The sequence below is a fragment of the Lates calcarifer genome, linkage group LG11 (genome assembly GCF_001640805.2).
Source record: "Lates calcarifer isolate ASB-BC8 linkage group LG11, TLL_Latcal_v3, whole genome shotgun sequence".
Lineage (NCBI taxonomy): Eukaryota > Metazoa > Chordata > Actinopteri > Centropomidae > Lates > Lates calcarifer.
The window spans coordinates 7,743,568-7,815,656 of NC_066843.1; the positions used below are offsets into that span (position 1 = coordinate 7,743,568).

Sequence of the window (72,089 nt, forward strand, 5' to 3'; positions counted from 1 at the left end):
TGGTGTGTGTTTATGTGCGAGTGTGTATGTACACATAGGGGAAGGGCTGCTGTTCCAGTCTGCTGGCTGACAGACAGTCTCTTGGTTAATGAGCAGCTGTCGGCCATCACTATTCATGAGCCCTGTCACTCACCTTCTCTCTCAAAGCACCAGCACCTGAAACCCTGAAACCCCTAGTCTCTCATTAGTTCTGCAGCAGCGTAGGCGCACATATCAACACACAGTCTCTCTAACATAAGCATACATTCGTTCTACAACATGACTGTAATACTGGTACACGTGTGTAAAGATAAGAAAAGTGCACAGAGCATCAGTGGAGCCTGCACCTTCAATTGAATTCACATTGTAGCGTTGTGGTTTAAATAGAGTAGGTTCTGGTTTATTCAGGCAGCAAAGCAGTCAGTCACATCACTGTAGTTTTCATCTGATGCTGAAACAGGCACACATATGAGACTTGACTAGAAATGACTGTTTGATGTATCTTAGCAGAAAGGGTTGGGGAACCAGGGGTTTAACTAAAGACCTCTGTTTGTGCTGCACGGTATGTGGGACAGCCAAAGAAAATGAAACACCAGCACAAAGACTTACCTTAATGATAGTGGGCTGTATGTTAACACTGGCCTGCTTTTTCTGCCTTTCTACTTGTCTACTATAACCACAGAAAAACAGGCCAGGGCTTATCAGGAACAAAGACTGGCACTACTGTCTTGGTAGAATACACTATTTAAGAACCTGGGTTTTTATTTGAGATTCTGAATTTTAGAGCAGGCATTGGCAGATAGTTGCAACGTTCTTAAACTCAGTGCGTTCTGTTGATTGTGAAATTATCGTTCTAACAGGTACTGCTTGTGTCAAAAAAAAAGAAAAGAATATCATTCATTATGCAAGAGCAGTACTGATGATTATTAGTTATACAGCACTCCCAACTCTCTCTGATTACTTCTGAGCCAGGAAATTCAACCAAGTCAAAGCCAGCAGTACACTTTTGTGTCACAAACTGTGAGTGTGCACTGCATGTGTAAGTGTGAGACAGATAAAGGGAGGGCACGGGTCTTTTTAGCTGCAGCGTGTGATTGTGTACAGTATGGGAAAAAAAGAAGAAAACTAGGTTGAAAGAGTTTGCGAGAAAGACGGACGTAGAAAAACGAGCGACTGAGAGAATAATTCCCAATTGCAGATTCAGAATATTGCTTCATGTCTCAGGTTGGGTCTGAATTATTGAAGAGAAGCAGAGTCAAGCCCAATTGTACTCATTACTGTGAAACACATGAAAGCATAATTCAAATGTTACCAGTTGCACCGACAAGTAGAGAGAAAAGGATGCACTTTACCCCCTCAGCGAGTGTATTGATTGCTAGACCTGATCTGTTTTGCTGGTATAAGTACAGAGAGATTTCACAGCAGTGGCAATTATGTGTAAGTGTAGAAAAAAACAGTTGCTGGCTCTAAGCATTATTCAAGTTTCTGCACCCCCACACCTCAAACAAGCTATTTTGTCTATCTCTCTCTTTTCTCTAAATGAGGCTTTTGAGTACAAATTCTTTCCTGGTTTGTCACAGAGTGAGCTCAGCTTCCACTGCAGTTCACCTCTGCCTTGCAAGATTTATGAAAAGTGTCCAGGTGCCCATGAAATGCTGCCATGCCTGATTCTCTCTGATAGAATAACAAATGTGTCAGTGCTGCTACAGGAGCCGATACAGGACAGGGTGCATTGATCACTCAGAGAGAGCGAAAGAGGGAAAGGGAGAAGAAAGGGGTGGGAGAGTGAAGGAAAATGGGTGGAGGAGGTGAAGGAGTGAGAGGTGGAGGAGAGGGGTTGGGGTTGGGGGGGGGGGGGGGGGGGGGGGGGCTATTGGGGGGATTTCTTTACATTCAGGATGCAGACGAGAGCAGCCAGACTCATAGAGGTGAATGGAAACGATTAGTTTCCCTCGCTTTTCAGCTGAGGTCTGAGCCAGTGTACTCCCACAGCTGAATCACTCAGTCTCTGTCTCTCGCACGCTCTTTCCCTCGCTGCCTTGTCTGATTTATGGGAAAAAATCATCTCTATTGAGCGATGGGGTCATGCAGTTACCACTCTCTCGCACGCTCACTCCCTCACTTACTCTTGCTCACTAACAAATCAGAAACACACATAGATACTCACTTACACATGACACGTCGAAGTCGAACGCAGGTCTCCTGTGACTACTCCTCCTGTTTTCCTGATCAGGGCTAAGTTTGTTCATTAACACTGTCTGCCTTGGATTTATGAACAGCTGTGCATGTTTAAATTGGCCTGAGTGATTCATACAACACAGGCCTGTCTAGTGAAAAACCATCGCTCTCTTTCTCTCTCTTCCTGCCCTTTCATTTTCCTCATCATTCTATTGCTCACCACGTCCCTCCCCCACTCTGGTAAATAAGACACCACTGATTACTTTGGCTGTCTGTGGGGAGCTTGCAGACAACTCAGTCCTCCTTTTACTGAAGACTAAGTTAAGTGAGGATGGCATGGTAGTAGTGGTTATGGCCATAGATTCTGAGAGCTGCAGCAGACGGCAAATTAGGAGTAGGATGCATGTGTGTGTATGTGTGTTGGAGGCGGCGGGGGTGTTGTCAAGCTGTGTGTTTGAGTCTAGGCTCTCTGTCTGCTAGATAATCATCTGACACTCTCTCAGACACACAGGGCCTTAGGCTTCCAAACCATCATCAAGCTCTTTGTCCACTCACCCAGGGATTTCTATTGCCCTCACCTCGCCTTCAAGTCATTTTTTCAAACTGCTTTACTAATGTTAGCTTTGTCGATAAGCGCTTTTGATAGAAAAGGCATCTGCGGAAATGATTCCCTCCACCCCTCTTGAGATAAAGGAGCTGTGGATGGGACCTGGCAGGAAAGGCGCTTGCATGCACACTAATAAGAGCACCCCTGCTCAGCCACAAATGCTCATGATCTCACATACCCACACAAACATGAATACGGGGGCCTATGCTTCAAGGAGCACATTTGGCACAAGCTAGAGATGATCCAAGTTATTCCCCACCACTTGTACAGTACAAGATGCTAAACTGAGAGCAGCATGCACAACCCATGCACACATCAGTGGCGTGGAAAATAATTTCTGCAGTTATCTGCTGTGACACAACATCCGGATTTGGGTGGATGTGTTGAGACCAAGGGAATGTCCCTGCTCACCCGGAAATGTTGATATTCCCGCTGACTCTCTCTCATTAATCTGAACGTCTGTTTAATTTGTTCATTTCTCACTGTGAGTTTGTGACACGTTCAGCTTAGTTAGAATCAGTGTCACAGGAGAGGAGCTGAGGGCAGGGAAAACTAGACAGAGACAGTATAGGAGGGAGACTAGACAGTCCAACAAACAACAAAGAAAAATCTCTAACATTTACAACTCCAGAATAATGAGACAGAGATGTTAGAAGAGCCAGAGAGAGAGAGAGAGATAAGAGAGAAGAAAGATGGAATAAGAGAGACAATCTTGTTTCCAATATGCATCAGCTATGGATCTCACTGCCTCTGGGTTATATACTCCTGGGCCTCCAAGTAACTCATCAATTGTAAACTATAGACCCACAGCTCTGCTCAAATCCTTGATGGAATAGCAGTGAAAAGCAATGTAGAGCTGGCCAAAATGCTTAGCTCAAACACCTAACATTTTCAAATCTGTATAGCGAAGGTTACAAGATGATGGTAGATGCTCTGTATCTAACACAGATAATGTCCAGTGTGTGTCACCCTCTAAGATACAGCAAAAAAGATACTACAAAGATATTACAACAATCCTGTTCAGGTTGTATTAAAAGACAGACCACCTCAGGGGTTGTATCTTCAAGAGAGCATGCTCCCAATCAATACTTTGTTCTGATACAAATTTGACTTATTCAAGTTTCACTGGCATTAAATTTTATACAGATTTTTTTCATAAAATGAAATGAATTATCTTGTTTCATGGGTGCTAATGCAAATATTCTAGAAAATATCATTCATCCACACATTTCAGCATTATTATATGTATGCTGAATGTCTGTATTTGTAGCATTAAATACAAGTTTCCTCTTGTGGGAGGTGCAATTCTGTGGGATTTCCACAGACTTCACAGAGCTGAGCTCCAGGATCAGCTGGATGAAGAGCTCTTCTCATTGCTTTGCTCAAGCTGGTTTATCTCTGTGGAGTGGAGAGTGTGTAACAATGGTTTCCAAATGATTCTTGTGTTTGACAACTCAATTCTGAGGGTTTATTCTAGTATATTAGTCTAGCTTAAAGATGTTCAGTTCTCAGCAGGGATGATAGTTGCAGTTGCAGCACTACAGTGATGCTATCTGACTGAGGTTCAGCTCTCAGCAGAAGAAAAACAAAACTGAGGTAACACAATGTCACAGGAACGGTGGGCAGTAGAGGGTGGAATGTAAGCGAGGAAAAAGGGCACAGTACTGTGGAAATACCATATTGACAGTCACACTGCTCTTCTGCTTGATCATTATTCTGAGGTAGTGGCAACAGATGACCTTTCCTGGTCAAGAGCTTAGTGTGGTTAAAATTCAATTGAGTGGAAGAGAACAGAAAGGAGAAAAAAATAACATGGTAACCTTTATTCTGCCATTGATGCTAACCTTGAACAATGGGCCCCAAAGGGGATGAGTGCCTTGTACTTTAATGTGTGCAAGAGAATAGGCTTTAGAGAGTGTGTGTATGCCTTTGTATGTGTGAGAGTTGTGTATGCGCATGACCATAAAAAAAACAATCATTGCGTGTGTGTTTGTGGTGGCCACAAGAAATAAATAGGCAGACAGAGACACAGAGAGAAAGCCCATGAATAAGGGTATGATGAAATAGTGGTTAAAAATAGTCACTGGGACATTTGCTGTTTCTTTCTGTCTGTTTCACATATAAATATCAATCAGCACAATCACCAAACAGACCAAATCTCCCCAGCTGCTTCTTATCTTCATCCATTTCATTACTGACCTCTTCTCCTGTTCTCACCATCCATCCTTCCATCTTTTCCTTCCCTCTTGAGGACTGAAACAGGGCTAATTGAAACAAATGAACTGGGGAGCAAATCAGAGTTGATAACATCGACTTGTGTGGGGACGCTGATTGCAAGCTTGTCGAGTGAGTGTTGCAGAACCAGTTGGTAATAAAGAGTCTTGTTTGTCTATTAAACTCTGACTGGACGTAGCAGACGGCCACATGCCCTCATTGATATTGTTCTAACCCACCTGTATGGTCTGGAGAGGAAAAAGAAAACGGAAGGAAATTCTTTATTCTTTATTTGCACATCGATTTTTAACAAATACATTTGTTTTTCATTCAGGCAACAGGTTATTGCTCATAAAGTCCTCAGAATAACTGTACAGTATATAAAATTAGTACAACAAACACTATACACAGGAGGGGCAGTGCAGGATGGGACTGGAGGAGAGGAGTTAATTACTGGAATGTTCAAATGCTATGAAACAAATAGAACAGTGGGAGTGAATTGCAAAATTACACATGCTGGATACACAGTCTACTGTTTGAGTTGGAGGAGGCAAGCAGAGCATTAAGAAATTTCATTTGCTAGAGGGAAAATCAACCGTAAAATGGAATTCACATACATATGTCATTTCTGTAGTATTTCACCGCTCTATTTGGTCATTTGAAGACTCTATTTAAGCCAAAATACAGAGACAGACTGTAGTAACCATATCATGTAAAAACAAATCATGTGGGTGCTCCACAGACAGTGAATAATGGAATAGTGGTTGTGACACTGTAAATGCAACCATGGGATGTGAGGATAATTTCTGATTGATAACTCTACAATAAAAAACAATCTAAGAAGAAAATCTGCATCTGCAATCTAGATCGACTTCTCTAAATCTTACATAATGACAGTATTACTGTAACTAAACTCTTGATGTAATTTCTAGTTTTGTCTGTGTATGTAGATGCTAGATTTACTATTCAAAATCACTGTAAGAGCACAGTGTAAATCCGGTTTAAGAGTGGATTTTCCCTTTAAAGCAGTCAACCACATTGCCCTGAACTGTCCCTAACCTCCTTTCACTGGCCATGTGAAATTGGCACAATCAGCCAGAAGATGTGCAAAAAACACAGCAGACTGGTCTCCAGCTTCGGAGGGTGTTTTTTCATGCTACTGAAAGAGCAATAACCCCCTCTCCCCCTCTAGTCCTGTAATCCTGCCCACAGAGACACACAAACACAGTGACACAAAAAATAACAGAATCATCTTTAGCACCACTGAAGAGCAAATCATGTCAAGTGAAGAGCAACATATTCTGTTCAGTTTTCAACAAATGAACAAAACAGAGAAACAAAAACCTCTGAGCAGGGCAGAAAAGTGAAAACAGTTTAGGTCAGCAATTATAAAAATGCTTTCAAGAGATGCGTGAAATGTCTCTTGGTATAAAGGACTACAGTTAAGACTAGAGAACGTTTTAATCAGCATGCTCTCAGTTCTCGCCCTGAAATAAACCCCAACCAAGCTGCTGAGCAATGTCATAGCAAGTACACACCACAGTAGAAAGGATGTTAGTCTGACATATACAGTACTGCAGTATGTGGAAACATGGAGGGCTCAAAAAGCTTATTATCAAGCCCATGAAGGGAAGCAGTCCAATAAAGGAAACAACCTTATCCATTCAAGTAAGTGTTGGTTCAGTAACTAGCTACACCTATTGAATACTAATCAAGGTAATTCACTGAGCAAACTGCAGTTGAAGGGTAAAAAGGACAATTTATCATTCCTGCACACGGGAAATTAATTATGGTGCTTGTGTGGAATTAATATGCTAGGCTAGTTCACAACTGCTATGCAATTGTCATTATAGTGAAATCTGAGCATGCAAATGAGTATGATGACGTCTCTGATTTATTCAGTCTCAGTCTCTGTCAAACATTAGGTAGCAACTAGTTCATCCATGATCTGAGAAGTCCCACCTTAACTGACCCATACCACAGAATGACAGACTGTTCCTTTCCACGATCGGACAGATCCGTCTCATTTATAAGTGGTCATTTGTCAAGCGGTGCAGTCCTTGTAATTCTTGAGGATCAATTAGACCACACTCAAACAGTGAGCAAAAACAAAAAGAAAGACATTTAAAATTAAATATATCTAACTGGAATATTTCCCTTTGGTAAATGTGCTTTGTGCCCACAGTTGCATGTCCTCCTTTTCTTCTTATTGTTGTAAAGCCATAGAACCTATTTCATTGGCTGTTGAAGAGTCTTAAATAATGTACCACAAACCCACCACATACAGGAACATAATGTAATAAATATTGCTTGGGGCAGCGGTAAAAGTCCAGTTTCTTTCACTGAAAACTTGCTGTGCAGGTCTTTTTTTTGTTTGTTGCTGGCAAGATTTTAACCATTGAAGCAGACTCGTCCAACTTGGAAACCAAACTTCTGGTTGCTGTTGCCAAAGTCGGCTGGAGCCACATCTATAATAGGGAGCAGCTCTGCCGAGGGGGAGTCAATTTCTAGAACAGTCCTTTCCTGACCTTTGCGGAACTGAAAGAGAAAAAAAAAGCCAGCCATTAGAATTTGCTCAGCTTAATGCAGCTAACTAGCTCTCTCCACTCTGGCTTAAATCCCTATTCAAGTCAGTGATTTGATGACTACCCATAATAAAGTAGCAGCTGACAAGAACAATGCAATTGATAAACACATTAGTTTCATTAAGGCTAATTCCTACTTGTCCAGCTACTCCCTGTCCCTGGCATGTCCCAGCACTGACCTGGCATCCATCATGCACCACATTAATGAAGGGGCTTTTGGCTTGTGTCAGCTCTTCGTCATTGCTGCCTCTGAGGCGGAGGGCATGCTGGTAGGAGCGGGAGGTGCTGTCAAACCAGCCTGCCGAGTTCTGGCAGGTGTAGGTGAAGCTCTGCGTGGCCGTGGCACTCAGTAGTTTCAGGAAGGTCAGCTGAACTACATGCACAGGGTTCCCATCCCTGTCATTGTAGGAGAACTGGATGACACAAATACACAGACATTAGAGTGCTACACAGGTACACCTTTATTGCAGCAGTACCCTTAAACGACACAGGATCTCACTGAAAGAGAAAAAACACACAAAGGAAGGTTTTCTCTCAAAGAGATAGAGCCATATAAAAACATGTCTGAGCCTATAATCTGTATCGGAAACAAATGGGTTCAAATTTTATTTCCGCTGTAAGAATTACAGATCTCTGTTTATAAAGAATTTTTGCAAGGAACATTGAAATGGTTATAGCAACATCTCTTCAGAATCAGAACAGACAGAGAAAGTAAAGTAGAGAGTAAGGAAATTAAGGAAAGTAAAAAAAAAAAACTATTTCTGTGTGAGAAATTTGGTGAACTGCAGTTGTGCTGGCAGCTCTGTGATTATCAGTGAGCAAATATACAAATAAACACAAGTTCACATGCAGTCATGTGCACACAGGTGGATACACACACACATGCATGCCCATTTGTGTCAATCGTATGCATGAAATTCACCCTCAATTAGGATGAGTAATTTAGCTGAAAAAGACTTCTGCATTTGGAGCAACTGAAATTAAAAGTAGGAGGTGAGGTTTGATGATTGTTTTTTACCTGCTTGCCTTTCCTATATTGGCTGTACCAGCTTCCTGGCTTCTCTTTGTTCCATGCTGCTAATTTCACCTAAACACGTAGAGTGAGAGAGGGAGGGTGTTGAGTACAATTTTAGGCTCAAGGGATATAGCGAGTTATTTGTGCTCTGATGTAATATGACGAGGTCAGCTTTGTAAAGGCTGACAGCGAGACACTGGGGACTTACCATCTCAATCCTCTTGTCAGGGTAGAGACAGGTCTCTCCATCAGCTGTAAAGTTACAGTAGACCTTGATAGAGTCTCTGTGACAGCCCTGGTTAGGATCTATCCAGTAGTCTCCTACAAAGTGGACATAAAAGGACATCAATCAATCGAGCAGCAGTGGTTAGTATAACACATCTAGAATAACAAGATGATAACATACAGCTGGCAGAATGACAAACAGCATTTTGATAATTTGTATGCTAAACAATGTGTGCACATGTGACATGTGCAGTTTTTCCTTGACTAGTGTTTCTTGGATAAAACTGTTGAGGTGGTGAAGGATTGGTGGCATCAAGGCATCAAGCAGTGTCTTTGCTAACCGTCTTTGTAGTCAGGTTGAACCATCATGAGCTCCTTGCAGGTCCGGGCCGGGCTCTCAAAGGTTCCCAAGGGCCTCCTCATCAGCTCCACTTCGTTTTTCATGGAAGAGAGGGTAGCAAAGACTTCTTCCATTCCCTCAGCGTCCTCCAGAGGCTGATCTCCCTGGAGGAACTCCTCCATGTCCAGATCCACATCCTCTCTGGCTGAGGCTGCTCCTCCTGCCCGATCAGAGTGCCTCCGTCTCTTCCGCCTGCCTTCCCTGATAGGCAGCGGCTCAACCATTGTCGCAGGGGGTCCCTGGAGATAGCACAGAGAGGTGAGCAAGAGGTGAAAGGGAAACAAAGGGGATAAAGCTGGCACTGAGAAGGCCATGATGTAGATCACTGGACATACTCACCGGGGGTCCTGGGGGACCAGCATGGCCTGGATCTCCTCTGGGACCAACAATACCCTGGAGAATAGAGGAGGACAAAACTTTGTGTCAATCATGTCTCACCTGGAGCCCCTCTCACACCACTTGGCTAAACCCCGGCTTTATCCAGGAAGATATGGCTGCTGCTTTATAGGATTATCCAGTTGTGTGCATCAGCACTCTGTGGTCAAAGCCTTGGCTCTCAAGACACACTATAGTGGTTTTCATAACATCACACACACCAGAACCAAATCCTATTAAAAGGGCCCAATGGAAAAATCACACACAAGGCAAAAGTGGCTGTACAGTAGTCTTTTAGTACCAAAGACACGTGGTGAACACAGTAGAGCATTATGATTATGAAGCATGGTACATTTAAGCCAACAAATACACTTTTTCTCTCTTCCCCAGCATTTGCTCCCAGCAGCTGCTAAGCAAGCTGAAGCTTGAGTACAGGGCTGGTGATGTATAAATAAGACAGATTACAGGACTCACCGTGTCTCCCTTCGATCCTCTCTCGCCAGATGCACCCTAACAATGGAGGGGAGAGAAAAAGTAAGCAAACATAAACATAAACATTAACATAAACATAAAGTATAGAACTTGGAAAAGTGTGTAATTACTCAATTAACGTACTGCCAAACATTTCTAAGTGCTATACAAAGGCAACTGGACTTGCTTGAGGTACGTTTCACCTCTCCATCCAAAAGGCTTCCTCACTTCTAACTGACTTGTGATGATAAACTTTAATCACAAGAGGCATTTAACCTCCTGTGATTAAAGTTTGTCATAACCTACTTTTAAATATTAAGTGGCTAAACTGGATATTCTCAGTGCAACAAACTGTAAGCCTGCAACTACATTCAAAAATGATTTTAAGCAACAGGGCAATATTAATTTCCTTGACATTACTGTTGTAACTTCTGTGGCACTTACTGCAAGTCCAGGTGGTCCTGGGGGGCCAGTGGGACCAGGTGGACCGGCCACTCCCTAGATATAAGGACAATTATATCTTGTTATTAAACTGAATTTTTCCCTGTGCATATGTATCAGATGCATTATGGTGCTTCTATATGTACCCCATCTCCTTTAGACCCTGGTATGCCCTGGATTCCTGGCAGGCCTCTGTCTCCCTTCTCACCAGGTTCTCCTGGGGGGCCAATTAGACCGATCAACCCACCATGACCCTGCAGGCAGAGATATGATTCATTAGCATTGTTTCCCAGGGTGTAGACTGATATAGAGTGTTCTTGGTGTTAAAGCCTAAACGCTCACTTTGTCTCCCTTGCTTCCAGGGTCTCCTTTTAATCCTGGGAGTCCTGGTGGCCCCTGTTAAAAATGGCAGATGCATTAGTTGATCACATCAATGCTGTAGACTATGTATATAAAACATGGTTTGATTGTGCTGGCTTTGAATCCTGATTTATCATTTTTAATCTCCCCAAACCCCCATCTCATTTGATAGGCTCCATCATCAGGCAAATATAAGGATCTTACTATTGGTCCTGGTGGTCCAGTTTGTCCTGGTGGCCCATTTAAGCCTTGTTCACCCTGGGAAATAAACACAGGGATAAAGGATAACAGTATGTCAAAACATTCATTGAACATTGTGGTATATTCAATGGTGCTGATGTGAGGATGATGAAGAGATCTCTGCTGACACTGTCTTTCTTGTATATTGAAGTTTATTACTAAGAAGCTCAGCATCAAAACAAGCACTGCAGTAGCCTGTGAGAGGATCCGAGCCAATATGGATCTCTCTAACAGCTCTAAACATCAGTATATATGGGGCAGTTGTTTATGTGTTTTATAATTAAGCGAAACATCCTGACCTCATTCAATGACCTCTTATTCCAAGAAACAAAAGAAGAGGGAAGGAAAGCCCCTCTCCCTAACACTTACATACTTATGTTTATGGCCCTTAACTTAAACATGACAAATAGAAATCAAGCTTTGGACTTTCCCACAGGATAAAAACATATACGAACTTTCAGACACTACAACATAAACACAAAAAGGATGTCATTTTGTTAAAAATGGGATCAATGTGTACTAACCCCGGGACCTGGGATGCCTCGAAGCCCTTCTGGGCCAGACCTCCCTGGCTGTCCTTGGGGTCCCGCTGGGCCTGTCTTACCCACTGGACCTGTGGTTCCTATTGTCCCCTACAGAGCAACCAACAGGAAGGTATTATGTGCAAAATAGATTGGAAGGGTTTTGCTGAAAGGCAGTTACAGTATACGACCACTGAGTCTTCATCCTTACCTTGGCTCCCTTCATGCCTTGTTTCCCTTCTTTTCCTGCAGCGCCTATATGACCCTGAGGTAGAGAAAGAGAATGTTGCTAAGATGATGACAAAAGCACACAATAATATATGTGCATGCATGCAAACCTATACAATGCATTTAGCTCACCCTCCGTCCAGGAGGTCCTGGTGGACCTGGCTCTCCAGAGGCTCCTGGGGGTCCCTGCAGATAACATAAAAATAGTTTGAAGTTAAAAAAAAATACTGAGAAGGAAGCCCAGTCACAGTCATGAAGATTTAGAGTTTCACTATGTCAGAGGATAAAGACCAGCCAAGCATATAAGAAATATTACTGTTGTCATTATACAGTCAGTTAAAAAAAAAAAAAAAAAAAAAAACTGCTTACTGCTTTGCCAGCTTCTCCATTGTCCCCCTTAGGCCCTGGTCCACCATCTATTCCCTGAATTAAGAAATGGCATATAAAGGAAGTTAGCAAAATGTAAATTAATGATAGTCATTGATAAAATAATCATAGCAATAACACTCACATTGGCGCCAGGCTCTCCAGGGGGTCCTGAATCTCCTGGGAATCCAATAGGGCCCTATGGACAAAAACAGATGTTATGCGTGACATTAACAGACTGACTGCCCGACATTCAGAGCAGGGAAAAAGTCGCTGAACCAGAGAGACAGACTCACAAGGTTGCCTTTGGGTCCATCCTCGCCTGGTGTTCCTCTGGGTCCTGGAGGCCCAGCTGCACCAGGGAGGGCCAGAGTCACCCTTCTCCCCCACGTCGCCTTTACCACCCTAGGACACCAGCAAATGAGATGACAGTCATTGAAAGGGCACAGAGGGAATGCAAAGAAAGAGTGCTGTTGAGCAAGTCAGGGAGTAGGGATGGAGGTAGTATGACTCACAGCAAGACCAGGCTCCCCAACTGATCCAGGGTCTCCAGCCTCTCCGTCCTCACCCTGGTAAGGAGGGGACATTCAGTAAAATAGAAACACACCACACACACACTGATGCCCAAGCCCACACACACAAACCACAACCATTTCACTGTACGTGCACAGGCACATTGCAGTGTGGCTGCTGATGGGAATTGCTGACCTTCTCTCCAACAACTCCAGGCTGACCAACTCCACCAGGCATTCCAGGTGGTCCCTGTGGCAGAAAGAGAGAAAAGAGTTTGAGGCAAAATATTATAAAACAAGGCCAAGTTTGAAATATTTATTTGATTCTTGAAAATCGAGTTCTTGGTGCAGTATTTATTTATTTCTTGTATGTCTGTCAGCAGTTCTGATAACAGAAGGCTGAAACTAGAACAGAATCACAACACATGGAAAAATATCAAGTGTCAGGTTCGCTATGTGGATGGATCTGAGTCACACAGTCGAGTAGATGCTATTTCCCTCTCAATCAGTTTGTTTGTTTGCATGTTAGCGTGCATGCATGTGTGCCAGTGTGTTTGCGCTTTGTTGAGACGAAAGGAAAAAGCATGTCTTTGGTGGAGTGCACAAACATGAGAGCTGAGTACAGCCGTGCACTGAGCTCCTGCTGTCAGCTACTTTCCTCACATGCCATCCCACCCAATTTTCTCTCTTTCCCGCTATTCTTGTATCACTCCATTTATGGATCCAACCCTCTCTGCGCTGCTGTATTTCCATGCTTCCTGTGATGAAGCACTACTCGTGGCTCACGCAGCGTTCTGCAACTGACTGCTGAATAATTGACCGGTATGAGAGGCTGTAGAGAGGCGGCCATTACTAGAGGTAAATATAACTGCCTCTCAGGGATGATAGTCTAATACATCTTAATGATTCATAGAGCAGTAAATATAACTCTCTCACTGGGATTATACCCTAATACTGTTTAATAATTCAAGTTTCAAATGCAGTACAGGATCTGGAAGAACTCATATGAAGAGACAGTATATGTAGATATGAGGGGCTGGAAATTATAAGCATCTGTGGTGTGTGAGGATAAGCTGCTGTTCAGTTTGAACTTCAGATAATACTGTGGACCTGGATGGGGAGTGTTCTTGATTCCTAAGATGCTTCACCATCATGTTTTCTTGACTCACAAAACCATGAAGCTGCTATAAGGGTATGTGTAATTTCAAAAATACAATTATGAAGATAAATAAGATTAAGTATGTTTGAACATACCAAATTTATCGATGCATTTAGCCCTAACGATAGAGTCTCAAAAAGAACAAATCTAGAACGAAGTATTTTCAATCCTCAATGAAGTGTCTTAGTCATGCAAGGATATCAGGCTGAAATCTGATACACAGAAGCTATGAAAAATTATGCACATTTATTCATTATAAGGCAACCAATTATAATATTTGGTAATGCTGATTATCCTTATTAGCATTACAAAATGTAACAGACCATGCTGGTGCATTTATTGTTTCAACTAATTTGACACTGATTTTTGCAGTCTGTGTATATTTCATTGAAATGTTTTTGCTAGAAATAATGTTTCGAGAGAGACATAAAGGTATATTTACAGTTGTGTTATGAAGATGCATATGAACAGCCTCTAAGGGAAATCCTCCTTTTACTTACTCTAGAGTGCCTGTATGTGTATAGAGTCTTCTCCCTAAGTGAAACTGTCTCCATCATATACAGCTATTGTCGCATCTAAATCCAAATCTGTGATTAAAAAAGCAAAATGCATATGTACCTCTCCGCCAATGGGCCCCTGAGGGCCACGTGGGCCATGCTGTCCTGGAGGTCCCTGTTGAGAGAGAAATGAAATATGTTTATTAGGATCGCAGTGCAAGATATACTGCATCACTGCATATACTGCATAAAATACACAAAGAGATAACAAAGAGAAACTGAATGTGAACCAGGGGTTGGCTGATGCCTCCTACATTAAATGAGAGTTAGAAGTCAGCCCATGGTGGATTGCTTATGCAATGGCCCCAGTATCTATGATCATTATCATAGTGACATGATGAAGACGTCCAGACAGGTCATTACCCTCAATATGACACAGGCTCTGATTTTTTCTCATTTTTCCCACCTACCCCCCTCTCTCATATTCTCTCTTATTAATAAGAAACCTCTAGCCTGTGATGTGTAAGACCATATTCTCTCAACCACAGTGACTGCATGTGATTTGACTCCTCTGTGCAGCTGAAGAGAGCGCCAAGCAATTAATCCTAACTGTGCTCAGCTTCAGTTTCAGTTGAGTAGATGTTGAGCTGTGCTCTGAATCACTCTGAAGTCTTGGAGGGAGCCTTGTGTTGTAAAGACACTGAGACAGAAAGACAGACAATCTGCCCAGAGAAAGACTGTGTGGGACTAGAGGAAACACATATCCTTCTGGCGGAGAGATACTTGAGTATTAGAGGGGAGAATTTTGTGATCCACAACGCTCACACATGAATGAAACTTCCCCACTGAGTCCTCAGCATCTTTCCTCTTGCTTTCTCTCTCTCTCTCTCTGTCTCTCTCATTCCCTCTCTCTCTTTCCCTTTTGTTTTGGTTCCATTTTGATGCATTCCCTCCCTAATCTGGCTGTGGAGAAGAGGGGCTATAGAGAATCTTGTTGAGCGTGTGTTCATGGTTGACAGCGTTGTGAGATGACTGTCACAAAGGAGGATGCTCATTAGACAGCCAAGGCTGAGGCTAATCTGATTAGCAGCTGTCACACCGTCTTCCTGCTCACAATCAGCGCCCCGCCTCTTCCTTCCACTCCATTGCTCTACTGCCTCCTTTCTGTCACTCTCTCCCTCTCTCTTTTTTCTTATCTTTTTCCTCCTACAGAACCACCTCTTCATTCTCTGGCCTTGTCCCTCTTGCACATGAAGTCATTGTCTGTTTTGTCATTCACACTCAACCTTTACGAGCCATCACACATTGTAGAGATGAGTTGAGATTATTATAGGTTGAAAGATTTAACTCAACAAGGCTTTTTTTTCTTTTCACCATCATTATTGTGGATATCATTTTTTAAGATAACGGAAAGATATAACCAATGCCATCAGACAGAGGAACAGGAGAGTATGTCTTTTTTAAAACCTAAGGCTGTATTTTTCACAACAAGCATAGTACACAGTCCTTTTTATGCCATAGTAATATGGTTGATGAAAGACCGCTAATCAATGTCATGACTGTGGTATGAAATGTAACTGCGATAATTGCTGTATTCACTTTAGATGTGCTATTTCCAGGGCCTGTGCATGCTTACTCACTGGTATGGCTTATTAGGATACTTATCTGAGCAGAGCCATTATTGTCTGCTTTTTGAAACATGTCTATTCTTGGTAAAACCACAAAGTTTCCTCAGTTTCTCACTAGGTGAGACTGTCAGTGTTGTCAAGGCTATTACAATGGAAACATACAGCTCTTAGCTCGTGTAGCAAAACTGAAGCTCCACTCAAGACCACTATCTTGAGTTTGAGAGCGGTAAACGTTAATGGTTATCGGCAGAGGAAAAGGTTGTGTCATGAGTTTGACACACAGCGGCAGAATCAGCACAGCTGCTCCTAAAGTACTAAATAGGTGGCACTAATCAAAGTTTAATGAGCTGTGATGGGTTGGCTTCCTCATCTTAAGAAGTAATAATTAACCATGGAATTCCTCTGTTGCAGTATGTTTCAGTAGGAGATGTATTCTCTTATACAACTGGATTGCTAACTCTCTGCTTTTGGGCTACATTATCTATCCAGCAATGTAATTACATCTGTAGTAACATACTTGCTAATTCTTCCTCTCATGGGGGATCAACATTATATTGGTGTTGGGGCAATTTGATTTTTACAGTAACTTACCCTTTTGACTTCTATTGCATTATATTGTATCTCACCAACTTAGTCTGTACATCATCTCTGTTCTCCAAATCAAAGGTGATGGTATTTGTTTGCTGTTTGGTTCTAGCTGTCACATGCAGTTATGAATGAATAAAACCTGCACCTTGTATTAACACACTGATATCTTAAGACTGGCACTAACAAAAACATTTTAATACTACCAGTATACAATTTGTTATCTAGTTATCTTTGACAATTTAGTTTCTTTAAAAACAGTAGAATATAGACTCTAGGTTTTTCCTAGCCATATACATATATATGGTACATATATACTGTATGTTTACAGTATTTGCATCATATCCCAAATCTCAAAATAATAAATTTTGTGGAATAATTTATTATTTTGTGACTAATGAGTGCATACGTCTTTGATCAAGATCTATGAAACTCCTTCTGATACGGGGGAGAAATGAAGAAAAATGAATGAAGTGGAGAAACATATTCAAAGGTTTTTTTAAAGTCAAGTCAAGTCAATATCCAATATCAGACAAGACCAAGACAAGTCAAAGTCATGATAATCATGAAGCAAAGTGCAAGATGTCCAGAGAAGTGGTGTTGAGAACAGACTTGAGACTGACACTGGACTGCAGCCATGGATTCATGATGAGTGTTGTATGTGCTGAGATTGCTGAGCAGTACTCACCATTGAGCCAACATGCCCACTCTCTCCTTTCTCCCCTGGTGGTCCCGGCATTCCCTACAAATGCAGATTCTGTGAGCGAGCAGTGTCAGGCACGGCATGGAAACAGATAGAAACTAAAGAATAAATGTTAAATCAGAGATGACCCAAGGAGATTGTCAGTCTTGGAATTGATAGTCATTTTACCTGCAGTCCAGAAGGACCAGTTGCCCCCTTAAAGCCTCTATGTCCTTCATCTCCTTTCGCCCCATTCATGCCCTGCTGCCCACGAGGACCTGGCTCACCATCTGCGCCCTGACATATACACAGATAGGTCAGCACTATTAACACTGCACAAACCAACTTATCATATGCTGATATGTTTTCATATGATTCATTCTGTTTTGTCACAACATACAGGCAGTCCTGGCTGGCCCACAGGTCCTTGACTTCCAACAGGTCCTGGGGGTCCCTGGAAAATCAGAAGGACTGTTTAATACACATCCACTGCAGGAAAGAAATTATTAAAACAATCTGCTCATTTCACCAGAGAATGAACTGTCTAGACAAAATGATTACAATGACTTAGCCCAAACCAATTAAAAGCCAGTTTGTCCTCTACCTCCTGCAGATGCAAAGTAATGATGTGATGTTAGGACATAAAAATCATACTCACAGCTTCTCCTTTGTCTCCCTTACTGCCCTTCTGGCCTGGTCCTCCAGTCTCTCCCTATGGAGACACATTCACACATACGCAAAAAAATATGAGTCCAAAAAGCAAGCACTTTACAGTAGTGCTGCAGTCCATGCTAGTTCCCCATTGTAACTACCTTGTCTCCATCCTCTCCTGGAGGCCCGGAAGGTCCTGCAGGCCCTGGCAGCCCTACAGGTCCCAGTTCCCCATCATGCCCAGCTGGCCCCACAGGCCCCTTTTCTCCCTTGGGAACAGATGGAAAAACAGCACAGATCTAGCAAATGCTAAAATACTTATTATCCACATATAGCAGCATGACACATTGATAAATGTACCATACCAGGAGGGAAAGTCACACCCAAGAAAGCAGGCTTGATCACATTTATATTTTCTCCCTCTGTATAGCTCTCACTGTTTCTTTTACCTCTCTACTACTCTGTGTCTCATAATGACACATTCTGAAGTGAGAGCACATGTTGTTTATTACCCACTGGTGGGAGGTAATGGTACAGTATGCGTTAGTGGACACTGTTGCCTAAGAAATAAAATTAGCAATGTTCCAAGTCTTACTGGCTCGCCTTTCTCTCCCATTGGCCCAGCAAGACCCACACTGCCGGGCCGCCCTGGCTGCCCGATAGCGCCAGCTGGCCCAGCGGGGCCCCTCTCTCCAGTAGCACCCTGGAAATAAGAGGAGATAGAGAGGTTAGGTGAATCTGTCACATGATTCACTCACTGATTTAATGTGGTGGTCACGATCACTGATCACCATGGAAACAGCCTCCTGCTTCATATGTCCCAGCATTCTATATTGCCAGGAGACCAAGGGATGGGATGGGAAAGAACTTACAATTAGTCCTGCGACACCAGGTAGGCCCTCTCCTCCCTTCAGACCTGCAGGGCCCTGGATAGACACAGACATAAACAGCCTTCACAATCGAGTAACAACTGTAATGATTTACTAGATTTACATGAACTCTTATGTGATTTCAAGTAGGAGTTTGATCATTCTGCACATTTCAAGAGAATCTGACGTTGATGGTGGATGAAGATGAGAATATGAGATATATGTAATCTTGTGTTACCATTGCACCAGGGGTCCCTCTGCTCCCTCTGAAGCCTTGGAGCCCAGGAGGGCCACTTTTCCCCGAGGCTCCTGATGGACCTGGGTCTCCCTGGAACCCACACATACACGCACGTGTGATTAGAAATAAGGCAAGTAGCCAGCAGACAGCAGGTCCCTTATGCAGTCATAAATCACAGCAACCAGCAAGTCACAGCAAGACGGAACATTTATCTTTTATGAGCCATAATACACTCGACACCGCAAGGTTTCCTCTGTTATTTATTAGCAAATTAGAGGACAGGATGAGACCCAGGAGATAAGATATTCAGACAGTGCTGAGAGAGTCCTTGGGCTTTATCTAATATAATAGTAATAAGGTGGTGCTGGTAAGTGATCATGATTGTGACATTATGATGAAAACCACTCACCTTGGCACCCTCTTTTCCGGCAGTTCCCGGTAAACCTTGCTCACCCGGTGGTCCTGGTGAACCTGGATGGCCCCTGTCTCCAGTTGGCCCAGTCTCACCAGATTTGCCCTGAAGACAACAAAATTACACACATTACAGTTATCTATAAACATGCTATCTGAAAATAACTGTTTGCTTTACAATCAACTAGTATACCATGTGCTGATCCTCTTACCTGTGGTCCAACAACACCTGGGGGTCCAGGGGGCCCGTTTTTGCCTTGGAAGCCCTGAAATAAGACACATGAATCTGGTGACTCTCAAGCAAGAGTTGAAACAGGGGTAGGACTGCAGACAGGGCAATGTGTTTTACCAGATTTAGTATAGGCCTCTAAACTTGCACTCTGACTGGAACTTCAATAATTCAATGCTGAGGTCATAAGTTTTTAGTTGTTTGCTTTGTTAACACATGCACTCCATCATGTCGACTTTAAGTTAATGTTGGGCTGTGCACCTCATGGAGGAAGATGCTATACACTAAATATGTAGCTTTACTGAGAGTAGAGGTGACTCACTGGTTCCCCTCTCTGGCCTGGATGACCTGGTAGTCCATCTTTTCCAGGTGGACCCTGAAAAGGAGACATTTTCTTACATCACTGTAATAACGTGAACATGACCAAAGGTGAGCATAAAATGTGGAGTGAGGTAAAAATGAACATTAAATCACAGGGCAAACACTATACAGTACATGATAGCCCACTCACATTAGGCCCTCTAGGTCCTGGTTCGCCATGTCTTCCTTGTGGTCCTTGGGGACCCTAGAAAATAATAACACAGATTGTCAAAACTCTGACCCAAATCCCAGATCGTATTTTCTGGTGCTTGTCCTATACTGATTTATGAGACTGTATCTGTGATGCCATGGTTTTATGGTCTTATGAAAGCACTATATACACAGTATTATCTGAGAGTTGAAAGATTACCTGTTCTCCAGGGGATCCTGGAGGACCGTCTTGTCCAGCAGAACCCTAACAGCCAGGCAAAGCAGAAATCAAATAAAAACACAGTTACTGTACAAAAACATAAGCCACTCCACCATTTTTAGCTTTCTGCCCAACAACAAATCTTTAACTTTCCCAAGATGGTCTTTGAGGGTGAGAGTGTAAACTGAAGCATCTCCTGCCAGACAGAAGCTTCTCACTGCACCAGATGGCCTGTCATCTAGGAGTGAACAGCAACAGCCAGTTCCAACTCGGGCGACGCATTCATTAATACTTTATGAGAAAGCCAGGTGTATGTTTATGTATGCGTAATCGTATGTGCATATGTCATTGTTTACGTCAGGGTTTGTGTGTGTGTGTGTGTGTGTGTGTGTGTGTGTGTCAGCCTAAACTCACCTTTTCTCCGGGTTTTCCAGTAGGCCCCTCTGCTCCTCTCCCCCCTCTGGCTCCCTGTTGGAAAACAAACAACAGTCTGATTAGCACTTGCATAACTCATCTGTAGGGGAAAGATAAACGTCTGGTGATGTGAGAACACTGCAGTGATGTAACAGTCTGCCTCACTCCCACAAGTTGTGGTAAACTGATGGCATGTAATTAGAGCAAATACAGCTTCATGCACAGACAAATATGGTGTATAGGCATGAGCCCTATACTGCAGTCATACTCACATTAGGACCTCTTTGGCCCCCGGGCCCCGGCTGACCGGCTGGACCCTGCATTGTAGAGGTCAACAGTTATTTTTCTGTCATGTATTTTACAATAGCTCCTACATAGAAAAGTTTACACATTCTTAAAAAGTCAGAACATGGCGTGGATTAAAATGTCAGTACAGTCCTCACCCTTCGTCCTTTATCTCCTGAGACCCCTGCCAAACCAGGGAAGCCAAGTGATCCCTGGAGACACACGTAGAGGTTAATCAGCCTCAGCCTTCCATTCATCACACATCACCCCCAATGTCTCATTATCGTATAATTAACTACTGTATCAAATTAAAGCAAATCTAATCCATGAGCCCAACACAGCCTTAAATACACCATTCATCAACATGTAATGAATTGATGTCACTAATGAACTATTAATAAAATAGCCTTTTTTAATAAGCCATTTATCATCCTTTATTTTTAATCAGGCAGGAAACAGTCCAGTCAAAGACGCACATCTTGCTGGTTAAAGCTCTGATAAAGGAACCAGGGGACACATTAACTGATCATAATAGCTCATCAATGCTAAATCACCTTAGGACCTTGTCTTCCCGGGTATCCGGGCAATCCAGGCACACCAAGTTTACCCTGCAGAGAGAACAGGGGCAAATGAGAGGGGTGGAAGAAATAAACCGGAGACATATTAAAAAAGAAAAAGTGCATGAAAACCATTTAATTAAGATTTTTTCTGACATACTGCTGACTGTGCAGGTACCAATGCAGCAGGATATCTTAAAATTAATGCATATAGTGATGACAGAAAGATTAAATGCTTTAACATGCGCCGTGGTTCGTTGGCAATTTTGTTTTAGGAGTAGGGCTGTAACCAGATGTAATAAATGTGGTTGCATTAAAATCCATATGTTCAGTATTTCAGGGATTTTCAGACACTCATTTTATGAGACAGTATTGTCACAACCAAAAACCGAGCTTAAGAAATTTAACTGTACCCAACATTATAATGGATGTAGCAGGATAATGCAGGTTTAGATAAAAGTTTTCTTAATTTGCAGCCTGTTTGATCTCCCTATCCTCCCCTTTTGTCTCCTAAGCTTGTCCTGTAAATGTAAGTGTAATCTTTAAAAAAAAAAAAAAAAGGGTACCTTCTCGCCAGCTATCCCAGGAGCTCCTGCATCTCCCATGGGTCCTGCTTGGCCCTTTTGCCCCTCTGGTCCATCTTCTCCGTGAGGACCTGGAGCTCCATTATCACCCTAAAGTCCAGAATGAGGGAAGAAGGGAAGTGATTGTTTCCTCTCTAATGAAGAAAATAATACTGAGGTGATTTGAGGATGCACTCACCTTATCTCCCTTGATGCCCATGTCACCTTTGAACCCAGGGAAACCATCTTCTCCCTGTGAGGAGAGGTGATGTCTAATTAAAGTTCTTTAATCTTAAATGGCACTATTTATATTTGTGTCCTCACCTCTTGAGTGGCAATCCACAGTTTGACAAGCAGCATAACAAAGACCTACTTTTTTTTCACTCACCTTCTCTCCTTTGCTCCCCTTTAGACCCCTAAGTCCATCTGCTCCCTGTTAAAAAGTGGGAAAAAACTTTATTTAATGAGTTTTAGTGAGAATCCAGTGTCACTGACAAGGTTACTCACAAGAAAATACTCTGGATACGAAATACTGTAGAAAAGTCTCTGGTTTTCTCGGTTTTCAGAAATACCCCGTCTTAAAACACTGAAATGATTCATAAGTGTGTATTGATTTTCTCTTGACCTAACATTGCTCTGTTATTGAGCAGTTATTGACCTTACATTTATGTCATACTCATGATTGTAAACAAGGTCAGGCTTCCTCTAATGGATGTTGAGCCAAACTATGTGGTGAAAACAAACACTTAGCGAAATGCACTTTCACAACTTCACTTTTATTCCTTAATTTCAAAAGCACACTCAGCCAAAATGGACTGCTCCAGTCCTATACGCACGCAGCTCTGCTCTATCTGACTCTGACATTTCTCCTTTCTGTCAAATGTCCCTCACTCTGTTGTTAGCAGTCCCCTTGAGAGCCGTGGTGCTTTCCCTCCACCTGTCAGCTGTCAGTCATAGACTCAAACAGCTTGTCCATCACAGGTAGACATACACGCAGAATGAAAAGTGTGAGGGAATAAATATCTCAGTGGAAGTTACACCTGATGGTCATGATGAATTCATGTCTCACCTTGACTCCCCGGGTCCCTGGGTACCCGACGGGCCCCTGGGCGCCTGGTAAACCCTGTGTGAAAATAAAACGAACAGCAGCATTCTTTAGTTTTAGCAAAATGCATGCTTCTGTCCACATTTGAAATGCATTCAATCACCGTACCCTATCCTTTGTTGTCAGAAGAAAAAAAAAATTAAACAGAAAAAGCAGATGATGCTGATGAGTGCATGCTGCTGGCTTTAATGGGCTACTGCTCTTGTACAATAAAGATGATGACATCGTAGGAGCACAATGATTATAATGAGAGCGAGCCTTATTGTAACCTGATGTGAGTGAGTGCACAGTTACAATAGATTGCAAGAAAAAGCATGACACTGCATTTTAATATCTTGCTGTGGCAGTAGACAAGCCTCAGATATTCAGTTACCCACTTGAATTCCTTTCTCTCCCGTGGGGCCCTCTCTTCCTGGGTGACCCTACAGCAGGGAAACAGGAATCAAATTGACTTAGTACTGATGCAAATAAATCATTATTGTGTCATTCTTTGACTGAAAATTCTGAATGCATCCAACCAATGAACAAGAGAAAACCTCAGCGGCATTGAGAGTGAGGCACCATAAAAATATCATTGTGTATCACAAAGCTTTTCAGAACAACACAAGAAGCATTAAGTGAAACTCATTCAAATGTGTCTGACTGTAATCTAAAATTAATTGTTGGAGATGAGAAAAGCCTTGCTGTAAGAATATTTTTCTTTTTTTTTTTTTTCTAAATGTCATCCTGCTTTGGATCACTTCCAGAAATAACCCCTGTGCTCCCCTAGTGGCAGACAACAGGAAGTGTGAGCTGGCAACTTTTATTTAGATTAACTAGCTTCTGGATTGTGTATGTGTACACAATTTGTTGGTTGTATTTATTGTGTGTATAGCATTGTGTGATGTGCTTTTATTTTGACATTCTATACTGAAGGTACAGCATTGGGTAGTCATCTGGGTCTTGTCCTCTTTGGATAACTGGAGTTGTCATTTGTATTCAGTTGCACTCTCCATGTATATGTACATAGATGCTGGATGTGCAAAGGTTTGTTTTTGATACATGCATGTTTATATGTTTTTGTGCTTATGTATGAAGTTGTATTTGTGTGTCTGTGTGAACTTACAGGAGGACCATCAATGCCTGGTAGTCCCTGCATGCCTTGTTTCCCCTGGGGACCCTGTTCAGGACATAGAGAGGTAGGAATACTGTAGTAGTACTTCAGATATGATAGAACACCTCAACACATTTCCGACTTTTCCCACTCTTCTAACAAACAGATTGTATTTATGACTAGGTCCACTTTTATTCTTTTGATCAGTCTAGCCTCATGAAGTGCACCGGCCAAGGCCATCCATCCCCAGTGTCTGTTATGCCTGTGTGTGTTTCTTGTGTATCGATTTCCTGTCTGGCCTCGTCTTGTCTGAATGGGAGCCAGAAGTGGCTGGGTTGTACTGACCTTCTCAGCCAGCCTCCCCTGGGTATGCGATGACAGAGGTCACAAGGTCAGAGCTTTAATTCTGAAATTAAGTGAGAGACATGCTACCTACCTTTTCTCCTGGCAATCCAATGGGACCCTGAGGACCAGGCAAGCCCTAGACCAGAACAAAGCATCAATCAGGTTAAGTGTCACAAGGCTAGGAGAAGGCTGGGAGTTGAGGTTTTGCTAGAATCTTTAAATGTGTGCGTATGACTGTGTGTATATAAGGGTCATGAGCAGTGTGTGTGAATGTCCTTGTGTGATCTGGCAGTTCGGATTAAATAACTGTAAATATGATTATCTCTTGTTTATATGACTGTAATATCTCTGAAAATATTTTAAAATTACATCTTACAGGGAAACCTTGTATCTCCAAAACCATTATTTTCACAAACCAGTAAAACAGTAAAAACAGCCTTATATTTTGAATACTTTTTAAGCTATAGAAAAGTTTTCAATAATGAAAAACAGGAAGTTTTTACCCAGCAAATATTTTAAAAGAGACAAAAGTGTGTGAGAGAGTACATGTATTTATGGAACTGCATGCTTGCAAGTACTGCTGGAGTGTATATTTGAAGGATGAGTATAGTACATTTATAGGTTGTGTAATAAGCAGATTACTTCTCTCAGCGACAGTGTTTTTGTACAATACCTGTACTCCTGGATTTCCCTGTTGACCGGGGGGTCCTATCTCTCCAGATGGACCCTGAGAACAAGAAACACAGCAAGTTACACACTTCACATGATCTTTGTCATACGCTCATCATCATATGACCAGTTAACAGGTTCATTAGAGGGTCAGACTAAGCCACTCCAGCTGATGTTTCTGTGGCTGAGATCACTCAAACAACAGTTACCCACAGGAAAACTATCTCAACATATATTATAATCATCAGTCATATATAATGGCATTTATAGTGATGAGATAATGTGCTGATGAAAGTAGCAGGACTGACCTGATTGCCCTTTGAGCCCTGTGCTCCATCAGTTCCTTGAATACCCTGACAAAAGTGCACACAGTGTGTCAGAAAACACTGGATGTCAAAGTTTGATTGAAAAAAGAGACAGTTCAGAAGCTTTCTTGTTTATGTTCAGTGGCATATTGATGATTCCATGCACTAGAGAACCATTTATAGAGTTGAAGAGAGTGAATAGCTCTGATCTTGTAATCAAGGCAATGTTGACTTACCAGGTTGGCCAGGTGGGCCAGGTGGCCCCCTCGGCCCAACAAGACCCCGAGGACCCTGGAGACAAAACACAGCAAATAGTCAGCAGCTAACCTGCATTCATGATGAGATGGAGTGAGTGTGGAATACTAAACCCTAAATCAGAGCTAAAGAGACAGAGAGAGTGAAAAACAAGGGGAGACAGATAATATATTTTAGTGTGTGTGTATGTGTGTATGCGCGCGCATCTGGTTTTGTATGTGCTAGTCACAGAGACTGTGCTAGTCTGTGCTTGCGCAAGTGTGTTTGTGTGCTCTGTTTTTGTCAGCCTCCCTCTTTGTAGGCTGGCCAAGCCACCTGTTCCAAAGCCACATCTGTGATCTCCTGGGAAGTGATTGATATGGAAATATAATCATTTAGGCCAGGATTTTATCTCTTCCCTCTCCGAATCTCTGTCTTTCCTCTCTCCATCTCTCTTATCTCATTCACCACCTACCAAATTTTTGTCTTGAGTTTGCCTCTTGCTATCTCACTTTCCCCATCACTCCCTCTTTCTCATCAAAACAGCTAGCTTTTCCCCTTTTCTGTCTTTCCTAACGTGTCTTATGGTGCTCTATTTCTTCCTACACTTGGTGATCCATTTAGAGGGACAGAGCCCTGCTGAGCCCCAGCCTCACCCACTGGGAGAAAGATAGAGTGTGAGTCATAACCAATCAACCAGTGTGCACTGCGAAGATACACAGAAAAAAAAGCTTCAATAACTGAACTCTTTAGATCTTTGTGGTCTCTCAGTGATCCAAAGGTACTTACCAGGTAAAATCTATATGACAGAATGCGAATATGCTAGCATGCCCCTGTTTGTTTTTGTGCTGCACAACTTATTCTGGTGGCCTTTTTCTCTCTTAATGCTAGGGTGAACACTGGTAGTATTGCATCAATTAGGTTTGACCGTCCAACTTTTTCATAGTTGTTGTTTATTGTAAAATATTATACTGTGTTTTGTTTTATGCATGTATAATATGAGCCATAGATTTTGTATTTGTAGAAGTTCTTCTGTAAGATTTTGGCTAAAACTGCTGGTGATCTCCTACAATCCCCTCAAGGTTTGCTGTGGTAACCACTTGTGTATTTCAAAGGTGTATTTCTGAGAAGCAAAAGCAAAAGACTTGATAAATGCATCTTCTACATAAAGTATTTTTAAAGTAGCGAAACAACAAAACGTGACATATTTTAATGCAGAGGTGTGCTGTGATGTGGGTGCGCTACGAGGAAACGTCATATCCTTCCAGACACGGTTACTCACAGCTTCGCCCGGTTGCCCTCTTGGCCCAACAGGTCCATCAGATCCCTAAAATAACAGGGAAGGAAACAGATTCAACACATAAATCTCATGCACCTCTCTGAGCCAACCCCAGGCGTGGATACATTTATATCCCCACAGACATAATCTGTGAAAATAGCTCATTAAAGAAATTCACTGCCTGACAGATAAGGCTCAACTATCGTCAAGCAAAGACTAATAGACCACTCTCTCAACTTCATCTGCCCGCCTGCGTTGATAGATACTATCTTGACAGAGCTTCTATCTTTCATATTTTCAATTCTATGTCAGGGATGCACTGCCTAGCTTTCATGTCTTTTACAAACCTTGATACTGAATGAACTCAGGCCAGCATGGCGGAATTAAAAATTCAGGAGTTTATGACTTCATTTCAGCAAAGCCTGCTTTGATCTGTGGTGCTTTACCATGTAAATGGTTTGCAGAATTGATTTGTTGATCTGGAAAGGATTTCCCTTTTAACCTTGTGTGATGGAAAAATGAGAAAAAACAAAGCGCTGCTGTAGGGTGTGTTTTCTAGGCCTTGTTTGTTGCAAGTAAATTTTTAGAAGGTACTGTGCACTCACCTTTTCTCCTGGCTCTCCAACAGGCCCATGAGGACCAGGCTTTCCTCTGTCCCCCTACAAGATAAAAGCATTAGACACAAGCCACAAGATATTTAGGACTGTTCTGTTTATAGCTGAGCAACATCAAGCAGATGCTTTTTAGTGTACACTGTCATCACAGAAATCACAACAATCACCAAGATCATAATATGCAAATAAACATCTGCTATGTGATGTATAAAGTATTCATGCATGCCATGTTAGCACGTTAGAGTCTGAATGGCTAAATAAATACAGTGACAATGTCAAGTTACCAAATCTAACTTACTCTGTGCCCCTTGTTTCCTGGGAGACCTGGCAGGCCGTCAAAACCCCTGTCACCCTGAGAAGTAATAGAGAAGCATTAAACCCTGAAACACACACACACTCACACAGTAATGTGTAAACATTAGCAGAATTGTACTGAAAGTCTCCCCTGGCAGAGCTTCCCATCTGCTCTGAGTGTGTGTCGGGGAGAGGAAGCTTTCAGATTAGCTGTAGGTCTGCTAAAATGCTGCTTTGACTGATAAAGACTCTGCTGTTCTGTCAGACCGGCATCAGGGGAGCCTGATTTATTTACTAAGCTCTTCCTGCAGCTGTTAGGTATTGAGTTGCCTCATTGTCAATACATATAATAAGCTGTGGGCTGCTGGATACCTAAAGGCTTACACTTGGAAGTGGAGATAGTATGTTATCGTACAAGACCTTGCTGCCTAAACACATGTGATATTGCTGTGTTCATGAAAATAAGAAACTGGATTCAAGGAAACTCAACACTTCAGCAAACTCAACGCATCAGGGATATGGTCTAACATCTGGCAATGCAGCTTGCCCACAAATATCAAACCAAACTAGCATCCAAATATGCAGTAAGGATGTTAATACTTTGCTGGAACATAAAATCTGTGGTTTCTTGGTGCAGCTCATTTAGATGAGATTATCACTACTGCAATGCAGTGAAGAGAGATCTCAAAAGGTTTACCTTAGAGCCTGTTTCACCTGGAGCTCCACGACCTCCGTCCACTCCTGCACGCCCCTATGACATGCACAATCCAGTTAAAATAGGCTCTGCTTTACGGTACATCAGGCACAGTATGTTTTTAACACAAGATGCAGATAAAGAGGTTTTCAGCATGGACCACGCTGCAGTACTCAAGATATCTCACCCTTTTTCCTAGCCTCCCATTAATTCCAGGAGGGCCTGGCAACCCACGTGACCCCTGTATGAGGATGCAAGAGAGCAAGACAAATGGAAAAAGGTGTAAAAAAGCAAAGCAAGAGGACAAAAGTAAATCAATAGTGTAACACAGAAAAAGAGAGGTATGATAGAAGCTTGTAGAGAGGCTTCAAAATAATGTCTGTTCTTACAGCAGGGCCACTGTCTCCTCTGTCTCCTTTGAGCCCAGCGGGACCTGGAGCACCCTGCAAAAATAAAAACAAAAGGTCATAAAAGCAGGATATGATGTATAGGAGCAATTCAACTCCAAATTTAAAATACTAAAACATCTTAAAAATCTGTTAGTTTTTGCAAGCGTACAGTGATTTTTTTCCCTTCATAAATGAGGGCAGATTCCACAAGAGCATACTGAGCATACATAATGATGAAGTTAGAGTGGGGAGAGAGTAGAGCTTGTGCCTGGTCAGCCAGAATGTGAAATTTGAGGTTAAAGGTTGCAGGAGCCCTTGAGGTATGATGCAAATTTGGTCAAGGACAGAGGAGGGCCTTACCAGTGGGCCTGGTCGGCCCGTGAGACCCATTGGACCTGGAGGTCCCTTCAGTGATAGCTGGAGGAAAAACACAACTGGGTTTGTTCTGGCTTTAAATATGCAACAAAATGGCCTTCAGATGGTGTGTAATGAAAATGTCAGCAGTCACTGATGTTATAATATGGCATGATGACTGGTGGCATGCTTCTGTGAAGTGTACCTGGGTCTGCTGCAGGATAGCTTGTGCCTGTGCCTCCTGGGGAGACACCACTGGTCCCTTCTGGGAATCACCTCCATACTGGAACTGGAGGCAGTGAAAAGGAGGAGTCAGTGCTCATTGCAGGATTTCCCAAATGTAATGAAGTTCAATCACACAGCCCCCCCTTGTGGTCATGCCACTACACCACACTGGGAAAAGGTGTGCCGTGTGTGTTTGTGTGTGCGTGAGCAAGTACTGTCGCGCTTTAGGGTCTTACCGGTAGCATCAATAAGGTTCCTGGAGGACCTGGAATCCCATCAACCCCAGGAAGACCGGGACGTCCTGGGGGACCCTGAAATGAGAGGACAGGGAGAGGGATAAGCACTGGCTGTGTGTGTGTCTGTGTGTGTACATTTGTGTGAATGTGTATGTGTGTGTGTGCGTGTGTGAGAGAGAGAGAGTCTAAATGGGGAGAAAAACATCCCTGCAATCTAATCACTGTAAAAACAACCTTTACTCTATTTCCACAGGGCACGTCATACACACACCACCTTATCGTCTGTTTACACTCACTGTAAATAATCATTTTAACAAGTCATTTAATGCAGCACTGAGTCATAAAGATTGTGTAACAGATTACTGTTAAAATTATCTAACAAGAATTCAAATTGATAAGATATGTTCCTCTACTAATGATTAAAATACATTTGATTCAATATTTGTCATCTATATATAAAGACACACATATACTGTACATATATATTTAGATACATGATATATAGATATATGTATATAATATTCTTTAATACGTAATAAAATTAGTTGTAAAGATACGTTATTGTAATCCACATAGAAGGTGTAAAATCTCCTACCAGACCATAAACGTCTACGGGATGCCCCCATAAGTATTACATCATGCCTTAAAGACATGACCTAATTCATATGTGTCAATCACTGGTGAACAAGCTCAAGTGTGTTAAACAGTCTCATGCTGTAGCATCAGTATAACAAAGGCAGTAGAGAGTTCCCTCTCTCCCTATGCCTTTGATTCCTTCACATGTAATACTTAAAATACTTTCAGGAGGACCTGGAGGCGGAGGAGGAGGTTGTTGCTTTTAAGTTATACCATACAAACATATTAAAACAAATATTTGATAAATAAATTGAGCACAAGTGGTTGCTTTTTACATCACAGCCTTCATTTAATTTGTAGTGTTACATTTGCACTAGACTGTTAAAATAAGCTTCTACATACATTTTGCACAAATAGATAATCACTGAATATAGTTTGCCATTGTAGTTACTTTTTCAAGACAAAATTAGCAGACTTTTCATATTTCTGCTTTTTAATGCAATGGCTAATCAATTGATTTAAGCTACATTCACCACTGTTGCATCCCTTTTGATTTCATCTTTGGGGAAAAAAATAAAAAGATGATTCACTGTTAGGGCTGAACCTGACCTGTAAATAGCTACTGAAAGCATATAAAGCATGAATGTGACGAGCTTGCATGCCATGGGGATCTGCATGGTAATAAACTGCCATCATCGTCTTTAGAAAGCAAAACAATAAAGACCATCAACCAGTGGGAAACGGCAGAGCATCTGTCAGTGTGTGTGTGTGTTCCATTGTGATGAATCACTTAGTCAAGCAATCACACACACAAAATAAGGAAATTGGGTCAAGCATGTGTGAGTCAGCATCCGTCCCAGAAGTCCAGCAGGTTCAGTTCAGTGAACCGGGACATTGCGATCCCATGGACATGTTTCAAACTGAGGTTTACAGTCGCACCCACAGCTCTGTCTGTCAAGCGAAACTGAGGTCAAAATAACCCACTGGACGTTCAGCCAACGAGTCCACGTCCTAAGCTGTACTCACCAATTCACCAGGATCTCCCCTGGGTCCTGGAGGGCCTGTTGGTCCAGGTGGGCCAGCAAGCCCCTGTGAAGGACACATACACAGAACTCAAACAAACATTCAAGAACCTTGCCATACTGTAGCTTAGTTTTCAGGCAAATGATCATATTCTTCTAGGCCATATTCTAACCCTGCAAATGCTGGACAATTTTGGTTCAAATAGAATTAAACAAAACTATCCCATGTCTTTCAGATATATTGTAGTACAGTTGCCTATTTTTTGGTGCAACCGTCAATGAAAACACCACTATTGCATCCTGATGACTACGATTCAAGTCTCAACATTTTCCACCACATCTGGATAGTTACATTATGCCACATCCTGTACAGTCAGGGAGACAATAGTCATAATTTCCATTTGCTCAGGCAGAGAATAAGCTTACCTCTGGCCCTTGTAGACCTGGGGGTCCTTCCACTAATGTGCCCTAGAAACAAGCACAGATAAAATTGAATGTACATTAGGGGAGCATCAAGCTATTCTCATGCTCATAACTAAAGCTACTAGACTATTCATTAAATGCCTCCAGCAGCTCACCGGTTCAATAATAGCTGGCTCTCCCTTCTGGCCCTTCTCTGCTCTGAGGCTAGCCTGAGGTGGAAGACAGATGAATAGATGAGGATTGTTAGAAATCAATTGACACAGGCAATTGAAGACACAACCACTTACTTGATGTATGAGTTCACTCTGAGATTTACCTCTCCATGCCACGTCTGTGCTCTGTCCCGCTCTGCAAAGTCAAAGCCATCCTCGTATGCTTCGTACTCTTCATACTCGGATTCCGTGTCATTCCTGTAATCCTCATATTCAAGAATCTGTTAAGGAATGAAAAACTATTAGCGGCAGGTGAGGTGAATGCTTAAGCAACCTCTCAGTGTTTCTGTGCTGAGGTGAAGACATTTCTTCTATTTGCATTTAACCTACCTCATAGTCGGTAACATTTGGGCCAGCTGTTACCGTGGAAACTGAGAGATCATCATAAAGGTCGTCTCCATACTCTTCCACCACTGGCTTCTTCGGGGGCTTCTTCTCCTGCAAGCCAGCACACAGGCTTAAATAAGTCACAGCAAGGATGAACTCACGAGGGGACACTAAGCACCTCTCGTTAGCACACAGTGCCTCCGAGTCAAGGCACATTGTGTAACATACAATATGGATGTTAGCAAAACAGATGGATTTTATGGCAATGTGTTGGTTATGCAGAATACAGGTTGACAGGTGTGGAGTTAATTACAATGCTGGAGTGTAATTAGCTGATGGACTACATCAGATTCATGTGGCAGCATGGCAGAGACTGCAACAGCTACAGAAACAGCAGGAGCATGAAAAATGAGTTTACTTGGCAAATTAGCAAATAATAAACATGAAGGAGACATACAGAAACATTCCTTGGTTGCTGCTATGTGTTAAGAATTGTTTGTAAAAAAAAAAGATGAACAGCTGTTGTGGTATATTCATAGCAACATATGCAGTTTGATTTACCCAATTTAGATGGTATCTGAGCACAATAACAAGCTATAAACCAAATATTCACTCTGTAAGTCCACATACAGGAAAATAAATACCATGCATACCATGCTTTTTGGAAAAGTAGTATGCATGTACTGGTGCTGATGTTCTACAAAAAACACACACAGCAAGAAGGGATAAAGTGAGATCATCAGAATTTCTCATTTAAGATGTATTCTCCATGTTTTCTGGTAGGGATGTGGAGGAGGTGATGATTAGGATGGTGCTTGGTTAGTGGTGGTGGTGGAAAGCAGCTGGAGAGAGAAGAGGTGCTCGCTACTGTTAACAGGGATTAGGGAAGTGATTGGTTAGAACTGCAAATGGTGGCAGGGGTGAGGTTTGGAGGGCATCTACAGGTAAACTTGTCTACCTCCTCAGTAACCACTGATTCAGGCAATGCACTGGGTACCACAGTGGGAGCCTCGGTTGTGGAGTCGGGTTTGTGTGTGGGCATCTCCATGAGGGTCTTGTCGAAGACTTCAGTGGGAATGACAGCTTCTTGGGCGCTCTTAATTTCTGGCAGCTCTGTGGGCAGAAAAGGCTCTTGGGACAGATACTCAGGCAGTGTTGTGGATACTCTGAGGAAGCCGTCCTCAAGACCCTCCTCTTCATGTTTTTTCTTTCTGGATCCCTTCTTGCCCTTGCCCTTGCCTTTGCGTTTGCCTTTAGAGCCTTTGTCTCTCTTCTTTTTGTTCTTTTTGCCTTTCCTGTCCTTTTTGGAGACCTCCTTTGGTTCATCTGGCTGGTCACTTTGCATCAAGGCATCAGACCCAAGTTGGGAGTTCTTTTATGAAAAGGGGGAACGCAAGATGAGGGCACAGGTGGAGGATGGGGAAAAAAACAAACACTGCTGTGAATGAAAATACACAAAAAGACAAAAACCTGCAACAGGAAAGTAAAGCAATGCATGTAGGTCCTGTGACACACTTATAGAGAAGGACACCAACTGTGATTCCCACGGGTAAAAACCTAAAGCAAACACGAAATGAGTAGAAACAAACAAATGCAGAGTGGCTTCCTCTTAGTCAAAGCAGAGGACATATTTGTTTGTGAGGTCAGGGGTCACCCTGTCTATGATCCTACAAAGGTGCTAATTCTTTCAAATTCTTGCTTTGCAGAGTGAGCAAATATGCACTGTGTCATCCTCCAGAGTGATGTCCATTACATGTGAGTGATATGAATGGCCTCTGCCTGAAAATGACACTGAAGGCCCAGTCTGTGAAAGACATCAATGACGTGATTTAGATCAACTTGTAAACAAGGTCAGTGTGTAGGGAAGAATGATGGGAAGTAGGTCAGTGGGGTGACAGATGTTGACATGTTCTGGATTCAGTGCTCATTGCTCAGCTGTAGTTCTACAAGAGCCAGCTGGATGACCATCGAATGGCCTCACACTACCACTAATGGACAATTCCTGGAGCAGTATTGATGTTGCACACAAACTTGCGCACAGACACACATGCACTCGCATAAGTGTGCACACATATGAGTGCATGCATGTGGCATACACTCAAAAAACTGACATACATACATAAAACATTTGTTCAGTTAAAACTCCTTGAAGCCCAGCCACACACATGCACTCACATCTCTCTGCCTCTCTTCCTCTGACTGCCTCCTTCCTCCTTATCTCTATCTTTCACACACCACCAAAGAAATATATAGTAATTCATATCCATGATGGATTCAATTTTTTATACACGCCTTGAGGAGGGGATGAGCTATTATATCATGTTTGAGTTATAGGCTCCTGGCTCTGTGTGTGTGTGTGTGTGTGTGTGTGTGTGTGTGTGTGTGGTGTGTGTGTGGGTGTGTGTGTCTTGCCAAAGGAACACCTGAGCTTAAAATGCTCCACTGCTGGCTGCATTTAAAAGAAGACATTCGTACTTTGACTGATCTTTTTGCAAACACTCAGTACATTTGCACTGTACTCAGACCTCTTCTTGGCTGGGGCTGATGTCTGCTTGTAAATTATATGATCAAGAGTCTCTAGGACACATAGCCTCTACTGATAGGTATGCTTGTGCTCCTTTTACTGCTTGGCTGTGAAGCAAGGGCTTCTGCAAACCCAATGTAGCAGCCAAAAGGACCTAAGTGTAAGAAGTAGAAGTTCATCTTATTCCTTAAGCAATATCCCTCTAGTATATTATAAAATACTAGGGGAATATGGAAAACTCTGTGTTCAAATAACAATACAAGTCATGTCTCTGCAGTTAACTGAGGTGACCATAAGCTATGCTCAAGCTGTCAAAGAACAGCACAGGAATTTGTGTCCGCTTCTCCAGTAGGCACTGCCTCCTGTTGGTGGCAGCACTAACCTCCTGCAGGTCCAAGGTTTGGCTGTTGTAGGGCAAGGCAGAGTCACAGTCTGGTATGTAGTTTACACAGTAGTTGGCAGCGGCCTGGGCGTCCTCCACAATCAGTAGTTGCTGAATATCTCCCTGAAATAATCCAGAAAGGAGACAGAAAGGCAGACAAGTGTCATGTTAGAAAGCCAGGCATACAGGAGAAGCTCCCATTGGAACAGAGACAGAAACATTCAGTAGCTGCTGCTTCCCAGAGACTGATCCTGTAACAATACACCACAACACCACAGACGCTGTAAGAGCAACAAAACTGGATTTAAACCAAGATGTAAAGCAAAGTGTAGTACAGCGGCCTCATCAAACTGCCCCTAGTGGTACAACTGCTACTGACTATTGCTTCTCTGTGTTCCATAACTCCAGGAGGGGCCTGCCTGTGTACACAAAACAGTCAAATAGCTCTTTCTCGCCCCCCTGTCAGGACCTTTCACTTCCCATCCTGCCCTGGAGGCATAGCCAGTGTGTATATACAAACATGCACACAGACAGCACTGCTGGAACTGGGAGCTCTGAGCCCAGAGCCTCTGTTGGCTTTAGTGGCCTAAACATCACTCTTGTCCTCTGTCCATCTTATATTATTACATAATGCTATGTAGTGCTGAAACAACTGGTTGAATAATTGTCCTTTAATGTTTTAAGGCACAAATTTGTTGATTATCAAAAACGAATCCAAACACAAAGCTTTACAAATGTTTTTTTTCTGTATCACTCCAAAATAAAAATGGAATTTCAACACAATTAACACAACAATTGTAGCCCAAGTGCTAATTCAGTGCTAATTCTCTCTGAGACACAAGTCAGGAAGTAATTCAATATCAACAAAATACAGGCAGCCCCATGGTGCGGTGTTTGACAAGGTTTAGATTGCATTAGTGATATGAATCTATGTAACTGACAGGCCACTGCAAACATATTGCTGGGTGAAATGTTATCCAGGGACAGCTGGGCAGCCATTTGTGATAAATTAAGTCAGATTAACTGCTTGATGTTGTGGTAATTATAGACCCATTGTAATCTCTTTAATTAGGCTTTAGCAGCCAGAGGTGAAATAAATCAAAACATATCGCTTCTCAGTTACCCGCCACCAGATATATATCCTCTAATACAGCTCAAATTATGCCTTATCAACTATGCATGTCTACGCAAAGTTTGGATTGCCAAACACACAACTGTAAACCTAGGAGTGACTGTTGAACCATTTATTTATGCTTTAATACGGCAAACATGAAAGGAGCTGTTATCCACTCATTCTTTTTTTTCTTCCTGTTCTGGCAAAAAGCCAGTGTCAAGCAAAGGAAATTATTGCACTCAAAGGTGAGAGAGAGAGTGTGAGAGAGAGAAAGGCAACAGGGAGTAAATCCAATCTAATCCAATCTCAATTTGAGATCAAAGGCAACACTTTTGCCAAGAAGTTTTCCTGTTTTTCTTGCCCAGCAGGGGCTCTCGGGTAAAGGTGTTGCCCAAAAATCATGTGTGTTCTGCCATTCTCCATTTAGGATGGGGCAAGGACATCTGTGGAGGACGTGAGGATGTGCTGAAAAGGAAAACACCTCAGCTGAATCCACAAATTTTCTGATACCTCACAAACATCCTGCATGAGGTCGCAGATGGCTCTACTGGCAAAGGTTCACTCGTGTTTCAGAGAGTGACCTCTTTGCTTTCCCCGGCTGTCTGTTTGGTTCCAGCTGCCCAACACTCATGCTGTCCACTCATCAGACCTTGACTGATTTGATGTGCTCATCAGATTTGTGTGGTATATCGACACGGTTGCGAAGCATTAAAATAAAGCTGCTCTTTAATGATATACTTGACAAGTCATGCACTGTAGCAAATTACTGTAGATCTACGTGAAAATATCAACAGTATAATACTTTTATCTTTAAATACAGTACATTACTGTTATTTTTCTCAGTAAATAGCTTTTACAGTACTACAGTATTATTTTTACGGTATTTTACAGTATAATCGCTTAAATGAAAGAAAAGAGTACATTACTGTATTTTTGAATTGCATTTTGGGAAGACAAAGAAGACGTGAGCTCACGTTTTGACTGGACGAATTTTTCACCCTGCCTTCATCCTGCAAATTACAAGGTAAGAGCCCTTTTGTTTTACATGTTAACATCACAATTTCCAAAGTCCTTCTGACCTGTTAATCAATCTTTAGGATTCTTTAGCTAACATTGTTTTCTGTAAGTAAATTCAAAGCGCATTAGACTTTGGTTAAGTTTTAGTTCAATTTTGAAATTAGAGGTCTGAGTCAACACACAAACATCACAGGATGACACACACTACGCACAAGCTGAGTGAGTACTTCACACTGTCAGCTAATGTTAGCCACTTCTACAGGTCTGTGAAGCTGCTAAGTGGGAAAAATCATTTTCCTGTGTCTGAAACTGTTGGTGATAGTTGAATATAACAGGGACTTTTTCTCTGATGCCTCAGTTGTGTACACTTTTCAGCATGTTTCCATGTTCTTACCTCTTACTTATGTATCATCCCTGACTCCCTAAGAACTTCCAAAAATGTTAAGGTTCAGGCATCACGAGTGTGTGATGGAGTCTAGAATAAATCTGTACCTTACAATACACCTAACATGCCATGTTGACTTTGTAGTGCCAAGTGTGATTCACTGACTCAGTTTTATTTCTAACTTAAAGTAATGAAGTGCTGCATGGACTTGAGCTAGTTATGGAGGAGTGTGGAGGAGCCAACATGGAGTTCTTCAAGAACAAACCCACCATTGCAGATGTCTGGGGGATGCCTGTCACTGAGTCACTGATCCTTCTTGCAAGTGTAAGTCATGTTTGTTGTTGTTGTTGTTGTTTTTTACTACACCACACACATAATGCATGCAGTAAATACTCATCAATTCAGCTCAGTCCATGATCAATACAATATTAAAAATACATCTAATCACTGGGGCATGATAAGGAAGCTTTTCTGACACTAATCAAAATAAACTATCTCTCCTCATTGTGGAAATTTATTAAGTTCTGAACTGTATTAATGCAATATAATCTAAAAAAAAAAATCAAGAACAAATGATACAAATCAAAAAAAGATACATCAGCAACCTCATGTCTCCAGTCTACTAAAGAATGAATGGACTTTGATCCATGAGTCCAAGTCAGTGAACACACTCACACACTCTAGTCTCTTATTACACTCTTTAGTTACATTCTCTAATTTCACTTCGTTTTTCTGTTAATTTGTCTCAAATGTTCTTGAATGTTTTTTTTATTTTCACATGCTTAATAAAAGGTGTAATGGTCCAAAAAGATACTTTAAAGCTGTGTTATTTGTCTTAAAAGTTGAAGTTTACTCAATGTATTAAAACATTAGGACTACTAAGGAGTACTTTATCAAATCACAAGTTTTAGAAAAAATATCTCTGTAGTCTCTTTTGCTAGCAGTTAATTAATGTATAGAGTATTATGTATTACATATGTGCTGCAGTTGCAGTTGTGGTTTCAAAATGCCTAGAACATTGAGCCAGTAACATTTTTTATTTCCAGTACTAATGGAGACAGAAAGGATCTGAATTTCCTAACAAATAAACACTGGGCTGGATCTTATCTGAGCAGTCAGTGTGTTTGAGGCACATAGCAGCCAAGTAGGAGCACAACCAGACTTGTGGACAGTTTGATGTTTGCTTTACTGGAGTGAGTGTGGAATTGGAACACTAAACTTCTATAGTCATCCGTAATGCAATCTGGAAGCAATAGAGACATTAGTGGCTGACCACGGTCCCCATGCTCCCACACTGAGCTCCCACGCTGGGAGAACTGGGCCGGAACACTGGCCTCCTCCCCCAGAACCAGGGCCTGGGAACAGAGGCCCAGAGGTCAGCCTATTTAACTATTCCTCCCCTGGTACCAGCCTCACCCGAGGTATACAACACTAATGCTTAAATATGCACAGCCAGACATACACAGTACTGAATACATGCATGCACACAATGGAACTTAACTTATATTTATCATCACATGTATCAATGAAAAATCTAAAACAGAAAAAAAAATAATTTGAGGATTTTTTATTTATTTATTTATTTTTTTCATTTTTTCAATTTTCTCTTGCTCCACAAAAAACAAGATTGGAAGATTCAATTCTAGATTAAACTGAATGCAAAATTAATTAAAAACATTACCACAGTATCCACAAAATGTGCATGGACAGACTAATGGATGTATCTGATTGACAGATAGTCATCACAACAAATACTGTATCATCATCATAACTCTTAACATAGGATGGGGCATGGGAGTGTTTCTGGACAACGGCCAAAGATTAAATGGTCTCCGTTGCCTCTGAAAAGGGAAATTTATAGAGGCCACAAGGAGACACATTTCTTAACTGAAGTGGGATATAAAGTAATTTGGAAACCCTGAAATCCTGTCAGTGTCTGAGAGGGGAGCAGAGAGAAACAGGGGAGGGGCAACTTAGGTTAATTTAGGCCACAGGGAAAGTAAAATTAATGTGAGGGGCAAGGTTAGAGGGGTAGTTATTGACTACATGCACAAAAACCAAGTAGTAAATGTCTACCTGTCACGGCCAGGGACATCTGGTTTTCTCCTGGTGAAAGTGACGAATGCTGTGGTTTTTGTCTATTAGGCCAATAGGGAGTGATAACAACCCTCCCTCTGTACTTTGTTAAAGTTTAACTACAGTATGTTCGGTTTTGCCGACTGCAGGATATTCCTGGGACACTGTGGGGAAAGAGGGTTAAGAAGATTGTCGTTTTTCTGAACTTGCCTGTACCTTATAGCTCTATCTATATTCCCTTTCGTCTCCTGCTCTATTGCTAAGCAGACACAGAGCCCTGAGGACATAGCAGGGAAAGGGGCTTGGGCTGATCTCTATTTCATGCTGTGGGCGAGCGATTTAGAGGGGAGCCTCACTGGGAATGACAACTGAGCAGGGGTTGCATATTGTCATGGGAATCACAGAGAATGACTAATGACAATATAGGTTACTGCACTGAAAAAAGAGGAACTGGAATCACTCCCAGAGTTTAGCTTAAATCTTCTTGCTCTTCCCTTTTTTTGTCTGCGTATTGATACATGTGTGGACACATACTCTGATCCTTTGAACTGAAGAAGTGCACTTCAACTTCAAAAGGATCATATGTATTTTCCAGGTAGACTCTATTTAGAATAACTGAAGCTAGAACTTTAAGAAGCAGGTATTTCCCCTGCATAAAGTCAAACATGTTTCTTAAAGCCCAAATGCACAGATTTCCATTCAGACTCACATCAACACATCTACTGTATACCTAACGGATCTGACTGATCAAATGTGAAGAGCAAAGAGAATGTGTCATTTCTTGGCTTTGCACTGGAAGGCCAGGCATGTCTGAGCAACACACCCCCTCCTCCTCCCCACTCCCTCCCAAACACCTCTTTTCCTCCACCCTGCTTTGTTCCTGCAGCATTTGATTGACAAGAGACCCCTGTCACCCCATAGCCTCTTGAACTGCGATTTTCACCTTTAAATCCCTTCCAAACCAGCTCTTAAGGTAATACAATTTATATTCTGCTTATCCCACCATTTTCACCCCCACACACTCCATCAATCATATACAATATGATGTATGGTGATGCATTCAAGTTAAACTGGAAACTATTCAAATTCAATATCCTATTTCTTGTGTATTTTTATGCACATTACTCCAAAATCAGGCCCGACATAGTCGCTGTGTTTTAGACCTTGACAAGAAACAAAGTGGGCATGAACAGCATTGGCAGCATGGAGCGGTTCTTTAATCTGATCAACAAACTATCCAAATGCTAATAACTTTACTCAACAGACTATAGAAATGTTAAAGTCAGCAGCAGTACAGATAAAACACACTCAATCTGGTTAAATGTAAAGAGGTGTGATAGCCTATAGAGGCTGACAAATAAAGTTAGAAAGTGGAAAAGTCACACAAGTGAAAACAAGGTCAGCAAGACGTCCCCCTACTGCGCCTTGTCAGGTGATTCTGCTAATATGCATTGTATATTACCCAAGTGAAAGTCTCCCATGGTTTCACATACATACTTAATAACACAAAGTACACTTCATGCTGACTCTACTTTACGTCCACAGAAATGCACAAAAAACACACACTTGCTGGCAATCAGCTACATTCTTTGGCCAGAGACTGTGATACATCCAAATTAATTGTTATTCTTGGCAACAGTTGACACTTTGGTAATGTCCCACCTCAAATACGTCTTCATCCAGCAGCCGTGTCCCAAACACAGTGACACCCTCAGTGCTGACCACAGCGTCGTCCCCTCGCAGTCAGATCCAGGGTCTCTACCCTCTTACAGTCCAGGTAGAGGGTCACAGACTTGTCCTGCACACTGTAGGCTATCCTGTGCCATCTGAAAGATGGATAGATACGGTGAGCATTGACAGAATGTAGCAGTGGAATTGTTTTGTGTTTGAAGGTAAAGCTGTTGCCCAACAGAATCAGCGATGCAAAAAGTTGTTACACGCAAACCAGTGGTGCCTTTGAGCCTGTGAAATATTGATTTCCTTAACTCCTTTGATCAGGTCAAATTACTGCAGCAAGTGCTCCACAGCCATCTTATTCCCTTTAAGGTCACTTAAGTTCAAGCACGCAGAACAAGCTGTATAAATCAGACTGCAAAATTGTGAGGCCTGCCTCAGATTTCAAGGCTTGGGGAAGTTATACATGCAGTTAATATAAATTACACAGTGCTGGTGAATCTGATCTATTGAACACACACATCAGATGCAATGTGCTGTTAAAATCAACAGAAGGGCAGATATTTTATTAATATCTGGAATAATGTAATAATGTAAAGTTATAGACCCTCAAACTACCCACTTTCCATCGGCCAGGTTGATCTTCTTGAAGATGGGGTACATTTCGGGTGTGGGCTGCCCATGTTGGTCCTCATAAAGGAATACAGGCGAACGGCCCACCTCGAGCCCCAGCTGCTGCACCCCTTGGTCATCATACACTGAGAGCAGGAAGAACTGGGTGCCCTTTTTAGCTCGCAGTGTAGTCATCAAGGAGAAAGTCTCAGGAAATTTGGAATCTGGGAGAGGAGAGGAGAGGAGTTGTTAAGTCATACAAGAGAGAGCACAGCAGGGAGCAGACATTTTTATAACGTGCAGGCACCACCCGCTGCCAGTGAGACCTGAGTAAAGATAATAATGATGAAAAATATTGCCAGTGAAAGCAGCGAGCACCCACGAGGAGAAGTAAAAGGAGTTCAAAGTCAGATTTCTAAAGGTTTTACTGAGAGAAGAATCCCTCACAGAAGTGACACATGTGAGTGCTTTTTGCCATTTTTGGAAACTCGCATCATTGGATGGGATTGGAGGCTATGCTGTATATGGTCTGGTAGGGGAAAAAAAAAAAAGGTCCACTACCTGGGAAGAGCTGTTTGGTGGGAGCACTGAGCTGGATCTTTTTGTCTATCTTGTAGGCCAGGTCGGTCTCCTCCATGCCCCTCCTGCTGGTGCAGATACCAGCCTCTAAAGACACCCCCTCCATGTTCTCTGACAGCTCCAGCACCCGCAGAACATCAATGGGATCAGCTGGGAATGAAAACAAAGAAAAAGAAATTAAGCATCTGCACATAGTTATAGAGCAGATAGAATAAATATGTTCTTTTTAATTTCATGCTCACAGACTGTAGCTAATTTTGGCTCATTATTGTTTACATAATTCTAAATAAGCTGAGGTTCTGCATTGTGTTTGTTCATGTTTCTAGCATTGTATGAAAAACTATGACAACTACTTATGACAGAGTGGAGTTTGTGGCAGATGGTAGCAACATGCTTTTAGTCATGTCAGACTCGCAGTTAAATTCTGCCAATGTGACAGCACTTTGTTGTCTGGCTCAGTTAAGTGCTGGTTGTTACCGAGCTGAAGAGCAGGGTTTAGTGCGGCTGAAAGCTGGTCTTAAAGTGAGGAGGCTTCCTGCTTCCTAGGAGTCGGAAGAGACGAACTCCTCTGAGATGTGGCGGCAGGTGGCCAAGCTTCTGTGGGTGTTATTATAGGATAGGGGTGGTACAGAGTCTAACCCATAATCCTGCTGCAGCACACCTGACAGCTGACACCTGCACACTGCTCACTCTGCACCGGGGGGAGCAACAATATGTCCGCATCACATTTATCATGACTGAAATACTTTGCTGGCATAAATAAGGCCATATATATATATATATATATATATATATATATATATATGAAACAATGAAACAAGATCATTGTAGTTGTCCTTCATGCAGATTCCTTTGTTTCAGTGTATGTACATCTGGAAAGAAGACAGAATGAGGCCAATTGCAGCAGCACTATCAAGATATATGATAGTATTCTCATTAAAACTCTTGACTTGTGGTTTTTATTATAAACAGGAAACCCCATCAGCTGCTAAGACAGAGTTTTTTGTTGTTGTGTAAATATATACAGTGTCAAATTATGCTTATTTGCAATGAACACAGCAACTGTTGCCCCTGTAGATATGACGTTTCTCCCAGTGGTGGGTCTCTCTCATTACAATAAGCTTGTACTTTATTTGCAGTCTGCTGGTCATGTTATTAGATGTTCTGTTGATAAAGTGCTGCCGTGAGCATTAGCCAGGATCAGAGCTTTGTGTGCAGCCGGTCTCCCACCAGCTGCTACAGAGAGCCTGTTTGGGGCAACTCAGCACTTAGCATTCCAGGCATCTGAAATGAGGATCCTAAACCCAAATTGCCTCCTGTAGCTCTTGCCGCTCATACAGAGCTCGCCTTTTATTCTCCTCGTTAATTAAACATGTGGAGAGAGTTTACCGTTGCCCAGACATTGCTTGCAGAAAAACACCATGTTACATTTTATGGCATTATTTATTTGCATAGCAGAGGCCGTTTATTCCAAGCAGGTTTGAGAGCTCAGTCTCTCAGTCCCCTAGCATGGCAGTGGGGCTGTAAATAGGTTAAGCTGTGAATTACAGCCAAGCTCCAACAATGGAAAACATTAGGTACAGATCTGAAGGTATTTAATTAATTTCTGGAGAGTCATAAACAAAATGTGTAAATTAAATAATTACAGAAGTTGCTGGCTTCTATCAAGAAAAACCTCAGGCTATTATATGCACAAGTGGCACCAATAAATGTTCACCCACACACAGTCATTTAGGATCATTTTCAAAACTGCTCTAGCTATCATGACAGTGATCCAAGAACTAAATGTCAAGGAATAAGGTATCTATTGAATTTTAAAGGTCACAGCCCAGTCACCCACACTTCGATCTGACATTGTTTTCTATTGCACATTTTTGCCTTTAATGACTCTGCCTCATAAGTTTTTTTTATTGAATCATATCTTTTTGTCACTTCGCCTGAGATGGTTAATAAAATAAAATAGGCTGACAGTGCAGGTTAAGTTGGCCATTAAAATGAATGGGTTGCAACAAACACCTACATGATATTTACTTAAGTTAGGAAGTCAGCAAATAGGCCAGCTGCATCCTTGAATGCCCTGATCAGACTGCCACTTCAAAAGTACAAAATCATATCTTCATTATATTGTTGTTTATTAGATACGTAAGTATCTGCATTTCTTTCAGAGCACTTTGTTCTTTGCAACAGTTTATGGTGCACTTTACATTATGTCTGGGTCCTAATCCTTACTGTTTGTATTTAATTGAACTGGTAGGAGTGTCTCTGTTTTTGTCTAATCCTAAGTGAGCTCTTCTTAGCTCTGCTGTGGCCTAACTGCAATTTCCTCTAGGGTAGCAAAGTTGAAAATTTGTGCTGTAGTCAAAGATCAGAATCCACTGAACTCTCTCTCTCTCTTCCTCTCTCTTTCTATCTATCTATCTACCCTGTTCTTTCGCTATCTCTCTCTTGCACATACTTGTGCACTGGGAGGAAGGGAGGTCATACAGTTGGAGTTATGTCTGGAACAGTCTGAATAATGTTCTAAATTGAAGCAACGTGGGTCTAATTATACAGGATTCTTGGGTTTCTGTCAACCCATCCAGTACAGCACCTGACAAATGGCCTTAAAACAATTAACTTTTCAACAGAATTGTTTAATTTCAAGCAATCCGATGGAGTCAATGCACCCAATGAACCACTGAAAGTAAATTTCTCCTTAAACCACTATGACTTTTAAAGATATCTGTTGCCCAGTTCTAAAAATGTTCCAGCTAGGGGTTGACAGGAGACCTCTGACACTCTAAAGACAACAAAAATCAGTCAAAATGTGTAACAATGCCACAGGGAGAAATCTGAGACAAGCAGCAGAAATTCCTCCCAAAAAAAAACTGCTTTCACAATGATCTGTCGGTTAAACGTGCAGGCATCCCACACCCAAGTGTGCAAAATAAACTGTTAAGGGATAAGTTTGGCAAGCTGATCCAAAAAAAAACTGTGAGAAAAACCTGTGTTGGACTTAAGAAGATGCAACCCTGATAGCTGCTGCAACAACATCAAAAACTAGTTGGATAAAAGAATGACCCAAATAAAACAAGTTTCACCACCCCTAACTTTGGCATCAAGAAAAACCCAGGCTAGTGGCAGGTTGCCATATGAAGTCTGGAATCTATGCAACATTCAATAAAAGAATGTTATCTATTCCCTGCTTGGGATTCATTTATTTCACATTGAGTGTTGCCAATTCTTGCAGCCTCTTTACCTATCCTGCAGCACTGATTGTCTGAGCAGGCTTTGCTTGCATTTCATTAGGCTTTGTGTCCTTAGTTCACCTGTCAAATTATGCTACTTCTAAAGAAACTTTGGAAGAGTGGATGAGTACATGTACTGACAGACAGAACTTGCGACCCAGTGGTTACTCTGCTGGCCTGTGCAGCATGCTGTCCTTACTGCTTAAAGATGAGGCTCAACATGTTTGAAATAGCATCGTTCAATCTCTTAGGACTGATGACTCAGAGTGTTTTCCAATCACGCCAAAAGGTCAGAGAACATGGGAAGGAGCTGAAACATCCAGCAATTTCACAGACATCCGGCAATTCTGGGGCAGTTGTAGCTAACCCACACTGTAGCATGTGATTACTGAGAAGGTACATAATAATTCACATACAAATTATCCATATGAGACATTTAAAGTGTCTTCTTTTTCTGCCCAGCAACACTGCTGTCCACTGTTTTCCTGACAGGAAAGAGTTGAGCACCCCACCTAACAGATCACCCTCTATCCCCTGGAAATGCCACCAAACAGTCTACATCTGTCTATTTTCACTGGCTGCGTGACACTTGACACAGTCTCTCCATGCCCTGTGGTCATACAACTCAGCACCACTTCAGTCATACATGGACATAATGTGTTCTCTGTGTTTCCAAAGCAAATGTCTGTGAAGACATTGTTTATGACTCACACCACCTACACTCCCAGCTCAGCCTGAAAATACCACTCACACACATACAATACTACACTGTCAGAAACTATTGCGCCTGGGAACTGGGGAATTTTAACAAAAAATGAAGCCAAGATGAATCTGGGCAATGAGTATTTCCCATGGCGTCTTAGACCACACCCTGAGATGAGTGGAAGGAAATGCCTGATATTTGAACTTAAATTGCTGTTTGGAGATGTTTATTTATTTGGATTACAATACCTGACGACATGCTGAATGGACATATTCTTCCTTTTAAAATCTTTGTTTATTGAAACTCCATTCCCCATAAAAACTACTGTCGAGAGAGCAATTCTTCAGAAACAGTTTTAAACATGACAAGCTGTAAAACAGCTGCTGATTAGTAAAGAAAAATTAGTGACAGATTCAGTTGAAGTGATCGAATGAATCCAGACACTGTTTCTTCCAGGCTCCGTGAAGAATAGCCTTAATCTAATTAGGTGTGGGTGTGACCTTTCGTCTGGGTCACTGCTGTGTGTGGACAACAACACTATGAGGTGAGGAGAGATAATAAACACTCTGAATAGATCGAAATTTAAACACACGAACAGCCAAATATAATTGAAATACTGACTGTACACACAGTCACACCAGAATGACCAAACAGTTTGCAAGCGCTGTTTATATGTGGCTCAATAATAACGCCCACAGATGGAAAAAACAGCACTTTGGACCTCTGCCCTCACCATCGTTTCTCTCTGTATCACTGTGTTATTTTATCTGTCAAACACTTTGCTCTGTTGCTTGTAAACAGAGGTTATTGAAATGCACAAGAGCATATTACAAATATCTATGATAAAGGTAAATCTTTTGAAACAGTGAGACAGAGGCATTTGTTGGGCTGGAAGTATGCAAACTGAGAGGCAGAGATATTTATCACCCTGAATGTTCTTTGTGGTTGGGTCTGCTTTCAGTTATCACCGAGAGTTTAGGAGCAAGTCAAGTCAGCGGTTGTGCAGATGACTGCTGGGAATGCTTTTTAACATATTCTGAGGGGATATGGGTTATTAAGTCATGAATATTACTAGGAGAGCAATGATGAAAGCAACCAATACTGCCTAATATTAAGCCGTTGGTTCTTTTTTAGCATGTAGCCTGTAATACCAAATTATTTGTAGTACCACGTCATTAATATTTATACGATTATGCTCTCTAGCCTGTGTAGGAATGAGGAGATGTGAGACAACCTAAGGCATCCAAACACAGAGGTTATGGACGATGTAAGAAATTCTGTGGCAACATTTTAGCAGAAAAGGGCTGTAGACTTTTAATGTTGAACTGCACAGGCACTGAAGGAGGATTGGACCTGACCTGACCAGCAACAGGAAATGTTCTACATGCAAACAACATGACAGAGACCATCCTGTCAGAAAAACTATTTATTAGAGCATCGTCTAACTGCTCATTATGTAAAACATGTGGGAAACACACAGATGATTATTCAATTATTAAAAATAATACCAAGATGACAGTTATTAAATGATTTGGCTTGTTCAGACTGCTCTGCTGAATATGGGTCAGTGGCTGTGTCCAGTTGTTTAGGCTCACACTCACTGTCAGTTATACTTTTGGTGTTTTTTAAACTGAAGAACTCTGGCAGAATCTAGTAAGACATTTCCTTCCAGTTCACATCAGCACCACATTCTTCAATCTCCACAGTTTGTTCTGCTGTTTGTTCACAGCAGGTTGGGCCGACAGGCCAAAAGCTGCTTGGCCCATAGAGAAAACACCTGCCCCTGAAGGCCTCTGGCTGGGCAGGCACTCCACACAAACACACATGGAAACACACATTTGTACTTCTATACTTGTGAGGACATTCTTTTACTACAGTTAATTTATTCCCTTACCATAATCTCCACTGCATGCCTAACATTTGTCCTTAACCTAGACTGACCCAATTTCTAATCACTAAGCTCCTGTTAAAGAGGTGGAGGAGAGTTTAAAATTACCTGATGTTGGAGGATCTTCTCTCACCTCTTTATCCTTCTAGGGATGTCAGGTCCTCATAAATATGTAACATGCCACCACAGCAAATACAAACACAACAGTGCACAAACACAATTTCTTATGCACATGTGCATATACAGCATTTACACCTCAGGCACAGAGGATTACCCAGATACAAACATGGAGGCGTACACATGGCCAAGCCCATTCACATTTCAACCCCAAGCCATCATTTAGTCTCTCAGACATCATACCATTGAAGCAGCTATTATGGAGTGTAACACCAGAGCTGCCAAAAGCATAACACTACATGCTACACACACATCATGTGTAATGCAGGTATGCTCTTCTAGAAGTTCTTTTGCTTATTTGATATTCTCAACACTTTGTGAACCCCTGTGGAACTTTGAGACCAAGATCACTGCCCTGTGTGGTAGCAGCTTAGTTTCTATGCCAAAGGACATTTGGCAGGTTCAGAGAAGTTGAAACAGGAGCAAGGTCCCAATGTCACTGAGGGTAGCATATTGTTTAGAGATGGATTTGGTAGGAAAGCTTACTACTGTGACCTCTACTGAGATGTGCATGAGGTGGATGTGTATGATAAAACTTTTTTGAGGCTCATAAACTAGGATAAAAAGGCAGATGACATGGGAGGAGGGGGGGGGCAGTGCAAAAAAGTCATCCTCTGATGTCTGCTCATTGCAATTCTACAGGAAGCATCTCCAACTAGTCCCACAGAAGGCTACTTGAAGCATCCAGTGATCAGAAGCACAGAGCAACAGAAGCCCGAGGGGGTTATGAGTTTCTGGTTGCCAGATGTGTGTTGAATACTATAGATTGCAGTTACGGCGCCATGAAGTGTTTAAGCATCATTTATACATATTAAAGACTTGGGGGAATACCAAAGAGTTCGCCTCATCAAAAAGTGTGCAACACAGTTTGATGTGACACTTGCAGCATCAGCAGCTAGGGACAGACATCAGCATCTCTAACACTTTTGATGTTTAATTTTTCCATTAGAGAAACACAAACTCACAAAGCAGACGAAGACACTGGAGCTGTTAACAGACGTATTCTCTCTTTTCCCTATTCTCTACCCTCCTAAATTCAGCTGCCTTTTTCATTTGTTTTCATTTGACACTAATTTGTTGCTGGATCAAAGGCGAAACAAGGCTTGCCGTCCTCCTTTGGGAGTCTGGTGCACGATTGGCAAGAAAGTTGGATCAAACGGGACACAGCGAGGGGGCTACATGCACGATTTCTCCTCTGTCACAGAACCAGTGAAGGATTAAGGCATAAGCGGGGAGAGGGAGGGGGGGGTGATGTAAATGAAGAGATAAGACATATAAACTAAAAACAAACACTCCCTATTCCCAGACTTTGAATTGAACAGAGAAAAGAAAAGAAGGAAAAGAAAACTGAACAAAAATGTGTTGAGGCAAAAGAACAGAGGATTCTGCAACTGCAACGAACTGTGGACGTGTGCAAGAATGTCTCACTTCCTGTCAGCAAACATGACTACAAAGTGCTCTCTCATCTCCCTCAAACACACACAGAAAGCATATGGGAAAACATTCTTTGACTGTAATACACACACACATGCACACAAACACTCAGAGGAACAAACGCATTATCAGCCACATGCACATATCCAAGACAGCACCACCGTATCAGCACCACCATATGTCCCATGCACTTTTAAACGCCTCAGCCTCTCACTTCACAGGCCCTCATTAGAGAGCAGTGGACACCACAGCCACTGTGTCACTTGAATATGATTATGTAAGCTGGCTCACTTCCTTCTGCCATGGCTTTATTTCAGCCGGTGAATTCCAACGACTCCAGCCAGCCATAAAGTGGGTGCATGTGGAAAAGCCACGAGTGAAAATGAGACATCTTTAAGCACTTCTGGTGACCACGGGGTTAACTCCTGCTGTTGAGGCATGTCGCTCCATCAGGGAGTCTCTAAACCGCAGCACCTGCAAGGAAATAGGCTGCTGCCAATTGAAGATACTCAGGACACGGCCATGGGGCAATGGAGAGGCCTGTGTGGGTGACAGATAGCAGTGGGCCAAATGACATACAGTTTATATGCACAACCTGGCTGTTATAGGCTATCTTGGAAACAGGAAAATCTTAAAATGGCTGCAGGACTGGCTGAATAAGCCTAGAAGTGCAGCAAATGCAGATGTCAGGACACTATGATTGACAGACAGACACAGCAGAGACCAGGTCCTCTTCTTGCAGGTGGATTATTGAGAAATGAATCACTGCCGTCCAATTCAAACTTAAGTTACAACAGTCTAAAATATGATCTGTGGCAGCAGCCCACAATAAAGCATGTAAAATATTTAAGTGTGCCAGAATAATCATAACCAAAGCAGTAAGAGAGTTAGTGCTAAGCACCTTCACTTAAGACCTATGTGAGCAGAGGGCACATTAAACAGATCCATGACAGGAATTTTAATCTACTCAGTGTTCAGCCATTCACCTCTTTCTCAAGCCAACGTTAAACCTTTTCACAGTAAACCGACGCTGGTCACAAGCAAACTCAAACATGACATCATACATCTCCTGAGTCTCACAGCACACCTGACACACACACACACACACACACACACACACATTTGAATTCAAACCTAGGAAATGTGCTCAATTAAAATGCAAGCTGGGGCAGGAAAAGCTGAATCAATCATTAAAAAAAAGAAGTGCTCCTTGTGCAATGACGCGGATAATTAATATGTATGCATATTCAAAAGTAGCTGATACATAATTGAGGGGTGGGGGGGGTGCTGAGTTCTGAAACGTTCCGACAACTTCTAAAAGTCATTTGAGACAGTTCACAGTTTTAATCCCAGCCTGAAGCGACTCGGTGGGGCAAGTAGCAGCATCACAAAACACACACACACACACACACACACACAGCCTCTAACACACCAGGATCCGAAATGAACCTTAAAAGAGACAGAGAGTAAAGATTATGCTTTTGCTCGAACAACTTCGTGTTGGCTGGGGGCCAAGAGATGAATGAAGGCGTCCGAGAGGAAAAAAAAGTACTGGAAACCCTAGAAAGAGGGGAAGTGCACCATGTTCAGAATGCACTGATGGGACTTCTCTGCACAGTTTTAGTCATTCTAACATCTATAGCACGTGGATATCTGTGTTATTTGTTCATCTAGATACTTTACCAGCTTGTGTCGCCGTAACGTGAAGCAGGATAAAAAGAAATAGCGATATACTCCTGCGCGACCTGGTCCTTTTTAAATGATCCATCTTTCCAAGCGGAGACCCCCCTCTGCCTCCGCAAATAGAAGTTTGTACCGCACAAGTTAGATCTGCGGGAACTAAGCAGCCATGCGGTGAGAAAAGGGAGAGAAGCCCGCCTGTAGTTCCACTTGTTGGAGAAGTTTTGTTGTGATGGCTCCTCTCAGTTTCGCTCTGTCCTTCTCATTCAATTTCTCCCTCTCGCCATCACTCCCTCCCCTCTGCTCTCCACCTCCTCCGCCTCTTCCCTCCCATAGGACGGTGTCCTGGGACGCGCGGATGAGCGGTACGCCCGCAGAGGACTGCCATCATAAATCACCTTTATTACTCGCGATAATTTGTTAGGTCTCACTCCTTAGGGGTGCTCATTACCCGCAGAGGTGATGTAGAGCACAGCGCTCTTACCTGGTAACCTGTCACTCTAGTGATTTTTGCAGATCTAGCCAGTGCAGGCAACTTTATTATCCACAAAGACTGCAGGATATAGATGAAACTTAAACAAGATGTCAGTGATGTATCATGAGAGTCTTATACTAATGATGATGATTATGAGGTGGTGGAAGGGGAGGATGTAAAACGTTTCAAATATTTCTATATTTGATTCTTAGCATTTGACCCGATGTACTTTGACCTGACAGTGAAGATCAGAGTTTTGACCAAAGGCTGGTTTTGAGGCTGGAGGATGAATCTGAGCTTTGAACTTCGCAGCAGTAAATACGCCTCAACATTACAACACCTTTGGCCCGTTCATGGAGTGAGGTTTTTGCACACCAGGGCAGGTTATCTCCGCCATCAGTCTAACCTCATCCCAGCATTGCTGCAGCGTTTCTGTAATGCTTGTTCAGGCTGGAGCTTGACCACTTAGAGCCAGAGCTCGAGGCTGGAGGCAGAATCATCTCAGGTTAGAGGTCACTGACTGCTGAGAGTGCAAGACTGGTCAGCTTGGTTAGTTCACAGGCGGTCACACCTGGCTAAAAACCATTACTTAAAACAATAAGATTAATTATCACATACCCCTAACTTTAATATGAGTGGTCATACCACCGTGTAAAGCTCTCTAATGTAATGCGATAGAGAGAGTTCCTGTTTCCAGAAAACAGAAATAAATATTTTGTTTAACGTCATCATAGTATTGAAAAGACGTGTTTGAGTGTTTCTCCATTTTTGCAATGAACACATCAAATGAACTGAATTTGCATAAAACATCAAGAAGTTAATAATGTTTTAACTGGGACACTGCTGACAGGAATGAGCAGAAGTAATTGGTTGTGACAAGTCACCTACCTCTTAATACTGCAGGGGACATCTGTCCCAATCATCTGCCAGAACTTAAATCTATACACAATGTCGATCACCTGTGGAGGCTGAATGTAGTTCTGCCAGATGCCTAACTAATTCTGCGAAGACAGTTCAGTTGAAACATGCTCTAAGATAAGACTTGTGAAGACCTTGTCTAATTGGAAAACTACCAAAGATAATGTTTCAAGAGTCCAAGCTACAACAGGCCTTTGTTAAGTAATTGGGAGCTGAAATCCCAGAGAGCATCCAGAGAAATTGAGCCAAACCCTAATGTCTCAAGGGAGAAGAGTCTCAAACCACAGAAATAAGGAGAAACACATCCATTTAAAAGTCACAACTCTTTCCTTTATCCAACGATGCTGCTCCATAGCCAAACCCAACTCTCAGCCACATAATATTAGACATTAAACACCATCAATCCACAGAGAGTTGTGATGTGAATCCAAAACATGGTAATGTTTCTTCATGGTAAATAAATAATGTCAAAAGGGTCGAGTTCAACAACATTAAAAAAATCCTCCTGCAAATTCTTCAAAATAAAGAACCCTCTAGGAATATAAAAGATAAAATATACATATCCTGAGCACAGTGAATTGTGGGAGCATGTGTGGAAGACTGATTAGAAAGTGCACAGAAAGAGAGATAGAAGGGAGTTCAACAGAAACATCCAGATAACTGGACAGATTGAGGTTGATCTGGTAGGTAAACAATGGACCCCCTGACCTCCCACCATCTCCCTTCTTAGGACCAGCTTAGCCAGCCTGAGTCAGGGCCACATTCCTGGCAGCTTTTAGCAGATAGTTACTAAGAGTCCAGTCGGTAGTCTGAGCTCTGGGTGAGAAATATTTCCAGAGCATGTGCTATGTACCTTTGTCCAACTACTGGACCTGTACAACTTACAGTAGTTATCCTCTAAAACACACATCAAACAGTGAAACAAAGAGGGAGTCAGGTTTCTAATGAGCAGTGAGTTGTTTATGAAGAAATAAACCTGACATTAACTACACCCAGACTTTGGTTTTCCACATGACTGGCACAAAACATTCACTGATTGAGCCTGGGACCCGACACATACATTTCCATCATTACACATGACATGACTGTGATGTGCAGGAAAATTCCAATTAAAATCAAAGTTGATCCATTTGTCTCATGCCAGTGGCTTGTCAGCTTCCATTAACCGGGAGGGTTTCATGAATTAAAATGATAATGATTAATGTTAGGTAAATAGATGGGCCTTTTTCAGGTTGGTGTAAACACATCAGAGCTGCTTAAAAGCACTATACATGGGGAGTGAAATCAATTCATGCTGGTGGTCCCTTTATCCTGATATTCAATCTGCAGAGCCAGATACTGCACATTATTAGGTTATACTATATGATATATGTGTTTTGATATTATGCCTACGATGTATTGGAGTTTGAAGTGTATCCCAGACATGTGGTCTTTGGTCTTACAGATTGGAAGTATCTCTTTCTCCCTCTGCAGGTCATTCTGTGCTGATAAATGATGGTGGACTTTTCTTATCATTTAGTCACTGAGAGGGAGGAAGTGAAGTAATCTGTCATCACCTTATTTAAGGCCCTCTGAGACGTAATGAAACCGTATTAATCCTCAAGAGGAGCTGATGATCTTTAGGATTAGAGACCCTAAGATGGGCTTTCAATTGAGTCTGCCTCCGGTCTGCTCCTTGTTTTTAAAACATGCCAGAACAGGATAACAGGCAGTGTCAGGAAAAATATGCATCCAAAGTTTCAGAAGAAAGAGGCAACAGACTCTTTCACCTTGCCAAAAACTGATTTATGCATGGTTAAAAGCAAAAATACCTTTCTTCTACGCAGTCATTGTGAAAAAACCACCAAACAAATCATTTCACATCCTACACGACTGCTTCCTAGAAGGGTTGTGGTATCATTTAGTTTTATATTATGTGATAAACATTGTTATTACTTTCTGTCATTGTGATATAATGAGGATTTAAAGATGTGAATGATGATTGTTTATCTAAGTTTGTGGTTTGTGTGTGTGGTGGAGCCTGACAGCTAATCTGTTGTCACTTCATTTCACCATCTATAGCAGAATTATGAATGAACCTTAGATAACAGCTACAGTGTTTTTTTTCTGCACAGGGATTCAAAGAAACTGCCAACATCTGTCTTCAATGCATATGACATGGGGAAAAAAGCTTTATGGTCTCAGTGCTAATAGGGAAAAAATATGCAGGATGGTGTAAAATGTGGGTTTTGTTAGTGATTACAAAACAAGAGAAAAAAACTGACATCCTTAACTGATCAAGAGTACAAGTTTTTAAAAAAGGCAAGAAAACAGTACAAATGCACATGTTGTTTGTGGGGGGAAATGTAGGTTAATCTGTCAGAGGCTGGTAAAACCCCTGATCTGTGAAAGTACCTCAGGAGAAATGTGACTGTGCCACCCACTGACTGCTGGTGTTAGTATCTCAATACTATCAGACAGCATTTGTTCTTACATAAGAGCTTTCTCCAAACCGCACCCTCTGATACGAAACCATCCTGCAACAGGTATCCAGGGTTTACCTGACTTGTGTTACAAGGGCACAGAGTGTTAACATTAGACGAGATAAAGTTTGCTGCTTGGTATTTCATCATTACTGCACTTACCTTAACCAATTATAGTATTTCGTATTTGCAAAAAGAGCTTTATACTTGAGCTGGGTTGAAAGGAGCAAGATCCCCACCAGAGCTGAATCTGTGCAGGGATTTGAGACACAGCTGTGCAATCAGACATATTTCTCCACATGGTCAGTTGCTAAACCCTGTTGTAATAAAGGTGCCAAACCAGGGATGGGACTGCAAGACAGCATACAGAAATTTCCCCTTTTGCACTGGGCCAGTAAGGGGGGAACTGCCAGTCTGGTGATAATTATAATCATTAGAGATGACGGGAGACTAAGCTAATTAACATCTAAGGACCATGTCTGTTAAATGAACTGCTCAAACAAATAGACTAAATAAACTCAACCAGGGGCCACACTCAAGCTCACCCTACTGCCCACCTTCCTTCACTGTTAGTTTACGGCACAGAATACCATGATTGTGTTTTGATCTCTAAACAGCAAGGCAATTAAGTTGAAAAGTGGTATTTACATGGGCACTTAGGGTAAACCAGGTAAACTGAAGTACTGACTCCAAATGCGATTCAAAACAACATTTCTTTGAACTTCGAAACGTGTGGAAGACATCTAAAATTTTGTTCCACCTCTCCATAAAACACATTTTAGAGCAAATATACTGGCATTTTTTTAAAATTCATATTATAAAATATATTTTACTGTTGCAAAGTACATGAGAACTTTTAGAATAAGCAAATGATTTGGTTAGAAGACTTCTGTAACATGGTGTCACAGTGCCTGAGGGGACAGTCCCCTGGGAATCTGTGTGTGTACTTTGTTTGCCTAAGATCAGATGTGACTGGCACTATGCTGTTGTTTCTTTTTGCTCTCTATTTTCCCTGCCCTTTGTATAACCTACAAGTGCCAGTGTTCTTTATATTTCAGCTTTTTTCCATGAAGAAATTTAGTGCCGCTAAAATCATTGTCTCCATATTTAAGTTCACAACATGAGAACTACAATCTAAATTATCACTGTTTGAGAAATGCTTTTCAACAGGCTTGTGCCTGAGAATGTACAAATAATGTATAATGATGAGCTGTAGCTTTATGAATGTTTCTAAGAATTGATCCTCCTCAGTGTGCCCTTGCTCTCAAAGCCTTCTCTGTGGAGCGTTCGTTGCGTGTGGTCTGCAGCGGCAGCACTCACTTTAACTCTCCCCTCTTGGTACAGCTTGTGGGCAACTCTTTTAGCACTTTCTCTCAATTAACGGTGTCCTCTGTCTGCCTCAGAGCCCCAAAAAACACTTTCCCAGCTCACTCCTTTCTAAGACTTTGCACCCATTCTTTCTCTGTTTTTAAGTCTCTCTCCCACCCACCGACCCCCAGCTTCTCTATCCCTTCGTCCCTTTCTTCGCCGCTATTCTCATGAAGTTTGCATTCCACACCTCCTCTGCAGACTGCACACAAAAGAGCAGAAAGCACCACTCCTGACCTGTGGCAAAAATTCCAGTCCTTCAGCCCCTTTCTCTCTCAGAGTCCCTTGTCCTTCCAGTAGCATCTGCCAGTCTGTCTCTTATCCATTGCTACTGCATGGAGATGCCACTAACAGGACAGCAAAAACAGGCGGTAGTCAGCTGATGCACTTGATACATGCTGTGGAATATTATTGTAGAATTTATTCGTTAAATGTGAAAAAATTAGCCTGCATCAAAACGTTAAAAGTTCAAAGTAATAAAAAAAATGGGCCCAATATTTGAAATGCAGTGTTCATTTGTTATCATACAATCCATCTTTCATTATGATAACTCAAAACAGACATTGATTTTATAAAATCAGCTGGACAAGCAGTGGAAGTTCCAGGACCATCTGCTCATGCATCCTTAAAGTCAGTACACAGGAAATTGACTATTAAGCTATAAAAGTGGGTTCAGGGGGGATGGGGGTGTCATTTTCTATTACTTGGACTTTGATAAAGAGGTTAAGGATGACTTGGGCCCAGGGCACAGCTGGAGTATGCTCAGAGGTGTCAGAGGGAACAGGAAACAACTCTAGAGAGAGCATGCTGAAAAATTGATTGCTCTAAGGAAGGCTAAATGTATAGGTTAAAGTTATAGAGGTGCAGCAGAGAAAGTGAAGAGGAGAAAGTTTGAGGTTGAGGGGGGGGGTTACAACAGGATTTTACAAGCAGAGAAAACACATGGCATGGAAAAGCATGTATGGGCTTGTATTTTTTCCTCCCCTTTGTCTCTTTCCTCACTCCCTCTGTGTCTTAGTGCCTCAATCTTCTGAAATTCCACAGCAATAGCTTGGAGGCCGGCAGACGTCTCCGGCTACCCAGCACCCCTCCTCATCTCCATCCACACCTGTCCACTTTCTCTGGAGGCACAAGGGAAAGCATGCCAGGAACGCCCCTAGCCTTACTCCACTGACTTACTCTAACCCTTTTAGCACCATATCCAGTGGTGGACCGGTCCTCTGCAGTATCAGCAGTCTTCCTGTTGGGCTGCTTCATGATGTTAGTTTATACTTTCTTGTATTGTGTTAAAATATAAAATTAGGGGTCAAATAAGTTACATTGGAACTAACTTTTTAATTTGATTTGATGGTAAAAATGCTAGAGGATTATTTTTTAATTGCTGGGTCAGTGTATGTGGGCTGGTCTGGGTCAAAAGTTCAGGGGTGTTTTTTCATGCTCTGTCCCTGAACATGACATTTGCTCAGACCACCACCTTCTGATCTGCCCCCAAGTCACATGAATAGTGTATAGGCTCAAGGCACTCCTTTTCATATATGACAATTTTTGGTTGCTTGTAATTTTTATGATTTATTCTGCATTTTCACTCAATTGTCAGTTACTCTAAGATGCCTGAAATGTAAACTGTAGCCAAAAATAAATATATAAACTAAAATGTCACTGCAGTGCAGGTTTTGCACACTGTCGGTGACAATGCAAATTATACTTTTAGTATCTCATTGTAAACTCCTGCTCTCCGGTGAGAGAAATAGGTCATGGCTTAGAGATATTCTAAATAAGCAGACATCAGCTTTGTGAGACAGCAAGAGGAAATTGGGCCTGAACTCTATGTAAACTGATGCCGTATTCTCTATTGTCAGCATAATAGTGAGTTTATCACAAGCTGTGAATGTCAGAGGTCCATGAAATATATTTTTCATTATGTGTTATTATGTGTTGAATTATATGTGCATCATATGCTTGATGATGTTTTTGCTTTTCTTTTCTTTTCTTTTTCTTTTCTTTTTCTTTTTTTTTTTTTTCGTGCAGCACTAAATCTGTCACACTGTCATCCTGCTGGTTACTGGCTGACCATTGATAGATCAGGCCAGGACTCCACTCACTGCTAAACTATGTCTTCCCTACGGGAGAATCTCTCCCTTCAAACTTATTATGGAAATGAGTAACTGCTCTTGACGATGGATGAACCTTAGTTTAAGGTAAAGAGGAGACAAAGTGCCTGAAAAACCCATCGACCCATGTCTGCCCTCTCTTCCTGATCCCTCTGCTGATCCATGCACGTGAATTGGTGTCCTCTGCTCTCACCTATTCTTCTGCCTTTGATGCTTCACACTGTGTTAGCATGTTGAAATGAGAATAGGGTTAGATGGGTTAACCGAGCAGGAGGATTAAAACATGTCATCATTGTGCGTTTGTGTTCACAACTTTGTTTTAAAGGGCAAAACTGTTTTGTGTCTTAAAATAATTTGAAATGACATGCAGGTTTCAGTTACATTAGTGGAATCAGGTCAAAAGTGGCAAATACACCCAATCCCATGTTACCTGAGTGGACCTTCTTTATAGCCACATGAATCAGACCAATTATTATGGTAATAATTGTTTTAAAATGTCATTTCAAAGTGCTGCCTAATCATCCTGAATTATTATTATTAAAGGAAATAAAAGGCACCTGAGCTGCACAGGATCAAGTATCAAATAATCCCAGTTCAATTAATGTCTTAAAACAGTAACAACCGTGCTAATTAGTCTACTATGTAATGATCATATTCAGTTCATTATATTTTAAAACATTAATCCATTTTTTAAAAGCAGAGGGGATCAAAATCTAATCACAAAACATCCTTAACTGAGGGAACCAGCAGCTGTGTTTGTAGTTTCCATCACGTAAAGGTGAAGTGGCATTTGGTAAGTAGATGCAAAAACAGTTAAAGTGAGAAGAAAGAGAAGGATATAAATCAGAGATTGCTTTCAACAAATCATTCACATAATAATCTCTCCAGACTGTTCTTTGGTCCATCCACTCATCCCTGCCTGGGGTGGTTATGAGGATTACTATTAGAGCGAATGTTAAACGTTACCTTACAGTGCTTAGACTTAGACTTAGACAGACTTTATTGATGCTCTCGTGTACCTTTTACTTTGCATGGGGTTGCATCACATTTAGCAACAGGCCCAAACACAGCAGACTCTGACACTTGCACTATGGCCTTTCATAAGAGAGAAAGAGAAAAAACAACTATGGTTAGAGATCTTATCAGAAGCACTTTGACCTGTTACAACATCCATCAAGAGCAGGGTCCAGTTTTCACCATAACAGCTGACAAACCGAACTGTAACAAGCTCAGACTCAGACCATTCTTCCGTTCTTATATTTAGACAATATTTAGATTACAGTGATACAATTATTTATATGCTGAGGTATTATGCATTCAAGAAACCTGAGTCAATCTTTAGTGTGCTGCACCTTTCCTTACCGCCAGATGGCAGTACAATGCAGCGCATTAAGTTACTGTAAACATTACCTCCCAAAATTAAGGTACGCGTGGAATGATTGATAAATAAATAAATCAACAAAAAAATTACAGCAAACGTTCATACTCCGGGCAACAATAGCATATTAGTAATAATAATTTAAATAATAATAATAATAATAATAATAATAATAATAGGTGTTGTTTTTAATAAGCTCAAATGTTCAACCTAAAAATGTATGAGCTCATTGAAATATTGTGTTAAAATGTAATTAGACAATCCAATTTGTTTTAATTAAAAATAAAATATTGAATATTTGTTTTAAAAAACTTTTTTTTAAGTAGTGTAAATAAAGAAAAGATGTGTAGCCTACCATAAAAAATATGTCATGGTGGAACTATTATAGTCCTATTAAAAATAAGTTAACTGATATATAACTGTATTATTGGGGTGATGTATGACATATCACTAGGTGAACACTATGTAGCACCTTATTTGTTGTTTGGGTCACCAGCTCAGAAATCAAATAAGCACTGCCCCCTCCACAACACGCACGTGCGCGCATGCACGGACACACACATTTTGAAGGAATTAACTTCATTTTCAGGGCAGGCGGCACCAATCAAGGTTAAAAATCTTGTCTGCGAGGGGTGTTTGCGATGCCACGTCTTTATTTGGTTGCTGATTTTATTGAACATGTGACTGAATTAGACGCTCACATGGCTGCCGTGGTTGGATGATCCGCTTTACTTTTTTAAAGTCCGGTGATCAGTAGCTCCCTCGGCAGCGACCATCCGGAGCAGAGGACCGCTGAAAAACACAGCGCCTACCCGGACAAATCATGGCGAACAGCGGGCAGAAAGTTGTGCTGATCACCGGCTGCTCCTCCGGCATCGGGTTACGAATCGCCGTCACGCTGGCCAAAGATGAAAAGAAGCGTTACCATGGTAAATGCGCTTTCTTCTACATTGTTTCTTTGATCGAACCTATTAGTAGCAAGCCTATAATACTGTGGTTCGCCTGGAAAACCATTCCGTGTTTACTTTTCCCTGCAAAGCTCTGCTATTGCACCAAGCTTCCTTTACGCACAAAGTTCGGTTGAGTTTCATGCGCAACGCTCCGTCTTAACGCAAATGAGTGATTTCGTGTAGTGTCCATTGAAATAGCTAACCCTAGTGATATCGGATCCATATCCTTTTGTAAGGACTGGGACTCAGTCTCTCCTTTGGTTCGACTATTATCATTTGAAAGCGCAGTTTCCAGGGTAGGGCTCTGCAAGGATGCCGCTTGCCAGGCGGAATCATAAAAGGAGTCTTGTCAGTTCTCTTTCAAGTGACTTCTCTAGCACAAAGACCCCTTTTATCGCAGTGAATTGTAGACCGCCTGCTCCGGTTTAGTGCCGTGTCTAATGTGCCTATAGTCCTCTCACTGGAGCGAGTGTTGAAAGGGGGACAAAGTTTGAGACCTGTACAAGCAGGGTTCACTCTAAAGCAAGGGCCTTGTTTGAAGTCTTCATTGGTGCACAGTGGAGTTAGGGTGTCCCACTTTAACATTGTCTCCTCTCCTGCTTCCCAGTCATCATTAATGTCACTCCAGGAATTGGGGATCCAAAACCTTTCCATGTCACTGAGCCTCAGACAGAATTACATTAGACCACCTTCCCACCCCCATCCCTATTGGTAGGAGTTTGCTTTCAAGACCCCCTTGTGACAAGGTTTGTTGTTAGATGCGACTTCATATAGAATGACATAATTAGTTGTAGGGTCTGAAGTCTGTGGGGTAATAGTGTGACCCTTAATCATAGTCATCTCATACAGTCTCTGATCTTAGTCATAAGTGTTGTGCTTTGTTACTTTAGGAACAACTGTGTAAGGGTTAGTTAAAGTTTTCTTTTTCTGTGGGAGCCACTGGGACCTGACAGGATTTATTACAGTGAAATAGATGAGCAAAACAAAAGCGATTAACTGTTCCCTTAACTCTGGTTTGAGCAGTTTTTTTTTTCCACATCGTGACCTGCTTTCAATAAGGCCACCTCTGAGCAATGAAGCTGATTCGCTCTTTTCCCAGGGTTTTAGGAAATCCAACAGAGATTAAATATTGCATTGTGCATAAAGTAATAATTAGTTGCAGTAACATGCTCCAAATTCAGAAAAAAACCAAAAAGACCTCTGTGTGTGTAATGAAATGTGGTTCATTCAAGAATGTTTAAGCTGCCCAAGAGTAATTCCTGCAGGAGCCAGAAGAACAATGGATCTCTTGTTCACTTCTCTACCAATACGTAAATCTCTTTGTTGCTTCATGGACACCCAGTTCTCAAATCATAAGATTAGACTTAGACTTCAGGAGACTTCGTTAACACATAGTGTGTATTTTGACTACTTGCAAGGACAAGTTGCATAACAATTACACAAAAAAGAGTCTAGTTTCATTATTGTATGTCATGAAATCAGTAAAATTTCACAGCAATGCAAAACCCCAAAAGCACAGCAATTCCTCTTTTACTTATCCAGGCCTGTTTTTGTTCAGACAAGAGTCAGGTTAGGGTTTGCCTTTATCTGTCAAGGACAACAGGTACATTTAGATGAATGTGTGAATATCAGGCTGTTTACTCCTACTGATTGCCGTTGTGCAACAGCACTGTGTCTCTTTTCTCTGCTAGATAACGTCAGTCAGCAGAGTGTAAGCAGACACAACGTGGAAGAAACCATGAAAGCCAAGTCAACACTGTGCTGATAGCTGCTGTCACTGGTCGTGATAGATTCATGTGCTGTTTGTAGGTTAATGTCGCCCAGTGTGTAAAGTTCAGAGGAAATCAATTCTGTGTCCTGTAAACTGACAGGCGTGGTTTTTTTCTAGGAACTCTGACCTGCACGTCTGATTCTGTCACAACTGTGAGTGTTTGCGTGTGTTCTTTCTTGTGTGTGTGTGTGTGTGTGTTAAGGAAGTGGTTTAGTGGAGGCCTCACAGATCATAGGTTTCACAGTCACAGTGTGACAATGGGTAAAGGGTTACTTTAACCACAGAAAAGAATAATTTCTGATTTCCCGAACAGTTTGCCATCAAATGATGAATTGTGAAAGTCCTCTATGAAATGTAAATAATAATAATAATAATAATAATAATAATAATAATAATAAAATAAAAATGGACTCAAATAGAAAGTAATCCTAACACTGATTTCTCTTGTAGCAAGTCTAAACAACTGTTATACCTGTTATTTTGAAGGCGCGTTATAAAAGTTTAACAATACTTCCCACTTCTCTGTCTCTCCTTATCAGTCATTGCTACCATGAGGGACCTGAAGAAGAAGGACAAGTTGGTGGAGGCAGCAGGAGATGCATATGGCAAGACCTTGATGTTGCTTCCACTAGACGTGTGCAGTGACGAGTCTGTCAAGCAGTGCATCAACAATGTTAAAGAACGCCATATTGATATCCTGAGTGAGTGGGGCACACCTGAAACAGGGCCTGTATCTCCCATTTGACCCTCTCCCCAGCTTTGAATTACTTTGTTTTTTTCAATGTATCCCCTGTGTGGATAAACATATGTGTGTAAAAATTATTTATTTTAGAACAGTTAATAAATCGCTTTAGTATATAACCTAAAGTCATCATGCACTGTGCAGTACGACCTAACTCAGCTTCTTGATTTTGTGTAAGAATGATAACTAAATGCATAGAACACCAAGTCTCAATCTCCCCTCTACAGCGGGCTGTATGTAACACAAATGGCAATATCATACTTTTCATGAGAGAGAGTAACAGTAAAAATCTAACAAACCTGTCAAGGGAAAAGGCAAAATATCACAGTACAGTGTAATTACTGTAATAACACAACTTTAGGACAAAGGTTTTGAGGATGTGTAACTGAAATGTTTTGAAGCAGTGGTCTTCTATGCTTTTGCAGTTGACATTGAGAGTAGGTGGGGGGAGGAGATTGGGAGAGTCTTGAAATTCCAGTGGGCAAGTAGATTCTGCTTCAAAAAAAGAAAGGACCACCATACTAACATCATGAGTATGTGAAATATAGCTGAAACTACCCCTGCAGCTCCATTTGCCCCATGACATGCTGACCTTTTGCTTTTTCTAAAGGGGGTCTATCTTTAAAAGAAAGCACAATATTTTTTTTTAACTAAGAAATTTCAGCAGGTCAGCAACAACTCATTTGGTCCTTGGTACTGATCAGTCACTCTGTAAAATCCATCATCATCCGTCATTTTATGGTCATTTTGTGCAACTGGGGCAGTAAATAATATGCTGCAAGTTTACTCATGAATAGGTGACTCTTTCAGTTCCTGTGTTTAAACCTTTAGTCTGGATTAAGGTTCTATTTATAAACCTGTTTCCATCTTACCCCAAATCCAACATTGCAGCCCCCTTCACCTAATTACTCAAGACCCTGAGGCCCCTCGACATGGAGAGGTGTTACATCACACCTCTGTTGTTGTTGTCACACACTGACATCTGGTGGCAATATAAAGTAATACCATCTCTGATCTATCTCGTGTCTAATGCGTAAAGGCCAAATGAACAGTGCAAACTGTACAGTTCATATTAAAGTGACAACATCTTACAACAACAATTTACAACAATGTAAACGTTTTGGTAATTGCAGTGGAGGAGAAACAGTGTGTCATCTGTGTGACTCTGTGTTTCCTGTCAGTCAACAATGCAGGCGTGGGCTTGCTGGGACCTGTGGAAAGCATCAGCATCGAGGAGATGAAAAGAGTGTTCGAGACCAACTTCTTTGGCGTGGTTCGCATGATCAAAGAAGTGATGCCAGACATGAAGAAGAGGCGTTCAGGACACATCATAGTCATGAGCAGTGTCATGGGTCTTCAGGGTATGATCTGTGTGTAATGAACAATACATGTGCAAATCTGAACTGCAGTTAAGTTCAGTTCCAACAAATTGTGAAAAGACACGTTTAAAGACTGATTTTGCAGTTGTACACAAGAGCACTGCACCCAGATATTGAAAACTAGTTGAGCAAGCGATAGCATCTCGGCTTGTCTAGTTGTAGTCATAAAAATACCTTTGATAAAACTCATATTTATTTGGTCTAAGATTCAGTTGATAATACTGTACAATGCAAAACAATTAAAAAAGAGTAATTCTTTTTTCATACAGAAAAAAACACTGCAGCTAATTTTTTTTTTTAATTTATTATTATTATTATTATTATTTTTAGCTTACTGTAATCCAGCTTTTGTTTCCCAGAGGAAGTGCTAGCAGTATTTGCAAGCAGCTTTAGGTGAAAGGTTATTCAGAATGTTTGGCAGATTAAATCTGAAAATATTGTTGTATTTAAATGTTGAACTTTTTAATTTATTGTCTGTTGGTCCATGTCTTACATTTTAAGTAAAGGTCTGCTGACATAAATTTGGTCAAATAGCAAGTAGTTGCAAAGAATTTTTAGTGTTTGTTTTAACTTGTTTGAAGTGCCAGATGGGTGGGGTTTACGAGAACAAGTTAGAGTATCTGATAACGTGTCAATCACAAGCAAGTAAGCCAAACTTTCATATCCTGTCTGCTGCTTGTATTGTCCTATTTGACTGCTGTCTTGCACTTGGCTGATTCAGGCACCATTGGTCTTTATGTGTAAATTATGTTTCATTGATTGAACTCTGTGAAATGTGATAATGTAGCCCTTTATCTCCCTTCCTTTATTCTTGGATCAGGAGTGGTGTTCAATGATGTTTACACTGCCTCTAAGTTTGCCATGGAAGGGTTCTGTGAGAGTATGGCCGTGCAGCTGATGAAGTTCAATATCCGGTAGATTACCCTCTTTCCACTGCTCTTCCCTCACATCTGTCTTTACTTTGCACTGTACATGCTCCCTCACGGCCCACTCTGTATCTCGACTCCCCTCAGGCTGTCCATGATCGAGCCTGGCCCGGTGCACACTGAGTTTGAGACAAAGATGATGGAGGATGTGGCCAAGATGGAGTATCCGGGGGTAGATGCAGACACAGTTCGTTATTTTAAAGATGTTTACCTGCCGTCATCCATAGATATTTTTGAAGCCATGGGCCAGACACCAGAGGACATAGCCAAAGTAAGAGAACCATTTTCTAACTCACATTTTACTGAATCTCTGACAGGATTCAAGAATCAACGTTGTATTTTCCTGATTACTTAACTGGTACAAACATTCAATCAGCCTACATAGTAATGGAATCAATCAAAACCTCTTTTGTTTCTCGTCTCCCTAGTGCACTAAAAAGGTTATTGAGTCGAGCAGCCCTCGCTTTAGGAATCTGACCAACAGCCTCTACACACCCATTGTGGCCTTAAAGTATGCAGATGAAACTGGCGGCCTGTCTGTCAACACCTTCTACAACCTACTCTTCAATTTCGGCCCACTCATGCACATAACCATGAGCATCCTCAAGTGCCTGACGTGCAGCTGCCTGCGTCGACGCACAATCTCACCTAACTGAGGAGGCCCTGCCCTTTGCCCTCAACCTCCCAGTTTATTGACCCCGACAAGTTCCTCGGTGCCTTTCCCTGAGGTTTTGGGCTAAGCAGGTAGACTAGAACCAATAACCTGGAGTGAGAGAGAGAGGAGGTGCCTTTTAGTTCAAAGACACCTCCGTGATAAGCTTTGCCAGACGACATGCACAATTGCACAAGTTTGTCACAGAGATGTTGTATGCAGGATGACCTCATGTGCTCTCACAGCAACATGCATACACAAAAACACATTAGTACAAACAACACATTGGATTATTGTACATACATATTAAAAAGAGGAGGCCATGCCTTAGTCGTTGCTATATGGGAGGAACTGAACAGACGTAGTGTAAGTGGTTAGATGTCTATTTTATTTGAAAGAGGACACACACATACAGAACATGAGATACAAGTCCCATGGACGGACAACAAAGCACAAAAAATGAACTCAGTTACAGAGAATCAGTGAAATTATAGAGAAATAATGATGCTATAACGTGTAGCCCAGATAACTTTACACTCAGGCTCACCAGAGTTATAACATGTAAGAGTCAGAGAGAATATATCTGCTTTTATTGTGCTGTGCCCTTAATTTCATGTTTGTATTAACATAGTGTTCTCATGGTCATAACTGCTGTTGAATCATATTTTTAATCTTCTTTTGATAAACTGAATGTTTTTGTTTTTTAAAGGTTTGTGAAGGGGTGGGTCAAATAATTTTAATCTAGCAACTTGATTTAGAAATAAACAGAATTCTGATTTACTCTCAAAGGCACTTTTTTGTCTTTTAATGATATCAATAACAAAAGCAAAGTTTTTCTCTCTCTTTGAAATACTCCTTGGGTACCAAGAGAGGGCGATATTTCACTGTTTTGGGGTTTTTTTTTTTTTTTTTTCGTGCCTGGTAGCCAACCTGTAGATTACACAGGATCATCAGCAAGCAGTGTTGGGGCAGCATGAAGGAATTTGTCCTCAGTGGCCTGAGAAAGACAAGTGCAATATAATTGATTGATTAAAATCTTAAGATTGTGATTCTGCATTGTTGCAACATGGGCAGTCATGTTTTTTTTAATTTTTAATTCATGGATTTGTAACAGTATATGTTTCAATAGAACAATAGTCAACATTAATTCATACTGATAATTATGAAAGGTTAATTTGAAAAGATATATATTCCATAATGCATAAGCACCGTAGAAACATTTTTATGTAACAGTATCTCAGTTAACAGACCTGCTGCTGAAACCACATTCAGGTAAAGACGCAGATAAGGCCTCTTACAGAACTTGTACTTGTTTTTAAATATGCATTTGTGAGTGTGCATGCCTGTGCACATGCACACACATTAGCATGTGTTTGCATGCATGCGTGTGTGTCTGAATGTGGTGTATGAGCATGTCTGTGGGCCAAGTTAGTGATCTGTTGATGGATATAAAGAGGTCATGGCCTGCTCCCCATCAAAACCCCTCCCTTGAACCCCCATCCCTCTCACACACACACCCTGCTTTGTGCCGTGTGAGAGAATGTGACCTGGTTCCCATCCCTGAGGAGGGGTGAACCCTAATGACGGCCTCCTCAGACACATTGCGCAGCCCTGAGCCTCCCTCTCCAGCTGGCCCCCTCAGCCCATCGGGCCTGGACCCCCTGGTCCACACTGGGAGAGGCCTGAGGTCTGGCCTGGATCACCTAGCCAGAGTTTGTTCCATGCGCATGCCCTGTACCATCCCATCCTGCCATGCCCTGTAGAGTCCAAACCAGTTCCATTCACCTGGTCTGAAAGCACTGAGCTCATCATCAAAGGACAGTGCAACTGGTTGCAGACCTGTAGTTTCTGTGCAATGTACAATGAGCGCTTCGCCTCAGCTCTGTGTATGTGTCTTCATCAGAGGCGACAGCTCCACACAATGGAACAAAGACGCTGTCAATCACAATCAAATGGGTGTGTGTGCAGGGGGTGGAGGGGAAGGGGGTTTGGGGATCCGAGGAGGTCGAGGGAGGAGTCTGTGCGTCCTGAATGTTCAGGGGGATGTCAAGACCCAATGTGGGACGCTGAAGGCTAAGGGCAGGGGGTGGGTGGGTGGGAGTTTGGGGACAGCAAGGGGTGGGTGTGTGTCGCATTTGGGAAAATGAGAATTGGGGTGCCTGGTGCCTGAATGGAAGACCTGTTTACTAATTGAATGAACACAGGAGTTACAGCAAACTCTCATTAAACAAGAGGTCTTATCAAACCATTGTTGTCTACCTTTGTTTCACAATCAAGAACATAGTTGCAATATAATGAGGGCAGCGTGATGTGGTTAGGTCTTCTCTTAATTGTAACCCTGTCACAATTACTGAGTCCACTAAACATACATTAGCTCTTCCTGCATGCAGCCTTGCTGTGTACTGACAAACATGCATTTTTGGATAGTGAATGTGTACAGAGGAGGAAAAAAGGAAAACCTCAATAGTTATCTTTGGCATTTTAGCAGGATACACTCTTTGCAAACTGTCTGCGTTCTTTGTTGTTGGCTCAGCCGTTTTACCAAAAGCATCCTCCTTTCACTGTCATCATCATCAGAGAGCCACACCTAAGCCTGACTCAGAGATTAATGAGATAAACTGGGGAGTCAGAGATCAGAAACAAAAGGGAGCTGCAGAGGTCAGAAAACTGTGAGACATTCAAGAAGAGAGCGAGAGTGTGAAAGAAACAGAGGAGGCAAAAGAGAGAGAGAGAGGTCCAAATGCTGTGGGATGCTGGCATTAAGTGGAGCTGATGTCTAGACAGGGTGCTTCAGCCTGATCCCAGGTCAGGATGGATCTAAATCAGGCTCCACTGATCTGTTTCTGTTATTACTTCCCTCACTATCAAGGATCCATTCTGAATTCATGTGAGTGTCACAGAACGGTAAATATAATCGCCATATGACTTTCTCTGGAGGTCAGAAATACATCCAAGTTATAACAAGACAGATGAAAGCTGCAAAACAAGGTGGAGGTCAGCCACCATTTAACACGGCTGCATGTGACTGGAGATGTAGCCACATGGGACATATTACTATCCATAAACCTGATCTGGGATCTTAGGGGAGCTATCAATCTTTATATAGTCAAAACAGGAGCAGTCCAAGTTGCCCTGCAGCTGAGCTGTGATGGCTGGGTCCAATAGGGCGGCAGAGGCCACGGGGGAGAAACAAATACACAACCTCTACCTCTCCTTCTCCCTCCCTCTCTGTCTATACGCTTTCTCTTTCCTTCTCACTCTCTCTCTCTCTCTGTCTCTCTGAGGCCCACTGTCTGTCTGCGCTCTCCTCCGTCCATTTCTATAACTCCGCTGTGCAGTGACCTCTCACAGACCCAACGTGGGTCACTTGTTTATTCACACATGGAGAGGGGGGTCATCATCTCTCGTTCTGAGTAGAGCTACTTGTTTGCAAGGCCATTCAGGACCATTCGGAGGTCAGAACATAAATCAAAAGAATCTTGGCTCTTGGTGGCCAGTCATACACATTGTTTTACAGACACAGAACCACTATTGTTGGTATCATTACAACATTAGCACTGTCCCCTTTCCCTATTGCTCTTCCAGCACATAAACAATCCAGCAGGAATTTCCAGACCGGGCCTCAGTTTGCCCACTACGGTATTGTTGTGTTCCGCTCTGTTCACTCTCTCAAAACTACCAGTTCCACTGACTGTGTGATTAGAGGATTCAATCTGTGTACAAGGATTATAAGTCTCAAACAAGGGGTTTGATGAGTGATTGTGCTGGGTTTAGAGGTGATGTAATCTGAGCTGGGGTAACACGATCCTCTTGTTTTTATTGTGGACAATGAGGTAAGATCGGTGTAATATTCCACAAGAGGAGTCTGACGGCAAAGCCGCTGATATTAATGCACAGATTTAGGTCAAAACCCGAAATTCCTGTTTGTGGGCAAGGCAAGCCATGGAGCTTTTTAAAGTTCAAAAAGCAGAAAAAAACAAACAAAAAACAAAAAAAAAAAACACAGTTAAACAGATAAGGAAAAAACAGCACTGATGCTGTGTTGGTACACACAATGCATGTAAAGTGGGCATGCCCACAAACAAATCACACTTTTCTCACCATTCTGTGCACTCACATTTCTTCCTCTAACATATCATCTTTCCTTTGGTTTCTAACCTCTTCCACCATGGATCAGTTGTTTCTCCTTCTCAATGTTGTAATTAGACGTCTGGGAATCTGGTGCGGAGAAGCAGTTATATTTTTAATTTACAGAAAAATAACGATATGCTTTGCTTTCTGGTGTGACTGACACCAAGGAGGGAATATTTTCAACTGAGTGATGATTATCCTTCTAATTTGTTTCCCAAGGATGGTTGTGTTTTTCTGTGCAAGCATTTCTGTGCATGTCTGTATGAGTGAGACAGACAGAGAGACAGGACTCTAAGACAGATACCAAGAGGAGAGGTTTAGATGGATAGATAGGTAGTAGGCAAAGTGACAGAGACAGTTAGGCTTTGTGTGATGGACAGTGACCTCATCAGAGAGTCTGTCATTATTGAAGTTTGTCCTTCCCTGGCAACCCTGGCTGTCTCCCAGCTTTATTTCCCTGCCAGAGAGAAAACCTCAGTGTGGACCCCATCAGTACTGCCATGGATCTGATCTATTCACTGTCGCCAACCATAAAGATGAGAAACCAAACAGGGTGCGGGCACACCCATGCCAGGAAGCCTGTCTTAGCCCAAAGAGACCACATCATTGTTTATTCAGCTTGAGTGCATCACATCTTGGCAGCTATAGGGTGAGAGTGAATAGATATTCAAAATGTCAGTTCATAACATGGATTCAAGTAGTGGCTCATTTAAGCGTAAGAAAAATGAAAGTGCCTCTTGTGT

General features: G+C 41.9%; 2 protein-coding genes across 2 annotated transcripts; one reads left to right on the forward strand and one right to left on the reverse strand.

Annotated features, from left to right (window-relative positions):
• Positions 1–5,251: 5,251 nt before the first annotated feature.
• On the reverse strand, positions 5,252–52,350 carry col5a3a (collagen, type V, alpha 3a). Its single transcript, XM_018705093.2, is given in 69 exon segments — positions 5,252–7,516; positions 7,743–7,976; positions 8,582–8,650; positions 8,787–8,899; positions 9,145–9,442; positions 9,543–9,596; positions 10,053–10,088; positions 10,494–10,547; positions 10,637–10,744; positions 10,833–10,886; positions 11,055–11,108; positions 11,615–11,722; positions 11,823–11,876; positions 11,972–12,025; positions 12,209–12,262; positions 12,351–12,404; positions 12,502–12,567; positions 12,569–12,610; positions 12,721–12,774; positions 12,914–12,967; positions 14,495–14,548; positions 17,275–17,328; positions 17,458–17,565; positions 17,669–17,722; positions 17,927–17,980; positions 18,081–18,188; positions 18,515–18,622; positions 18,792–18,845; positions 19,027–19,116; positions 19,436–19,543; positions 19,650–19,703; positions 19,989–20,042; positions 20,178–20,231; positions 20,397–20,441; positions 20,811–20,864; positions 21,083–21,127; positions 21,254–21,307; positions 21,650–21,703; positions 22,219–22,326; positions 22,415–22,468; positions 22,604–22,648; positions 23,285–23,338; positions 23,698–23,742; positions 24,426–24,479; positions 24,850–24,894; positions 25,432–25,485; positions 25,736–25,781; positions 25,971–26,023; positions 27,249–27,293; positions 27,851–27,904; positions 28,158–28,211; positions 28,851–28,904; positions 29,035–29,088; positions 29,237–29,290; positions 29,597–29,653; positions 29,796–29,879; positions 30,052–30,126; positions 31,654–31,716; positions 32,076–32,117; positions 32,228–32,281; positions 32,389–32,505; positions 32,615–32,722; positions 33,570–33,983; positions 35,518–35,640; positions 41,772–41,849; positions 41,851–41,935; positions 42,406–42,619; positions 42,957–43,124; positions 52,087–52,350. Coding segments are annotated over 69 exon segments (5,607 nt in total). The 5' UTR covers positions 52,172–52,350; the 3' UTR covers positions 5,252–7,369.
• Positions 52,351–61,350: 9,000 nt separating this feature from the next.
• On the forward strand, positions 61,351–68,269 carry rdh8a (retinol dehydrogenase 8a). Its single transcript, XM_018705082.2, has 6 exons — positions 61,351–61,724; positions 64,056–64,217; positions 65,440–65,619; positions 66,458–66,551; positions 66,651–66,834; positions 66,992–68,269. Exons 1-6 carry the CDS (start codon positions 61,619–61,621, stop codon positions 67,217–67,219), a joined length of 954 nt encoding a protein of 317 aa, XP_018560598.1. The 5' UTR covers positions 61,351–61,618; the 3' UTR covers positions 67,220–68,269.
• The last annotated feature ends 3,820 nt before the right edge of the window (positions 68,270–72,089 follow it).

Excerpts from the sequence above, each read along its gene's own strand:
- rdh8a (XM_018705082.2), top strand. The coding sequence starts at position 61,619 with ATGGCGAACAGCGGGCAGAAAGTTGTGCTGATCACCGGCTGCTCCTCC. Across the intron at positions 64,218-65,439 it reads ACGCCATATTGATATCCTGA|TCAACAATGCAGGCGTGGGC; the intron begins GTGAGTGGGGCA and ends GTTTCCTGTCAG. Across the intron at positions 66,552-66,650 it reads CTGATGAAGTTCAATATCCG|GCTGTCCATGATCGAGCCTG; the intron begins GTAGATTACCCT and ends GACTCCCCTCAG.